Source organism: Lytechinus pictus, chromosome 1 (genome assembly GCF_037042905.1).
Source record: "Lytechinus pictus isolate F3 Inbred chromosome 1, Lp3.0, whole genome shotgun sequence".
NCBI lineage: Eukaryota > Metazoa > Echinodermata > Echinoidea > Temnopleuroida > Toxopneustidae > Lytechinus > Lytechinus pictus.
Genome location: NC_087245.1, coordinates 38,946,556 through 39,018,644, shown reverse-complemented (window position 1 = coordinate 39,018,644; position 72,089 = coordinate 38,946,556). Strand labels below are relative to the sequence as shown.

The following is a 72,089-nucleotide window of genomic DNA, read 5'->3' as shown; positions in this document are numbered from 1 at the left end:
TTTCAAAATAAAATTGCGTCCTTATATTTTTGTAAACATGTACTTTTTTTGTATAAATACGATTTTTGATTGAATCAACCAGCATATTTTAAGTATATATTATATTCAATACGTTTGTAATACACTAAATTATTACTCTGGTTTCTCTGCAAGACGCATAAATCTTTCGCCTTTTACTAAAGATTTCCGTGCAGAGGAACACATTGATGAGTCTATAAATATTTTTCTCAGGCTAGCCTTCATTGGCGAGCCTTGCTCCCTTATAATGAAAAGTAAGCACACACAACTGTAACTCTGCAAATGATGTTATAAATTTGATATCTGGGGGTAGTTCAATTAGTCTAATCAAGCATTACATATTCTAAAAAAATATTCACAGAACAGGAAGAACAGCTGACTGATTCTTAAATTTCCCTTTTTTAAAACTTTTTTTAAAAACTCCTTATATGCTCCAAGCGCCTTTAGCAGCTGGAGCTGAAGCCAGGGTAATATTATAGATATTATAGTGTGCCTCATAAATGCTTTATTATTATTATCATCATCAACATCATCATTATCATTATTATTATTGTTATTATTATTATTATTATGTCTCTCCGTTCAATTTTCCCTGTTTTGTGGTAAAATGATAACAAAAAGAGTAAAAGGTAAACAAAAATAAAAAAATAACAACTACTCACAGTGATTTCAATTGGGAGAGACCCTCGAAGACTTCGGGATATAAGGTCCATGGTTTCGTGCTAAGAGAAGCCAGTACGCTAAAGTGAGATGAAAAAAATTATCTTAATTTTGATGCAGTATGGAATATTGATTATCCAAGCCGACGATATGAGTTAAACGTCTTTTGATAAGGAGGTCCATGTCATAAGACTCGCTCTACACGAACATTATAAATTGTGGAGAAAAAAAATTGCCAAAATATTTTTAAAAAGGCGGGAAAAGTGGATATTCGGCATGTTCGTAGAGGAAAGGAGTTATTTTACAAAAAGACCATGATGATGGACCCTTTGGAAATTTGTTAGAGAGAGACAGACGCAGATCGATGAACAGGCACTCAACTCAAGCCTATAGCATCGTGGACTTAAAGTAAAGTAAGTAAGTAAGTATATTATCAGGGGGGGGGCTCTTTTCACAAACTTGGGGAATAGCCTTACCCAACACCATGACGTAATCGTTTTACGATTTTAAGTTCATCCTCCCAACTCTAATAAAAAAATTATATTCGGTATTTTAATAACGTAAATTATGATTTGTCGTTATTTTTATATCTCTTTATACTTACACATCTTGCAGAGCTGTCATATTCCGGAAGGTCCCTGGTTCTATGTACTTCAGTTCATTATTATCCATGTTCCTATAGAAGAACAAAAGAAAAGTTTCGAATTCTTTAATAAATACAGCAAACGGGGATGCATGCCCATTGTTATCACTTGACGAAACCCCATGCACGTTGACATTGACCTTCCTCGTTACAGAATAATTATCAGAAACAGATAATTATTAGAAACAGATTTTGACAGCTCTAATATTTCATGCAATCAAAATATACCATTGGGACTTCTTTTTTGTAATTTATTTTAATGTTTTTGTAATTTATTATAAACATAGAAAAAAATAGAAGGAAACAAGGAATACACATGAATGCTCTGCAGTTGCAGAGGCTATTTACACTTCTCTCATTTTATTTTGCATTTCGATCGACGATTACATTTTTAAAATCAGTTTATTACGAGTTCAATTCAAAATTGTCATCATTGCCATGATCAATGGTGTCACTAATGGGGAGGCATGGGGCAAATACCCCCGCCCCCTCGCTCCCCTTCCCCGCAGCTCTATTGTTGGCAGTAGCGGGATCAAAATTAATGAAGGGAACTTGGTATGCCCCTCCCACAGTTGGAAGCTTTGCCACCCCCCCTCCCATTCATTTCCAAGGTTGGAAGACCCCCCCCCCCCACCACCACCACCCTTCATTTAAAGTTACCGATGCCGACAACGGTAGTCGTCATTAACATGACTCTAATATGAAATAATTTGAAATAATTTGAAAACTTATTATACTCACACTCTAAATAATGAGTCTTCCAGCCCATAAAACAGCGATGAGTTGATCGATGTGAGGTTATTGCGAGTTATTATCCTTTCAAATAAAAATAAAAGAGTGTAAACCATGAAAATATATTTATCATAAAAGTGGTAATGGACGTAAAGTATTACATATGAAACAAAATTATATTTATTCTTTTCCATTTATGAATTATGTTGTATTAAATCTATTTCCGGGATCAATACCTGGAAATATGGCTATGAATCTTTAGTCTAGTAGTAAAGAATGTGGAGAGGTTTTCGGTTCGTCATGACTGAATAGATGTGAGAATGTGTAACGTTTAAAAAAGTAATCATTATAAAAAAATGAAAAATTAATTACTTATAAATTACTTAAATGTTAAGTAAAATATCTGACAAAGCGTGAAACATTATTTATCTTACGTCAGTAATGTCACATTGTGAACTGGATATGAATTTTGAATCATGACTGCTCCAATTACTGGTACATTACGAATGCTTTGCATTATAGCCCAACACGTTACATTATGCGTTGTATTCGTATATTCATGTCGGTCTCTTATCCATTTATTTTCGTATCTTTGGAAAAGAGAGTGATACTTACAATCTTTCGAGAGAGCCCCCGAGATCGCGAAACGTACCAGGACGGAAATCAGTTATTCCATTCTTCTCAAGATCTCTGAAAATATCATCAAATATAATCAAACACGATACATCATTATCACCCCAGGGCCCCGTATTACAAAGAGTTGCGATTGCTCCGATCAATCGCAACTATGGGCGGCCAGCAACGTCAACATGTATTATCCATGGTTGTTCAAAATATTTTCTAACTATGATGTATATTCATGCATTCACTGTTTTCTTGAAAATTCACTGTGCTTCTCTTTGTTGACACAGGACATTGTGCTAATTTTTTTATAGAAAAATTTATGACACTGATGGATTTCCATAGAGTTACGATTGATTGGATGATTGATTGGATCAATCGTAACTCTACGGAAATCCATTAGTGTCATGATTTTTTCTACAGGAAATTTGAATTGAAAATTTGAAAAAAACCTAATAATGCACATTTCATTGACCTGTTAGGCTTTATACTATAAGATACATAATGGTGAATTCCAAAGTATGTGTTCTTATCATTATGAAGACTATTTAAAAGACTCCATACAAATTAGTTATTATTGACAGTCAGGTATAATATTTTAAAGATCCTGCCGAAAAAGAAATAGCAGTTTGATATGGACTTGTATCAACGATGAGAGACAATCTAGATTTTACTGAGGAAAAAAATCTTTTTGAATAAAAACGAGAATAGCGGCGCTGATCCTTATACAATTTTGTATGAATTATATTGAAAATTGATGTTTTGTGGAAATAGAAAAAGAAGATGAAAAAGAAAATGAAAAGGAAAATGAATGTTAATTTGAATTGAATTCCTTTCATTTAATGCTAAAATCTTTCCGTTTATTCTTCAAAGGAGTACCTTTCTATCTTCATCTAGTAGGTACATGATCTTTCACATCTTTCCAATTGGTCCATATCCAGAAATAGTATGACTGTTAAAGCCCCCATCACACTTATTCCGAATCAAGCAGAATTTGCCTGAATGAAAGGACTATTGTTTGACCACCAATTGGTCATTTAAATCTACTTCCAACATCGTTCGAGAATACCCCTCGAATGTTTTTAACATGACCAAAACCTTCGGGACGGCCAAAAGAAATGACAAAAATATTTCGAATGCACTCAGAATGCAGTCAGAATATTAAGAATGCCCCTAGAATGTCCAAGAACGTAGCACGAATTATCAATCTGACTCCATTGCGATTCATTTTGACTAGTGTATGATGATACACCTGGTCAATTTACTGAATTTCATCTCCAGTTTGATGAATTCATAAGTTCCTCCCAAAAATTTCTAGATTTTTTGAATATTTTTTCTTTCCAGCTTCTGCTCGATTCCTGCTGAAGCCGAATAAGTGTGACGGGGGTATAACGTAGATGGTGCTCTTTCAATCTTGGAATAGGAGGGTTGGTCTACTCATGGACATAATAGGTCCATGGTCTACTACTGCACCGAAAATGATTCAAAATGATCTCAACCCGAGGATCGACTTACATGAAAAATAGATTGGTCAGTCCTTCAAAACAGCCGTCGTCGAACTGCGTCAAAAAGTTGAACTCCGCAAAGCTATTGAAGATAGTCATGGATATCAAAAAAAAAAAAAGAATATTGAATGAGTGCAAAAATAAACAGTGTTTTTTTTATTGGAACATAATATGTGCAGTAAACCGTTGAAGCTATATAAATATTTTATTTGATTGATTAGCAGTTGATATATATTTATTCAAATTTGATTGGTGTACAGATGGGGGGGGGACTGGGGGTCTTGCCCCCCCCCCCCCCAAAAAAAAGAAGAAAATCACGACCAAGAAAAAACAAGAGAAAGGAAGGGCTTAAAGATGAAATATGATATTATTTTCTGAACATTATGTTAAAATTTATCACAACCTTGGATTTTTGTAATGTAATAAAAATATCAAAATTTTTGCTCGCTTGCTTCGCTGGCTTGTAACTTTTATCAATTTTACGCGATACGCCATATTGAGCCCCCTCATTTACGTGCGTTTTTTCTCTTTGGTTGTTGTTCTTTTTTGTATATACATGTACATGTACATATATAATTGATATATATATATATATATTCATTCATATATATTTCATTTCATTTCGTTTATTTCCCATTCCACCGATTACAGCATAATATTTTGTTTCGTGCATCTTGATATAATCAACACATACCAGATTTCTGCAATGAAACGGGTTTGGAATGGAGGAGGCAGCTAAAAAGCGGAGATTGTAGGGTGCAGTCTCCTATTAAAAATATTCCTATAAATACCCCCCCAAAGAAAAAAAAATACAAATACAAAAACAACAAGATGGCAACTTGAGCATAAAACCATCATGTAGTTAAATGTACTATGATAAAATAAGATCTCCTTGAATTTTCAATAAGAAAATAGAATAAATTAAGTAAAAGAAGAAAAGAAATGTACAAGATTTAAACAATAGGGGTATAGGGTGTACACTCACAGGAGATATAGGTTGTAGAGACCGCGAAACGTCCCTTTCTCCAAGTACCTCAACTTGTTATTTCGAATATACCTGTTATAACGTAATGAATATATAACTTTGTTTTAATTATTATCTCTAAAAGGGCTACGCTGAAATGCGTTACAAAAATGTGAAAGTAAACTGCTAGGTTCTGCATGATCATGTCCATCATACTTACAATAAATGAATTCTCAAATTCGTAATAAAAAATATCGAAAACAGAACAACAGTAACCCGTGGTGGTTCACACAGATGTTATGGAACGAGTTTTGTAATCAAAATAACATAGAAAAATACCAGCAAAAGGAAATAAGAGAAAAAATATAGTTCATATAAAAACAAAATTATAGTGACAAGTTTACATAACAATTTCTAAACATAAATAGTAAAAATTATATTTTTATTGAATTTTAAAGTAGGTATATTCCTTTTCACTCATAACTGATACTAATTATCTTGTTTTAACGCAGCCATTGATTTTTAAGGAGGGTTGAAAAAGAAAAAAAAGACGACTTACAATTTGTAAAGACGAGGAGCACCATCAAATACGCCTGAAGGGAGGTGGTCAATATCACAATTAGTCAGGTCACTTTATATCAAAGAGAGAATGGGAGAGACAGAAAGAAGGGGAGATTAAGACAGAGAGAGAGAGAGAGGGGGGGAGAGAGGGATAAACATATTAAACCTTAAAAAACCAGAAATTCAATGAGAGTTAAATTGCTTCCGTATTAGGCCTACTCCAATCTCTGTATTTCTCATATTCACTATTTCTCTCTCTCTCTTTCCTTTTCTCTTCTCCTCTTCTTTTTCATTTCATTCTTTTCATTTCTTGTTTCTGCAACTTTTTTTTTAAAATAGATATTGTATAATAAATATTGTATAATAAATATAATATAATAAATATTGTATAATAAATATTGTATAATAAATATAATATAATAAATATTGTATAATAAATATTGTATAATAAATATTGTATAACTATTGTACATTCTGTAACACAGAAAATACATGATAGAAAGCTAAATATTTAGCAATAATAAAAATGTGAACAAGGTCGTATTTTCTGTAACAAAGATTTAAAAATGTTGCAGGGGTTGCCACTGAAAGCTTAGCTTGACTTTGTGGCAGCCCCTGAATACAATTACAAATTATATTTAAAGGTCAAGTCCACCTCAGAAGAATGTTGATTTGAATGAATAGAGAAAAATCAGACAAACATAATGCTGAAAATTTCATCAAAATCAGATGTAAAATAAAAAAGTAATGACATTTTGAAGTTTTGCTTATTTTTCACACAATATAGTTATATGCAAAATTTAGTCACATGCAAATGAGAGAATCAATGATGTCCCTCATCACTCACTATTTCTTTTGTTGTTTATTGTTTGAATTATACAATATTTCAATTTTTGCAGATTTGACAATAAAGATCAACTTGACTAAACCATAAAATGTTAAACAGTGGTAATTCCACATGTTCAGGGCGAAATAAAACTTTGTTTTACAGGACAATGAGGAGAAAATTAGAATATTTCATATAATAAAATACAAAAGAAATAGTGAGTGAGTGATGTCATCAGTTCCCTCATTTGCACACTGAACGGGATGTGCATATAACTCTTTTGTGAAATTAAGCGAAACTTTAAAATGTCATAACTTTCTTATTTTACATCCGATTTTGATGAAATTTTTAGTGTTATGCTTGTTGGATTTTTCTCTTTTTATTCAAATCAACTTTTTGTTGGGGTGGACTTGTCCTTTAACAATACCTGTATACAGGTATACGAGTGCCAGGTGCAGAGTGGAAGGGGAGGGGGCTGAGGAGGGAAAGAAACGCATGATACAATACATTTTCATATTTCATATCGTGTTTTTTTTTCTGGCTTAAAAGGTATGTGTTTCAGTTGACAAGTACAAAGAATATATATCCATTTAATTCAGTGAGTATTCATTAAGTACTAAATTCTTAATACCTTTTTAAAGGGAGGAATGAATCTCGTCTGTTTGAGTGAGTCTGGCAATGTATTTCTGTGCTTTCCTTTGACTTTCTCTTTACATTTCTTTTTTTTTTCACTCCTCTTCCCTCTTTTTCTTGGTATTCTCTTCCTCTTCATCTTATTTTTTCTCCTCCTTCTTCATCCGCTCCCCTTCCCCCCCCCCTCCCTCTTTCTCACATTCTCTCTCTCCCTGTCTCTCTCTTTGAGATACTTACAGGGTATTCAGATTTGTTGCTCCATTGAAACTGCCTGGATCGAGGTGCCCGATGGGTATGTCATGAAGGTCTCTATAAAAAAAACATTGTAACAGACATAAAAGAGATGCAGCGTAAGCCAGTTAATTTTCTTGTAGTATGTGTGAGATGGATCCTGGGGGGGCCTTTCCATGTTGTAATAAGAAGTTTGTAATAACAGTTTAAAGCTACGGAAATCATTCAATTTGATTGGCTGATCGTAAACATTGTTATTGTAAGCACCCACTGTATATTTCTTGCAAGGTTAGGTAAACCCGGATGGAGGTCTGTTGCAGTAGAAAGTATCCGAGGGATCATGGCGACCGAACAAGAGAATGTGTTATTTTACCTGAGAAACTTAATAGTTTGAACCCACTAAATGTAATAAGATAGGGCCCCCCGAATCATGGGGATATTACGTGACTGGTGGATTTCTAAACCACAAACGATACGTTGCTAGGAAGGGTAGAATGTGCCCCGATGCGTTGGCGAGGGAGCATAGCAATCGAGCAAGAATGATGCTTTCTGAAGTAAAAGTTTTATTTCATATTTACACAAGGTATATACGGTAGGTCTCCAATAAGACATTATAATGTGCGAGAAAGCATAGCTATTGACCAAGAGTTTTTTTTTCACTAATGCGTTTTTTACCTTCAACACTGCAATGAGTGAACTACTAGTATCGTAAGTTTACGTGGGAGCGACGTAAGAGAGCGTATCGACCGAGTGATAACATTTGCTATTTCCCTCATTGAACACACAATATGGTATGGATAATGGCACTCTTTCTGGAACCTCAGGATATTTTGTGAGGGGGGGGGGTTCGCCCCCCCTTCTAATATGGGTTCTTTTTCGCCCCTGGCTACTACACCAGAGAAAATGAATACGGATGGAAGGGGGCCGCTAAGTGTTTTCATTTTCTTCTTTCTTTTTGTACATATTTTATCTTCCTTTTGCGGCATTCGCCAGGAAAAGGACATTTTCCACTACCGGTGCCGACTACGCCTTTGCAAACAATAATTATACTCACATAACAACAGTTCTGAGAGTGGTATTCATGGCGTACTGCTGATTCCATGTGGTGGACCCATTGGTCCAATATGGGAGATAACCCGGTGCGGCGCAGAAGGCCCGGCTAGGCCCGAAGAAATGGGCGTAGGGGCCCTCCCCACAGATACACCCGTCCGGGCACTTTGAATCTACATGGGGTGCCAATTAGAACGTTATATTTCTTCATACATACCACTTAACTTATTAGATGATAAATGAATAAAAAATAATAAATAAATAAATATATGAATAAATAAATAAATAAATAAATTAATTAATCAATTAATATATAAATAAATGAATAAATAAATAAATGAAATAAATAAATAGCTAGATAGATAAACAAATGAATGAATAAATGAATAAATAAAAAATAAGTAAATAAATAAATGAAGAAATAAATGAATGAATAAATGAATATACAAATAATGAATAAGCAATTAAATGAAAAAAAAAATATAAGTGTGCGGTTATATACACAATACACAGACAAACAAAACGACTGAATAAACGAAGAGATTGATCAAGAAACAAAAGATTTAATGCATAAAATAAATGATATCAATCTATCAAGAAACAAATTAATAAACAGATAACAGATAATGGTCCAGCTATTACGAAGTTGGATTGTGGGGCTTAATGACTTACGAAAATAGCCATAACGTGTATTTTCAGTAAATGTAATATTTACATAAATCATAATCTACACAAAATTCCCTCGAATATGTGGCTCATGATTGGACCCCATTCTATTCCTTTAATTTAATTGTGTCCTACTTTCCATAGTGGAAAATTGTACTTGATCTATTAACAAAAAATAATAATTGATGAATTGAAATATTTATTTTTTTACTCGCTCGCTTCGTTCCCCCCGTATCATACCTCTGTGTATGACATACCTATACAGTTCTCGTCATCCTCAAGCGGGCAGTCATCCACTCCGTCACAAAGATATTTAGAATAGATGCATATATCAGTTCCTTCACATTGGGATGTACCCGGAGGGCATCCTGAATGGAAAAAAAAAGAAGAAAATTTCGAAATTAGTTTTTTTTAATCAAATCTTAAAGAGGAGAGAGAGCTCGGGATGGCAAAAAAAGTGAAAGAATAAAAAAGAAAAGGGAACGTTGATGTTTATCCCATATTTTCTCTGTCGTTCGCATTTTCACAACAGAATTACCCACCTTACATTCATATGCCTACACATTATGAATAGGGGCGGATGAAACGAGGAAATAAGGGTCATCGCCCACACCCCCTGTGATTTTCAAGTTATAAAAAAGTAAATAAAAAAAGGAAAAGGGGGGAGTAAAGAAAGAAGATTGCATTGCCTCCTTCTCAAAATACCCTGACACACCGCTGTACCCCTTGCCAGCAGTTCCCACGCATAAAAATTATAATTTTCACCTTTTTCATTGCCCACCCCCCCCCCCCATCCCCGTTCCTGTGCCCCCAGCGTTCCACAGGGCCATCTACTTCTTTACCCTCTCATTCCATTGCAACTTTTAATTCAGTTCAGTACGGTTTCAGTTCGGGGGCTGCACATCCCTCCCCTTTTTCAAATCATATCGTTTTGCCCCCCAATAATTCTGCATGTGCAAAAAATAAAATAAGATTGTAATGTTATACAGAAATCAGCAAGCGGGATTGAGATACACAACTCGTTCTTCATCTAAAATTGTGCTCAAAATGTCCGGTTTTCAGATTAGAATATAAAAAAATTTGAGCTCGCGCTTCGCGCTCGCATCATTTCTGTAGCAAAAACCCATACTTTTCACGATTGAATAGGTGAATAGAATGTCCCGTTTTCAGTTCTATATCTCAAAAGAACTCCCACTTCGATTTGCAATAATCTTTTGTTGGATATATTTCTTGTTCTTTATTAAAAACGTCAATTAAACTCTTTTTTTTAAGATAAAAATATCAAAATTTTCAGCTCGCGCTTCGCGCTCGCATCTATTATTTTTTATTCTTTTTTTTTAATTTAATTTGTTGGTGAGATGTGTGTGTGTGTGTTTGTATATATATATATATATATATATATCTATATATGTATACATATAGGCATATGTGTGTGTGTTTGAGTCTGTTTGTTTTGTGTGATCGAGCGCCTTTGGAAAGTTGATTCATGATTTTGCCCCCCCCCCCAATCTGAAAAATGGATGGACGCCCCTGCCCCTCACCCTTGCTCACCTCCGCAGCCACTCTCATCGGAGTGATCATGGCAGTCAACAATCCTATCACATCGTGCGATGGCGTGTATGAACTGCATCCCCGAAGCACAGGCGAAGGTCTCGACGTCGGGCTCGTAACAACTTAGGTCAAAAGAATCTAAAATAAATGAGAAGGTATATAAAGTTTTCATGATTTAAGGCTTATTTTTATAATCAACAATATTTGCAAGCACAAAATAAATCCAAACATATTTCTTGTACAACACAATGGCGCAATCTGTTATTGTAAATCAAAACAAATACCTGACTAAAAACGAAGCTTGTAGAATGTCGTTTCCCTTAACGCTAATTTCGAACATGTATAGTTATTAATGAATGCATGATTAATAAGGGAAAAACGACAAAGTATATGTTAACATGAACATGCTATTTTGTGCGAAAAGAACATTGTTACATAAATGTTTAAGACAGCTGAATAAACTGAACAAAGATTTTTTTCATTTGCTGTTCACAACTTACGTCGAAAAGCGTTTTGAAATATGATAGAAAGTTAAAAAGAGAGAAAAGATTGGACTCAAGCGCAGCCAACAATATATTATGAATTATAATTGAATATCATTATTCTAATTTATTCCTAACAAAAAACTTTTTAACATCCCCCGTGCAGTTTTATGAAACTTTTAATTGTATAATTCTCTTTTTTGGTACTGTTTTGATAATATTGAATAATATAGGCTGCTGTCTTAAAATGAGGCCGCCATCAATTACAAGCTTAACCGCTCACGATGGCGGTCTCCTGCGTTCATTTGTTAATGTTCCTTTTTATTATTATTAAAATGTGAAGTATATGCCCACACCATTTTTTTTTCAATTATGTATTATGTTTATATTGTATGCATTATGGATTATTTTGTATATCGCAAACAAGATAATATTTTTGATAATGTATTGTGAACGCAGAAATAAAAATAAAACAAACAAACAAAATGTAAAAATACCTTTTTATCTTCGTAAGGGGGATATAAGTGCGTGAAGAGATGAAAGAGTGACAGACAGAAATTTGCAGAGAGAAAAAAAGGAGAAAGACAGACAGACAGAAGGAGGGGGGGGGGTGAAAATAACTCAATTTTAGAGGGTTGATCGCCTGTTGAGTTTTTGTCTCACCTGCATAGCAGAGTGAGACTATAGGCGCCGCTTTTCCGACGGCGACGGCGACGGCGGCGGCGGCGGCGGCGGCGACGGCGGCGGCGGCGGCGACGGCGACGGCGGCGTCAACACCAAATCTTAACCTGAGGTTAAGTTTTTGAAATGACAGCATAACTTAGAAAGTATATGGACCTAGTTCATGAAACTTGGCCATAAGGTTAATCAAGTATTACTGAACATCCTGCCTGAGTTTCATGTCACATGACTAAGGTCAAAGGTCATTTAGGGTCAATTAACTTAGACCATGTTGGGGGAATCAACATCAAAATCTTAACCTAAGGTTAAGTTTTTGAAATGTCATCATAACTTAGAAAATATATGGACCTAGTTCATGAAACTTATACATAAGGTTAATCAAGTATCACTGAACATCCTGCATGAGTTTCACGTCACATGACCAAGGTCAAAGGTCATTTAGGGTCAATGAACTTTGGCCGAATTGGGGGTATCTGTTGAATTACCATCATAACTTTGAAAGTTTATGGATCTGATTCATGAAACTTGGACATAATAGTAATCAAGTATTACTGAACATCCTGTGCAAGTTTCAGGTCACATGATCAAGGTCAAAGGTCATTTAGGGTCAATGAACTTTGGCCAAATTGGGGTATTTGTTGAATTACAGCCATAAATTTGAAAGTGTGTTGGTCTAGTTCATAAAACTTGGACATAATAGTAATCAAGTATCACTGAACATCCTGTGCGAGTTTCAGGTCACATGATCAAGGTCAAAGGTCATGTAAGGTCAAAGAACTTTGGCCACGTTGGGGGTATTTTTTGAATTGCCATCATATCTCTATTTGTGTATTGGTCTAGTTCATAAAACGTGGAAATAAGAGTAACCAAGTATCACTGAACATCTTGTGCGAGTTATAGTAGTTTTCAAAATCAGCACTGCTGCTATATTGAATCGCGTGATGCAGGTGAGACGGCCAGAGGCATTCCACTTGTTGATGTAATGTTATCCTTTGTCAGATTATAGAAGAGCGCATAGGCGGATCCAGGGGGCCGAGGCCCGTCCCCCTTATTGGGGGAGGAAAAAATGGGGGAAGAAGGGGGGAAAAGAAAAAAACAAGAAGGTAAAGAGAAAAGAAAAAATAGGGAAATAAGAGGAGGAAGACGAGTGAATAAAATAAGATGAGGGGAAGACTTGGGGAAAAAATGATAATTGACAAATTTATGATTATTTGGGGGTCGGATCGGTTAAACATCAAAGGACTTTTTTATATAAATGGTGAAAGAAAAGTACAATACAATTATCGAACAAAGAATATAATGTAAACACAAAAAACAGCCCCCTGAAACTCCTCTATAACTAATACGTCAGAGAGAGAGAGAGGGGGGGGGGGCAAAAGGAAAGGGCGCAAAGAACGACTGAGAATATTTCGGATTGGTTTTTAAAGTATGTATACACTTGCCATTTCTCTCACGCGTGCGCACATCAAAAGAGAAGCCCTCGAAATTCTCAAACTCGTCGCTGCAAAAGTCCAACATCACGTTTCCCTCCGGGAGCAACATTGACGTCACATTACCGCTGACCAATGGGAAGCGAGTAATATTGGTGCCGTGTGCAGTCTGGTGGGTGTGTTCCAGCCTCAAGTAATCCCATGTTCTTTCGATTTCCAGAGCGTTTATGCGAATTAGGGCCTTTTAGGGATGAAAAGGAAATTATTCTAACATGTGGATAGATGGGTGTAAATCGCATCTCCAGTTATGTTGACTTTACTCAACCAAATAGACCTATTTTTAAAGGTCAAGTCCACCCCAACAATAAGTTGAGTTAAGATAAAATACATGTATAGAAAACAATTTAAAAGTGTATATCACTTGGAATTTCATCGAACAGGTCGCAATCGGATGTAAGATTTGAAAATCATGACAATTGTAAATTTCACATAGTTCCACAAAAGAGTCACAATTATAAAATTATCTACGTCCTATAGCCTAAATGCGAATAAAAGAGCTGACAATGTCATACATTCATTATTTCTTTTATATCATACACTGTATTTAGAATTTTGCGTAAACTATCAGTAATGATGACTTCTATGTCAATGATGAACCAAACCGGGGTGTGTTTTTTTATCATTTTTTATCATATTTGGTAGTAAATTGAAATATTTTATATCTCAAATAACAAAACATGAAAGATACACTGTGTTGCGTTACGATCGGCTCCCTTATTCACAAGATGTGCCCATCACAATTTTTTTAAATGAAAATAGGTGAAAATTGAAAATGTCATATAGCTGTTTTTTTATTTTGTCAGCCGATATGGACCAGATTCAAAAAGGGGAAAGATGACGTCATCAATGTAATCACATCACTGAATATCATTCATTATTACCTGGACACCTTCTGGAATTTCAAGACGCCATTGCCGTCGGGTGGCCGGTGGGTAGGGGTCCGGATAGTCGGGTGATACCAAGGTTGAGAAGTAGTCGTGGAAACCGGCGTGGAAATCATCGCATTCGCCCCTGACGAGACCTAAAACACGGATAAATAAATGTGAACATAACCAAATTACACCATCTTATTTCTGAGGAAGTCATTTCAACTCGGAACTAGCGAGTTTTCGCAGTTTTAACGGAGACGGATTCTATAACATAGTAAATGAATTGAAAATGCCAGTCAAGTCACAATGAACAGCTGAGAGGTCTTTGTCGAAAAATGGTGAACGGGGGCAACTGATCATCGTACGATTTGGAGCTGATGATAACTTGAAAATAACGTAGTTTTTTTTTCCAGAGTCACGGACGACACTGCTGCTTTGAATCATCGATTTCCGACAAAGGCTATTTTGTCATGAAGGGCTTTTGACAATAGATTCTCTACTTTCCAGAAAGAGTCTGCGAAGTGCTTGCGAAAAGTAAACTCCCCAATGACACCAGAGGCCCGCTTCATTATACTTGTTATAATAACAAATTTGCGATCGCAGTTAAAGGCTACTGAAATCTTTTAATCTAATTGGCTGATTGTTATATATAGAAATCTGCATTTGTTATCATAACAGGAATATGAAACAGAACCCAGGTGTATGTCAACCCCATCTTTAGTATGCTATAGGCCTTTAAGTAAAGGATATACATATATATATATATATATATATATAATTTCAAACTAAGACCCACTGGCATATAAATAAGGGCTTGGGACCATTAGACCGAAGAGATCCACACAAAAAATGAGAAAAGAAATTTGGTTTTATACCAAAAAAGTTTCGGACGAAAAAAAAGTTTTTTATAGCTTACCCACTGAAATTATCCAAACGACACAACTTGCCAGTCTAAGTACAGACCTCCCCATACTGCATCACAAACTTATTATGAATCACACACAATGATTCCTCTCCGCCTTCGGTAGGCAAAATAACTTTAAAAGCACTCTGTATTTCCGTTTTAAAGCATTTTGTCTCTTTGTTATAATATTAAATATGTAAAACTTGCTTATATCATATTCTTATCACCGATGATAATGAGAAAGTTATTCGATGAAGAAAATCAAATATTCAGGGAAGAAAAGATGATTCAAACAAAGTTAATCCACCAAAAGGTCTTGAGACAATATTCAGGAATGATTAAGGATGCTTGACGGCTTGATGACTATTATTTTTCTCTGACCAACATCTTGTCGGAAAATACAAAAGAAGATTGATTTCAAGAAAGAAAACATATTAATGTATAGACATCAATAAGGAGCCGTCTTTGTGTGAAAATTAAAGTTTTATATAATTATCATGAATTTCCTTGCTCTAATGGATTTTTTTAATTGCTACATTTTCTTCTTTTCCTTCTTCTTTTTCTTTTTTTTCCAAATTGGTTTACATTTGACGCCAATGTATATTTACTGTTTTGAGAAAGGCAGAGTAATGCTTACAAATAGGTTTTGTATCCACTTAGTAAGTTTAGGGGAAGGCGGGGTAAGTTGTGACACTTTTTGCATTTTGCATGTTAAAATTGATATGACTAATAATATTGTAGAAATAGGTACCTAGCCTTTAGATTTGATTCTTGGAAAATATTTTTCACCCATATATAACTTTCTACCCCCACACTGAAAGTCATTGTGACCTTTGAAAAAAAAGATATCAAATAGCTCAACTTGCCCCATCTATGGGGTAAATTGTGCCACCTTCTGGGGTATAAGTTGAGCCAAATGCCTTCCTGCATGCATACAAAATGTATGCAGGAAGAACCAGCATGTCAATTTTTCATTTAAAGTATTTTCACTTGCTAATTCTTTATAAATACTAACATCCTCTATACAAGTAAAAGAACTGTCATCTGAATTTGCTCCTTTATGCCTGCATATCAGTGGCTTTTTAAGGTTCTTTTATTTTTTTATTATACATTACCATAAGAATTACTATGGCTCAACTTGCCCCATGTTGGCTGGCTCAAATTACCCCAGTCCGAACTTAATGTGATATTTTCACATCCACACATTTCTTATGCATCCATCATGTAAAGACTATGACAAGAATGAGAATCCATACCTGGACTAACAATATTGTTCTTATTTCTTTATTATATTAAAAGACATGTGCAGGTAAAAAGCACTTATCTATTTCACACCCTTTTTTACTTTTTTTGCTAAAATTTGTATTTTCCCCCCAAAAAAATACTTTTTGTTTCAAAGTTGAAAACAATGTGGTGGGGTTAAGGGTTATGTAATGGGTCATCAATACATGACACCACCACAATGTCTTGATCAAAATGTTTGCTTTCTATTTACCCTCAAAAAGGACTGGTCAAAGTAACCATTCTGCCGTTGAGTATTGTGTCCGACCGATAAAATTATCAAATATCAACCAAAGTTCCGGTAGATTCTAAGCACGGAAATGTGATTCTAATCAATGAATTTTGATTTTGACCATTTTTGTTGGTTGGACAATGCAGGCTATTCACCAGCACATTAGATATTAATTTTTGACTCTCTCTTTTCAGAGTATACACTCTAAAAAAAAGGATTGGTCAAAATAACCATTGCCTTAATGGTGACTATATTAATCAGAGCTTCCGATTTTCAAATATCTAAAAAGAAAAGTCACACTATCCGTCAGCGTCAATTGTGTGACAAAAATAAATTTCGCATTCTCTTTCATTTTTTAAAGCTGTTCTCCGTTTTCTTTTAAAATCTATGATTTTATTTTTTATTGCATTTAACCATTACTAATCCTTGTATTTGTAAGATGCCGAAACAGACCAAATTTCTACTATGTATTCTTCTCTCCCTTGATGTCTCCTCATGCCGGTATTAATTTTATTCACTCTATTAATTTTGTAATATAATTGTGATTTCTTTGTTATTTCAGACTTTTTAAATCACTATTTCTAGTTTGAGTAGAATGTGCTTGATGAATATAAACTCTACGCGTTCGTGTTATTCTTTTTTGTGGGATGTAGTGATCTTCCTTGTCATATATTGTCATATTCCTCGACTTCCATAATTATATTATGTTTCGTTTTGTAATTGATTTTCGTTTATTTTTGTAAAGTTGAGAATGTTCTATTTGAACGAATTTGAACATGTCGAATGTGAATCATACACCCTTCCCTCTTCCTCTTTCTATAATTCCCCTCCTTTGTTACCCCTACCCCCCCCCCCCCCACTCTCTCTCTCTCCCTCCCCCTCCCTCGCTTTCCACTTTCCTCACCATTTTTGGGGCCGGTATTTTTTTTTTTTTTTTGCAAACTGTATATAAGTGCACTCTCACTTGTACTTATACGCTCCAACGTATAATTCCGCCTAAGGCCGGGAGTGGATCTGTCCGAAAAACTCATCAAATCAAAACTCTTTATTTCGGCACTTATATTGATAGTAAGAAAAAAACAAGGTCAAATCCTTTATAAATATATATGAGTGATTCTACCATGGGGTAGTTGTATACGATTCAATTACATTTTGCTCTCTCGACTGCGTTTCATAATTGAAAATGTTATGAGTACCGGTCTCATTAAACCACACACAAAATTTAATTTGCCTGTAAGGCGCTCTGAAGTGGGAGGATTGATAAGAGCAATTATAAGAAACTCTCGACAAAATGCTTTAGATCATCGTCTTTGGTTGTGGTGAAAAATAGCGAGTTTTTGCAATTGCAAGGGGGACGGATTCTGCAACGGAGTAAATCGGTTGAAAATGTCCGTCAAATTACAATGAACAGCTTAGAGGTCTTTGTCGAAAACTAAGGTCACCGGGACAGCAGATCGCCCTAAAATTCGGAGCCGACAAAAAATTGCAGCTATGTCGTTTGTCCACAGCCCAGGACGACGAAACTTGCTGTTTTGACTCACCGATTTTCGACAAAGACTGCTTTGTCATGTAGGGCCTTTGACAATAGATTCTCAACGTTCCAGAAAGCGTCTGCATGCGTAGTGCTTGCAAAAACTCCCTATTGAAAGCGACAATGATAAAAGATCATGACTCGAAATTGTGTGCATCATGCACAATTTTTTTCCACTTTTCAAGTCCCACTGAGCTGATATTTCGGTTATATATATGTGCATGTGTAGAAGTGCTTCATGAGGGTGATTATGTGTCCAAACAACATTGGACATTTTGGGCATTTCTATTTATCCAATGTGTTCAAAATTTGGCCCATTCTAAAGTAATTGCTGCTTATTTGTTTAACCTTGCAGAACAATATGCTTCCCGCATTGGGTAAAACATTGCCCAAAATTGGTTGGATATATAATTACCCTCATGCTTATGGTGGTAAAAAATTTACCCAGGCAATATTTTTTTTACAGTGATAAAGCTACACATTAAAATTTGAACGACATTATACACTCTCATAAATGTTTAACGAACCTTGGGTATATTTTAATTAGAATGGGGAGGGGGTAATGCTTACAAATTGGTTTTGTATCAACTTAGTTGGGTTACATGATCAAAATGTTTGCTTTCTATATACCCTCAAAAAGGACTGGTCAAAGTAACCATTCTGCCGTTGAGTATTGTGTCCGACCGATAAAATCAAATATCAACCAAAGTTCCGGTAGATTCTAAGCACGGAAATGTGATTCTAACCAATGAATTGGTTGATTTTGACAATTTTTGTTGGTTGGACAATGCAGGCTATTCACCAGCACATTAGATATCAATTTTTTACTCTCTCTTTTCAGAGTACACTCTAAAAAAAGGATTGGTCAAGATAACCATTGCCTTAATGGTGACTATTTGTATATATTAATCAGAGCTTCTAATTTTCAAATATCTAAAAAGAAAAGTCACACTATCTGTCAGCGTCATTTGTGTGACAAAAATAAATTTCGCATTCTCTTTCATTTTTTAAAGCTGTTCTCCGTTTTATTTTAAAATCTATGATTTTATTTTTTATTGCATTTAACCATTACTAATCCTTGTATTTGTTAGATGCCGATACATACCACATTTCTATTATGTATTCTTCTCTCCCTTGATGTCTCCTCATGCCGATATTAATTTTATTCACTCTATTGATTTTGTAAAATAATTGTGATTTCTTTGTTATTTCAGACGTTTTTAATATTTTTTTTACAGTGATAAAGCTACACATTAAAATTTGAACGACATACACTCTCATAAATGTTTAACGAACCTTGGGTATATTTTAATTAGAATGGGGAGGGGGTTTGGGGGCGCGCCCGGGGATGTGGGACGATCGAGGTGAAAAATTATGCCAAATAGTTAAGAGATATTGTACCACCATTCAATCTGCCCCCCCAATCCCAGACCCCACCCACCACCCTGACTAAAATGATGCAATGATTCCACTATGATGGAAATTTCCCGAATTTCGGGACATCCGGATCATTTTCAGGTAGTTTTCGGAAAATGAAAGAATCCAGGAAATTCTAGGAAATCAGGATATTACAATCAATTCGTGTTATGTTTAAAGAATATTTTGCCTCATACTAGTACACTGTTAAAAGTAAAACTGTAAAAAGAAATTTAAAAAACAGCATTCATTACTCACAACAGTATGAACTGTTAAATTACGATAGGCTGTGAAAATGCAAACAAAACAAAAAATGGATAACTGTTAAAAAAACACAATTTAACATGAAAATCGCCGTTAATTTACAAATTATGCGAACACTATTTATACGATAGATGCACTGCAAGCAACGTAAAACACGACAGTTCGTTGGTATTTTTACAAATTATTTTGCGTTGTTTTACATTTACTTGTAATTCCACGTTACATCACTGCATAAATACGTTTGGTTTGTAAAATAATTGTGTCATCTGTTTTTAAAAGGTAAACATTCTGTAAATTTACGATTTTTCTTTGTAAAATTACTAGTATTCTTTAACAGTGTACGTAGCTCAAGAAATATCTTTTGATGCTATTTTTAAAAAGTGCATTCAACAAAAAAAGGTTAAATTCCTTGATTTTGGTCACTTGGACCAAGTCTCGACTTGATTTGTTATTGTCCGAATTTTGTTTAAAAATAAAATTTGAAAATGAAATAAATTTCAGGAAATTTGAGATTCAGTTTCAGGAAATTTGTTTTGGATCTTTCGAAGCACTGCACTATAATGATGTTTCACCGAAAAGGACTAACGTTATGTAACCATCATGTATAATGATAATGATAGTGTCGAGTGCTCTCCCGGAGCTTGGGCTCAAATTCTCAATTACTTTCTTCAATTACAATTACATAATTGAAGAAATGTTTAATTACAATTACTTTTCAATTGAATCACATTTTTTTTCAATTGCAATTACCAATTATTTTTGTCAGTTACAATTACAATTTCTTTACTTTCTAGAAAAATCACAACTGAAACTATTTTTTATTTTGTACATATTACCACCTGTTTCAACATAATTTTGAGTTACAGATCGAGAAACTGAAAAGATAAAGGATTACGTTATAGATTCTGCCTGTTTACTCTCTCTCTGAGGCTGAAGCAGTTGACATGAAAAAGGTCATGGAATTAAATCATAAGTTTATTGTAAAGTGAGTATTGTAATTAAAAGCAATTGACAATAGATTAATTGAAGATGTTGTTTGAAGGTTTGCATGGTGGTATGTACAATCGCTGATGTGGTTTACGGTACACCATGTGAAGTGTTGTAGAAAACAGTGGATAGGAGAAGAGAAGAAATGGATAGGCGAGAAAGTGGAGGTTTGAGAGTAGAGTATTCTTTCTTGAAAGTAGTCCTGAAAAGGACTGTAAACCAGGAAAGATTGATGAGTTGAGAACAGCTTGAGTAGTAGAGCTAGTGAGGAGATGCTGGCTTGAGTCGGCGAGTAGAGATGATGAGTAGTAGAGAGACTCGACGTTTCGGGCAGGTTGACTGTCCGTCTTCAGGAGACTCCTGAAGACGGACAGTCAACCTGCCCGAAACGTCGAGTTCAGGAGACTCCTGAAGACGGACAGTCAACCTGCCCGAAACGTCGAGTCTCTCTACTACTCATCATCTCTACTCGCCGACTCAAGCCAGCATCTCCTCACTAGCTCTACTACTCAAGCTGTTCTCAACTCATCAATCTTTCCTGGTTTACAGACTTTTCAGGACTACTTTCAAGAAAGAATACTCTACTCTCAAACCTCCACTTTCTCGCCTATCCATTTCTTCTCTTCTCCTATCCACTGTTTTCTACAACACTTCACATGGTGTACCGTAAACCACATCAGAGATTAATTGAAGTCAATTATTTTTTTCAATTACAACTACTTTTCCGTTCAAGACTTTGAACAATTACTCCAAAAAATGTAATCAATTCGGAATCAATTACGTAATTGATCAATTACCTTGTAGTTGAGCCCAACCCTGCTCCTGGGTGGTATCGCAAGACCGTGTTTTCAAATTAAAATGCAAGCTGAAAGGGGATTTCCCCATCCGCAGAAAATTAGACTTTACCAACAGGTATTCGTTTGATCTTATTAACATGAATTCATTGCTATGATCACACTTAATCTAGTAATTAACCTGGTTGGAGTCTACGAACGCCTAATTATCTCGCAAAAGCACGATGTGTCCAAAGATCAACTTCGAAACGAAAAGAACTTCGAACGCTCAAACATTGTTGATTTTTGATACCATAAATGGTAAAATAATCACAGTGGTTACAATAGGGCGTGTGTTTTTTCGTCGGAGAGAAGTGCTAGTGGACTACAATAACGCCACGCAAGTCCCATTGAAAAAGAGTTCGAAGTATTGTGAAACTAATTTTGATGTGCATTGAAGCTTGCGATGAGTAAGTTCTGTAATTTGATTGTGCTACTGCACTGTGTCTGTGTGCAGATACAGATACAGCGATGATAAATACATTGAGTGCGTATTGCATTTAGTTGGTTGACGAAATGTGCCTTTACTCGAATTTTTTAGCTAAACGGAAGTGGTAGAGTTTTATTTTTAGGACAATCAAACATGAATCCTGTTCAGTGAATAAAGTTGCAAAAAATAGAAATGGATGCCAAAGTAGTCGATCGTGGCTGTACCAGAACTTTTCAAAATTAGAAGTGAGTAGTTTTGACTGTTTGTAGGCCTCGTCTGTATTTATCCTAATACAATAGTGTCATCTTACTGGATCTATTTAGAGCTATTGCTCTGATGTCATTTTTGTGATGTATAGTATTATGTCTGGTAAGTGGTATGGTAAGAGATTTGTGAATGGATGCTATACACTGTTCCATACTAGCTTTGTTCTGTTGATGAGAGTTATTGATTATATAGATCCCATGGCATTGCTAAACTAGTTTGTTTCATGAAAGGTATATAGGCCTAACATTTGATGACTTTTCGAGGATAATATGTGATATGAATATTACAAATGTACATGGGCAGAAATCACAGGGGGGACGCCCCCCCCCCTACCCAAAATAGTACTTAGTAGGGGGACACAATATCAAATGTCCCCCCTACTATTTTTGGTCTTTTATGATGTAAAGAAATACATCATTCAACATCAAAATAAAACATGTATTTTGGACGAGATGACCTTTTTGTGTGATAACCCTTTTTTTTTTTGCTTGTCAAATTTCTTTTGGTCAAAATGCATGACTTTACATTTGGGGTGATAACCTTTTTTTTTCTTTGCTTGGTTGTCAAATTTATTTTGGTCGAAATGACCTTACATTTTTGGTAAAACCTTTTTTGTTAGCCCCTGGTTCCCCCCCTACCTTTGGGGAGAGATTTCTGCCCTTGCAAAAATGCCAGACATTGTTAAACGGGTATTCTGGGTTGAAAATGATCTGAATAAATAGAGTAAAATTCAACAAGCAAATTAAATGCCGAAAATCTCATCAAAATCTGAGAACAAATAACAAAGTTATTGAATTTTCAAGTTTGGCAATAGTTTGTGAAAACAGTTATATTCATTAGGTGGTCTGATGATGTCACATCCCCACTTTTTCTACATGATATCATATTGTTTTCATACATTTGTGTATAGATATTCCACAAGTTGCAGCAATAAATATTGAATGCTTTAAATCAGTTGTAAAATCAATTGTTTTAGTTCTTGAAGGACTTGAAATTGAATTTGACATAATTGTATGTAATAAAAATACAAAAGAACAAGTGGGGATATGGCAATATCAGTTTGCTCATTGAATATTCATGAAGAGAAGTGTTTCACTGAAATAATACAAATCTTTATTTTAATGTATAATGTCATAACTTCTTTATTCCTTATTTCCTTGTCTGATTTTAATGAAATTTTCAGTGTTTCCGTCTGATTTTTGTTCACCTGTTCAAATCATATTATCTTTGCATCAGTTGGTGCAACATTAACAACAACAACAACACACAGGCATCATATTGTATGTCCTTGTCCTTGTTTGAGAAAAGTCTGTATACAACATACATGTAGCCTATACATCTCTCTGAGCATTTAAACAAAGGCCTGTGTTTATCAGCCAAGCCCGATGAACATTGATCATACATGTATATTGCTTTCTTTTATTGAATAGCCTATCCTGTCAGTTTGGCTTTTGTTTTGCATGTGGTGTAACCAGTCTTTAATACAGGCCTGGTACTTTGAAATGAAACTGAAACGTGTCATTTGTCAAAATATGAAGATGATTGTTAAATCTGCCTTGTTTTTTTTTTATTGGTTTTCATTTTATTTTCAAGTCAATTTGTAGCCTGGAAATGATTTTGTTTATATCTGGGATGATAATCGCAACCATTTTGTGCTGAACAATGGTAGGATGATGATCAGTTATCCAGTAGGGAAACAGAATTTTCTCTAATTCAGGATGTTGCTTGATCAATTTATTGACAAAATCTGATATTAGCATATTTTCTTAACCAATACACTGCACATATGTAGAGTAGTGCTCAAAAGTTAGTAAACCCCCACCAGAAAGTTAACATATTTAAAGTGTTCAAGTTCTGCCATGGTTTAGATATTTAATTGTGAAGTCAGGTAATAAAATATTCATTAAACTTTGTTTCTTGGGTCTCGCCGAACATTGTAGTGATGTTGTCTACATTCGACACTCAGCATGAAGGGGTGCATTTTGTGGTGGGTTAACTAACTTTTGAGCACAACTGTATTTGATCAGTTTTATTTCAATAGAATTGTATGGACAAAAATACTTGGAAACCCGTCTACAAAGACTGCTAAATGGAATCGACTAAAATGGTCTCTAGGAACAGGTGATTTTTATTGGCAGGAGCTTTACATACATGTTGCAGGGTGCTGTACATAAGCACTTGCCCGATTGCCCAGGGCAAGTAAAAGTTAGAGTCAGGCAAGTGTTTTGAAGTAGAGACCAAAACTACTTGCCCGAATTGGGCAAGCAAAATTCACACAGTAGAAAGCAAAATTCTCACAGTAGAATGACCAAAATTAGGGTCGATATGATATGATATTGACCCTAATTTTGGTTGTGACAGGTGAGATAAAATCACTTTGAAAAAATAAATGCAATAACAAGGTAGATCAGTTCATGTCAAAAGAGAGAAAAAGGTCAATGGTTTATTAAACCGCAAAACTTTCTTTTGAAGAGGTAAAACTTTTTTTTCAAGGATTTTTTCGGGCAAGTAAAATAGATTTTTGGGCAAGTATATTCCAACTATCCAGCCTTGGCCATAAAACGTTGTGTTGGGAAGGAGAAAAATAATTAAACAGAATGGTGAAAGTTTGAAAGAAATCGGACAAGCAATAAGAAAGTTATAGCTGCTTTAAAATTGAGATCACTAATAGTATGTAGATTTCAAATTGGCAACTGGGTAAGTAAATTATGACAATGGGCAAGGACAACTTTCCCATAGGCCATGTACTTTATTATCAGGGATTTGTGGTTTTCTCCTAAGTACCCAAATCCCCTGAAGCAGTAATCTAAATATAACCCAGGTAGTATATTGTTTAATGTCCTCATGAAAGAAAAATATAATTTGAAATAAAACTTTGGGGAAAAATGACATTTTAGGCATAATATGTATTGAAGTACATGGAAGAGAAGTCCTTGCCTTACATCGCTATGACATCCCATATGCGGCCAATTTGAAGTCTCCATGAGTATAGTGATTACCAATATTTACAACTTTAAAAAATTCATAACTTTCTTGTTGTTTGTCCAATATTGTTAAAACTTTCACCTATCAACTTGTCTGATTTTTAATTTCCTTATAAAAACAAGTTTTTACTTGTGTTGGATTCCCCTTTAAAAATTTACTTGCCCGACCGGACAAGCGATTCTAAAAAGTTATGTAGCACCCTGCATGTTGGCCTATTCCATTTGAGATTTGTGGTCTATGCTCCTTCTATACAGATGGTCATTATAGTAGATTTGACTGTATGAAATGAATGTGGATTGATTTTTATCTAGTAGTTATCAAGCTCATATTATCATATATTTAACCAACTGTATGTTGGTTAAACTCATCACCCTGACAAAAAGTTTATCGTAAACAAAGCAGGAAAACAATACAAGATATTGGTGAAACTGAAAGTTGAAGAAAAAATCTGTCAAAGATCATTAAGAAAGTTATGAGAATTTGAATTTTTTTATCTGTGATGTCATATCTGAGCAGCTTCACCATTACATCGTGTAGTAGAAAAATATCAGTGAAATGTACGTAATTTTCTCAAAAAATGAAAAATTTATTGTAACTTCAGCTTATCAACAGTAAAATTATTTCACACTGGCCCCTGAAAGACGGATAAATCCTCATGAATCAAAATTGAAATTTATGCATTTATATTACATAATATATGGGGCAGCTGCTCGTATACATATGATGTCACAAATCAAAAAAATTAAAATTCTAATAACTTGCTTAATCTTCGATGGATTTTCCTCAAACCTCCACCAATATATTTTATTATATAATTTTACAACATACTTTCATTCAGGGTGAACTTCCCCTTTAAGCGATGACAGTAGCCCATCTTTAATGTTTGCTTTGTGCCAGTTCATTGCCAGTTTGTAGGTTTGTATTTGTTTGTCAAGTTTTTGCGGTTTGTGGTTAACTAAATTTATCACTTGTATATATATGTACAATACATATTATCACGTACTCTATTATAGTATGGTTTCATTAGTTGATACAATATGCAGCTATTATTCTATAAACAAAAAAGATTTGGGCCACAGCAATACATGTACCTGTATGCCATGTTTGTATCCATCGGTGGCATTGGATTTATTTATTTATAAATTCATTTTCCTTATAGAAAAATACAAACAAACATTACTAAGTAAAATATTAACAGAATTTTCAATCAAACAAAGTACAGTAATAAACATAATATTCAGCACCGGTAATTAAATCAGGGAATTAATTTAAATGGTAGCAAGTTAACTAAAACCAATAAGACTAAAGCTAAGAAAGAAAATAAAGTAACAAAGCAGAGGAGGCTTGCCATTGATCTTTAAAGATTTTTTTATTTGTTCAGATTTACTGTGTTTTAAAATGTCATTAGTAAAGTGAGTTATACGTGTGTCTGTTGTCTGTAACCTTGTACTATGGGATCGTGATTATAGTTCTTTGATAAGCTGTCCAAAGGGAGATGTTTATTCCTTCAATTCCTCTTTTGCGTCCTGAATTTTTCAAAGTTATCGTGATAAGCAGTGCAGAGTTTATGAAATGCCCATTAAACGACAAGTCCACCTCAGAAAAATGTTGATTTAAATCAATAGAGAAAAATCAGACAAGCATATAGTACTGAAAATGTCATCAAAATCGGATGTAAAATAAGAAAGTTGTGACATTTTAAAGTTTCGCTTAATTTCACAAAACAGTTATATGCATATCCTGGTCTGATGACGTCATCCACTCACTATTTCTTTTGTATTCTATTATATGAAATATGAAATATTCTAATTTTATTCTTATTGTCAAGTGAAACAATAATTAATTTCTCTTGAACATGTGGAATTAGCATTGTTTAATACTTTAGTCAAGTTGGTCCTTATTGTCAAATTTGTAAAAAATGAAATATTGTATAATTCAAACAATGAAAAACAAAAGAAATAGTGAGTGAGGAACATCATTGACTGCCTCATTTGCATGTCACTGAGTTATGCAAATCACTGTTTTGTGAAAAATAAGCAAAATTTTTTGAATGTCATAACTTTCTTATTTTACATCCGATTTTGACGAAAATTTCACTGTTATGCTAGTTTGATTTTTCTCTATTTATTCAAATCAACATTTTTGCTGGGATGGACTTGACCTTTAAAGTATAAATCATGATCATCATGCTTATAGTAAATTCTAAACATGTTTTGTTTGAATGTTTGTAGAAACAGAATGTTTTTTGATAGCTAGTAATAGTATACTGATGCTGCCTCCCCCTCTTGAGGAACACATTTTTTAAAGACTTTGTTTATTGATAGTTTCTTGTCACCTCAAAATCTTTTTGTCTTTGCTCCCATAACATGGTATTCTTGATTTTTTGGTAAATTGATATAAATATCATAATCCTTTGATTGTTTGTAGTATTTTTTTTAAACGTTTGAACAGTACAGATACAATGAGCTGTATGCATGTAGGCACTATAGTAAAGCCTTTTGGGCTATCATTGAAGAGAAATTAATTATCTTTGTTCACATAAAAACAAAAGTTGCTGAGTCACCCAAAATTGTATGTTAAAGAATGAATAAGGTACTACTGCTAAAACCAGTTTATCAATCCTTTATTATAAGGAAACCTATTGAGAAGGTCAAGGATTTTCTTTTATTTTTATCAAGTTTTAGAATAGCATTTCACTTCAACTCTGCAAACGGTTGGTTTATTTCAGTTTTGAGAATATTTATTTCTTTTGTTGAGATAGTTAGAGCACAGTGCCTTAATTCTGACTCTTTGTGAAGATTAAGGACAAGTTAACCCTGATGTCAAATGAGTTTTAAACACGGAATAATGAGACAGGTAAGAAAAAATTGCAAAACAGCTTTTTTTTCTCAGAAAATTGGGGACAATTTTACCTGTACATTCATTATATTTTGAGACACAATTCTATACATGAATTTTTGAGAAAAAACTTCAGTCATTGTGTACCCATTATTCATGGGAATTCATAGCATTCATATGGATTTACAGGGCAGCTGTTTGCATTTGATGTCACAAATAAAAAAAACTTTTTAGAATTCCTAGTAAACTCTTACGTCATATCCAACTTGATGATTAGGTGAATTTCCTCTTTGAAATAATTTGCTTCTCCATAACTATTGTATTTGTCATATTTCTTTTCCAGATAGTGGCAGCAAACATGTCTAGTCATTGGATGTATGATAAACAACAGATGGATATATCCGTACGTTTGTACCTGTGACGACGAATAGTTTCAATATCACCAATTTTCTACTTGGAATCACACAGGGAAACAAATCAACATGAACGGTGAGCTATCAAAAATTATGACTACATGTATAAGTGTTAATTTGTATGAAAATGATAAAAGTGGCAATGAAATTGTACAGTTACATCTATTTTGAAATGTATATATAATAATCCCCAAAATTACTTTTTTCTGGCCAAGGAGGAGGGGGGGGGGTACACTTGTATAATAGTCAAGTGCCTCCCCCAATATATGGGTGGTCCTTTGCCAGGTGAAAAATAAGGTCAAGTCACGCCCCCTTTACCTCAATTATAGTGGAGCAGTATCCTATTCCAAAAACTGGCGTTGAATTTCATCTTGTCCACCCCTCTGTCTCTATCTCGCTCTCTCTTTCTCTCTGTCTTGCACACTCTGTCTTTGCCTATGCCCTTCTATCACTCTTTATCTCTCCTATTTTCCTCTCTCTCTCTCTGTCTTTGTCTCAGTGCGTTTTGTTTTTAATGTTTAGTCTAAGAAGTCAGACTCATTTAGATGGATATGGATCTTTCTCCTCCCATAAATAATAAAAACACAAGAGGAGACCATAATTTCTCAATTTTGCGGGGGGTCTCGGGGTGCCCCGAGACAGCTTTCTGTGCGTTTACACCTGATTACCAAAGCTATCCGTGGTAGGTTTGGCAGGGTGCCAAGTGCGCGCTGTGTTGTTTGGATAATCGTTCCATGTGTAACGCATCAAGCAAACTTGTTATCGGACCAGTCTCGTGCAGGTTTGCATTTACACCGAATCCAAATCAGTCTCGGGGCGCCCCGAGACCGGTCCGGAACACATCACGAGGTGGTCCGATATAGGTTTGCTCAGAAGGGGTCTCGGTTAGGTTTGTGCGTTTACACTGGATTAGAAACCTCCCCGAGACTGGTCTTGGGGCGCCCCAAGACTACTTAGGAAATCAGGTGTAGCAGGGGTCTTAGTGATATATTTTCTCGGGGGGGGGGGGGGGGGGGTTGGGCCTATGTTTAAACCAAAGACCTAGGCTATATAAATTTCACAATCGGTCTCTTTGTGATGAGCGATTTGCTGTTTGGTTCACTTGGTCCATTCTGTCTAATACCAATATTATAAGCCTCATCCTCATATAGCCTTATGCCAAATGAAGATTTGGTTAATAAAACACTTCATCGACCCCCCCCCCCCCAAAAAAAAAAAATGGACTAGGTTGTATAATACCAAATGGATATTAGATCAAATGGGTCCTTTATCCTGAGTGGAAATTAGACAAAATGGCCCGTATTCTGAAGTCAGGTTTAACGTAGACCACGGTCTAACTCTGTGCTAAAATTATGGGGAGTCAAAAGTTCAAAAATTATGTTATATTGTATATCTCTTATGTTTACTCTTTTGTTTCCTTTTGCTTTCATAATGAAGAAAAATTCTTCAGTTATCATTCCCGACAATTTTGAACAATTTGGGTGTCATATGAGTTACTAGTAATATATTGAATGTGTACTGTTGGGGATTTGTGCTCCAATTGGCTTTCCATAGTTAAACCACAACTTTAAACCAGGGTCTAATTTAAACCCGAGTTCAGAATACGGGCCAATGATATTAAAATAGACGAACAGGTTCTAGACAAAGTAGGATTAAACCATGTAGGATGAAATAGACAAAGTCAGTGGACCGTAGAGCAATTGGCAATCTACAAACCAGCTCGCTGTACTACATGTAGGCTACATGGAAGGATCACCCCCTTTCTGAAGTAGAGTGGAACAAAGACTACAGTAAAAGGGGTCTGAAATAAGAGACTATATGTGATGATCCAGGCTCAGAGTTGATGACCAGATTGAAAACCCAGTCATCACTCCTCCGCCTCCTACACTTCATCAGTCCCACTGCAAACGGCAGGCAGGGAGTTGACTTGACTTCGGCACAAGTGCAAGTGCTGTTACCGAAGCGAAGGGCCTTGTGAGATATCGTCTGCCATTGCTGTGCAGATATTATTGTGGATTTTATGTTTTGTGAGATGGGGATGAGTTGAGGCCGGTTGAAGGATTTTCAGGGATTATTATCATTTTCTGTAAGTATGTTGGCCCTGCAGTATGGTTGGTGTTTCATAAAGGCTGTTCGTAAAGTTACGCACAACTTTATGCATGACTGGAATATGTTCTTACTCAGTTAGGTCCTACATCAATTACGTAGGGATATCACTAACTTTAAACTTAAGCACAAGAAAGGATCACCAGTCCTGCATAAAGTCATTCGTATCTTACAGCTTTATGAAACACCCACCTGGCTTATATCCTTCTGACATATTTTTGGGGAGTATAGCCCAAGCATACATGTATATGACTGACTCCTATCATGCCTATGTATGTCCACCATAGTGTGCAGTTTGTATAGCGTGTAATTGAGAGTGATAAATTGATTCAAGCAAGGAATCTCACAAACGATTCCCTGATCCAAGCAGCAACTCTTTAATAGATGAACTGATGTCTGATTTTGGTTTTTGTTTTTGTGTGTGACATTTTGTAAGGTAGAGAATCTGCTTGACATACTCAGACCATTTACGACGGGTCGTCAATTTCTTTTCTTTACTTAAAATGATCGAAATCTCTTTATTAAGACCATAAACCTTGTTCTCACTATAACAATTCCCTTCTCAAAATAAAGCATATAATAATAATTGGTAATTTCAAGAACTGAAGTTCAGCCATATTTCATTACAATGATTGAACTTAGCTTAATTAACCAGTGATAAATTTGACAGTAAATTTAACCATGGAGCTATCAACATACCTCCATGATTTAACCCCGGGGGGGGGGGGGCACTCTACCAAAAAAGTAGTGGGTATGTGCCGCGGGCGAGACAAAAAACGGGGGCCTTGGAGTGGTCTTATTGTAAAAAGGAGGGTCCTTGGAACAGGCTTCTTTTTCTCAATAAGACAAAAATTATATGCCTTGGAACGGAAATTTGAGTGTAAAAATGGGGGTCCCCTCCGCGGCACATACCCACTATGCATTATATACTGAGTGCCTGCCCCCCCCCCCCGGGATTTAACAGAAGGTAATTGCCGATATAGTATAGCACTGGTCTTCAATTTTGGTCGCAATCAGACTTGGTTGAAGTTGGATAATCATGGATGAAAAAGATGTTCATAAGTGTCAAAGCAAATCAAAGATGTCGTTTTCACTGCAATTGTTTGGGCATGATTACGTTTCCTTTGCAGGCTTGCACGATGTTTTTACAGCAGAGAGAACACATGTATACTACAGATGTTATCAATGGCAAAGATTCACTATCTTAATGATAGAGATAAAAGTTTACCTCCATGGTCTTATAAAAAAGTAACAGACCGCCTCAAAGTTCTCAGTTCCAGGTATTCTCTGATCCAGAAATTTACCCCGATCAGAAAATAGGCCTACTAGGTCAGTTTGGCGGCATGAAAGCAAATTACGTGTAATTTCCCCGAAAGAAAATACCTGCTAAATAGTAGGTAGTCCTATACTTGTGAAAATTACAGGATTTTTCGAAGGTTGCAGGTATTTTGGCAGTGTGAAAGCAAATTACGGGAACTTTTACTACAATGTAGCCCTGGGTGTAGTTGGAACTTGGGTGCGGGCGCGGTGGGTGGCTGCTCAGCTAGCGATTTTAAATCTCGCGCCTTGCTTGCTTATCGGACCATACTGTGCATGCTCGTAATTAGGAACTTATCCCGAAAGGTATGTTTCAGGCCAGTGTGAAATAATGGGTATTTTTTGCCTGAAGAAAATGGGGATTCTTGTGATTGAGGCAGTTTGAAACCACCTATACATCCCAAAATACACATCCCAATATGGGCATTATATATGGCATACTGCATTCTAATCTTAAAAATTTGATCTTGGAATTGATCCATGTTATTTGCATATTTGCCCATATTTGACAATTTCTTTTTTTAATTCCAGAACACACAATTCTTTCATAACCAGTGTTTCTAAATTCATCTAAAGTAATCTCTTAAAGAGTTGCATTATGATTTGATTCATTAAAATATACTTTCTTATTAAATGCTCAGATACCGGTCCAATGTTTCAAGTAGGTCCTCTTGTATTTTAATTCACTGTTTATCTCATTCCCCTTATTTTCAGTGATATGTTCGTGTCTGTTTTGTTTGTTTGTTTTTTGGCCACTATTCTATTTGTGTTTTTAATCGTACCATAATGTAGTAATCAAGGGAGTCGGCTTTGACAGGTCAATGGCCTTTCTGACTTCCTACATCCGCTACATTTTATTTTCATTTCTTTTATATTTTGACAATTTTTTATCGCTTAGACTGTGATTTAAATTCTTTTACTCCTTTGTTGTTGTATACTTGTACATATGTTTTTAAAGGATGTCAAATAAATGAATTGAATTGAATTGAATTGAATGTTGATCATAATGAATTCAGTGATTTGTGTTTTTAGAAATATGTCTATACATGTATACATGTACAAAGGTTTCTTGTCTGTGACACTGAGTACCCATGGGAGTGATTGCTGAGTGAATTGGTTTCTATAGCCATTTTTAAAGGGAAACGTCTCCTATTGTGGAAATAATAATAACAATAGTGATTTTATAGTTCCTTTCATCACATGTAGGAAGAATTTTAAAGTTGAAAATGAATTAAAGGGATGGTCCGGGCTGAAAGTATTTATAGCTTAATAAATAGAATAGAATTCACCGAGCAAAATGACGAAAATTTCATCAAAATCGGATAACAAATAACAAAGTTATTGAATTTTAAAGTTTAGCAATATTTTGTGAAAACAGTTGTCATGAATATTCATTAGGTGGGCTGATAATGTCACATCCCCACTTGTTCTTTTGTATTTTATTATATAAAATTAGGTTTTTTCAATTTTTTTCCTCCAAGAACTAGAAAAATTGGATTGACAACTGATTTAGTGCATTAGATATTTATTGCTGCAACTTATTTCATTATAAGGGAAACATATTATTCACACAAGTAGGAAATAATGAAAAAATTATGATTTTATAAATAACATAAGAAAACGGAAAGTGGGGATGTGACATCATCAGCCCACCTAATGAATATTCACGACGACTGTTTTCACAAATATTGCTAAACTTTAAAATTCCATAACTTTGTTATTTGTTATCCGATTTAGATGAAATTTTCGGCATTTTGCTCAGTGAATTCTACTTTATGTATTAAGATAAAAATATTTTCAGCCCGGACCATCCCTTTGAAAGGCTTGCTTCTCAAAACCCCTTCCGCGTTCAGGCGATGGCCCGAGTCAGCTTGTTCATGTTGGGGCGAAGTCGCCACCGAACTTTTTTCCCATACATTTCTGTGTGAGGTTCGTGTCGCTCTGCAGTCAATTTCTTTACATTTCAGTGATTTCTAAAACATGCATGCACTATGACTATTAAAGTTCACGCACTACATTAGATAATTAACTTTTTTCCCCCAATTACTTTGAAGTGGTTACTTATAAAATTCAATCTCACAAACTGAATAGAGGTTTGTACCTTTAATAATTTAGATTGTCGTGCTTATTTTTCTGGAGTGAAATGTCCAAATGCTCCGATATTTGACAGCAAGGTTCATAGCAATGTACACTGTAAATTAGTCGTAAGTGAAAGAGGAAAACAGTTGATTGACAAAGGGAGATAATACTTGAAATAATGACATTCAACTTGCGCCTTTGCAGTTTCATATTTTTTCCATGAATGAAATTGTGGATGGAATATTTGTAAAAGTTTTTTATTGAGGAAAACGGTCCTTTCATTTTAATTGTGGTATTAATCCTCCAGGAACTTAAAAGATATCTACCAGTTTGTTTTATTAAATCTTATTTATGAATTGGGTTTCAGGCTTTTTGCCATTTGAAGTTGAAAAATACCTACACGTATAGAGTGCATTTGATCAGAATGAAGATTCATGTAATTTACATTTTTTAAAGCAGAGAAAAGGAAATGCAATGTGCCCCCTCCCAGTATTTTTGCTTTTATCAAAATAAAGGAGACCATTTAAAACTTGTTTACTTTGAAACAAAATTTAGACACTTCATATACACCTGTAGTTTTCACCACTTTCTGTTGGGTCAGTGGTAGAGCGCCTGCCTCATGAGAGTCATGAATGGGAGGTCGTGGGTTCAATCCCCGGCCGAGTCATACAAAAGTCTGGGAAATATATTGGACCTTCTGCTTTCTTGTATTCAGGCGTTGACTTTTGAAAATGCATGGAGAAGAGCAATAATTATTCAGTGGCTACCCTTGATAAAAATGAAAGTTGTTTTAATTATTATTATTATTATTGTTAGATCATAAATTGATGGAGAGTGAGAACACACCTAACATCCCTGACTCACTGAGCCTTGTGGGAATTGTCCTATATTGTCTTTGACCTTAGAAACACAAACAAATTTTCATGTTTTTCAGCCTTCCACTGTAAAGTTCACATACCTTGACAGTCATTTGAAAACAAGCACTGTTTTGATAGAATACCTACAGGCATTCACACTCAGACCTGGGGGTGTTTCACAAAGACATAAGTATGACTTAAGTCGCACTTAAATGCTGACGTGTACATGATATGCAACGCACAATCTTATTGATCAATACACAGTAGTGCACGTCCTCTTCGCATGATCTGACCAATGCCGCCATTCCTTTTATACCGCACGCAAGTAGACATTTAAGTGCGCCTATAAGTCATTCTTAAAAATCTTTGTGAAACACCCCCCCTGGAAGTTCTTCTGACAATTCATGAGCAGTGTTCTAGCGACCTACAATGTAGTAGGTCCATGGTTCTAGTTAGACCCATGTCAGTGGTGGTTACTATTTCATGGCATTTCAACGTTTTTTCAGGCCGAGTTAAAGCCAAACGTGAAGGAATATCAATGTAATAACAATCTAATAAATAACAATAATAATATTTATCAAATATTAATGTAAATGATGCAAATATCACAAGAATAAAGATGGAAATGAAGGCAAGCACAATTCCCCTTTGCAAGGAGTTAGTTTTGAAATAATTTTCATTTGAAATTAGTGGACGGAAGCAGTGTTCTTCACGAGTGGTGGTCGCAAATCTTCTTTGCCGGTTTTGCCCGACCACTGCCGTCCAATGGTTCCAGTGAACACCATTGTAATCTACAAATTGTCTTCTGTCATTTAAGTAGTCCTTAATCCAGTCAAACTATAGCTCGAAATCCAAAAAAGTGTAATTTGTTTAATAGATCTGGGCTATGTTTTATACTATTTAACAGTAACATAAATCTCAATCCTACTTAACTTTTATAATTCAAAGCCCTGGAATAGTAATTATTATTATTTATATATATATAGTTTTTCTAATGATGTAATGATTACTTGACATTGTAAATACAGTAGTTTAATTGTGTTTGATTTGTTATTTTTGTTTATACTTGGTCTTGTGTTGACCCAATAAAACATATGAATACAAATCAACGCCCTGGAATAGTAGATCTATACTAAATGCAAATCGAGTGTTTATCAATCATATTACAGCATAAAACCACATAAACCACACTAGTGTCAACAGCGGGTAGGCCTACATTGTACTATTATTTATCTGTAAATAAAAAAGTTACATTTTGGTAAGTTGGGTTTAATACTCATTGCCTTAGATACCATTGTATTGTTTAGTGATTTGATGGTTATGTCAATATTTCTATTACTATTCAGGCTGGCAAACTCTATATTTTTGCATTGTATCTATTTTGAAATACTGTAGGTTTCACACCGAAGGGTCTTGTTATTCATTCTTGTCTTATTCAATGATATACAGTAAATATTTACTATTATGTATTAATTAGTATCAACAAACTAACTTGTGAAAAGAACTGCTTGTGTAAAGAATTTGTTTACTGGTATTCTGCCATGTACTCTGTGTGTGTGGAATTCCTTTTTTGTTAAATTATGTGCTTTTCACACTGCACATAATTTCCCAGGGTTAAGCTTAGCCCACTTCGTTTTCACACTACGGTTACGGTACGTATTAGCAAAGTGGGCTAGCACGGTAAATAGTACAGTACTATCTTGCCCTGCAAAAAAGCAGTGTGAAACTAAACCGGGCTAAGGAAGAGTGGGGCTAAGCATTAGCCAATCACAGAAGTTGAAATTGCACGTTTACCACGCTCTGTGTGGCAAAATCATCAATATTCATGAGTCCAGGTTTAAGGCGTTTACCCCGGCTAAGCAAATAGTATGGGGCTATTAAGAAAGACAGTGTGAAAAAAAAAAAGACAAGATAGTATGGGGTTAAGGATAGTATGGGGTTAAGGAAATGCAGTGTGAAAAGCGTATTACAGATTATTCTAGAGGCTTATGTTGCTGGCCAATGTTTATGAGGCAAAGATTGAAATGTAAATGAATTAATATATCCTCTATATATGTAACTTGCAGCATTACATGTCATTTCTCTGGACTGTGCACCCCACCAGGATTTAAACTAACAACTTACATGTATGCATGGGTTCCAAAATGTATCATACGAAAACACTGGTATTCACCTGCGCTGCTGTTATGGTAGTATTTGATGACATGCTGTGAGTGAAATGTCAGAACCTGGGGAGCGTTTCACGGAAGCACTTCACTTGTCAGACGTTTTATCTGACGACAAGTCCCATATTTTCCAGCAGTTACCATAGTAACAATGCCTCTCGGCCAATCAGAGTCTAGGAAAGATGTCAGGTCTGACAACTTGTCGGACGAAAATATTGATGAAATGCTCTCCTGGGAGTCGGAATTTATGTAGGCCTACTGACAACTTGACAAGTGCATTTACTTTATTTACATTGGGTACAACTACACTACAATAAAGAATTTCAAACACAATCAGGATTGCATGTTTGCATTTAGAGGGGGAAAAACTACATGTAAGAGACATGAATTCTTTTTAATATAGCTCACAAAACAAAACGATTTAGGCCTAATAAATTCAGGGATGAAAATCAGTAAAACCCCCATCACGCTTATTCGGAATCGGCAGGAATCAAGCAGAAGCTGGAACGAAAAAAATATTCAAAAAATCTAGAAATTTTTGGGAGGAACTTATGAATTCACCAAAACTGGAGTTCAAATTCAGTAAATTGACCAGGTGAATACTCATACACTAGTCAAAATGAGCCGCAATTGAGTCAGATTGATAATTCGTGCTACATTCTTGGACATTCTAGGCGCATTCTTAATATTCTGACTGCATTCTGGGTGCATTCGAAATATTTTTGTCATTTCTTTTGGCCGTCCCGAAGGTTTTGGTCATGTTCAAAACATTCGAGGGGTATTTTCGAACGGTGTTCGAAGTAGATTTAAATGACCAACTGGTGGTCAAACAATAGTCCTTTCATTCAGGCCAATTCTGCTTGATTCGGAATAAGTGTGATGGGGGCTTTAGCCAGGTTAAAATACAGTACTGCTATTAAATGTTTCCTTAAACTAAAAGAAAAAGGAATTTGCAGCTAATGCATTTTGCAAAGCATATTTGTATTGATGACTTCTTTAAAAAAAATCCCTTTATATTATATGACTCTGAAATATCCACCTCTTTCAGCTGGCAATGACCTATTGTTTGTTGTCTGTTTTGTTCATCATACAGACCATGGATTCAAGGTCAAACTACATTTAGGATAGGATCCTCCCCTCATTCGGGATTAAACGTTGTAAAAGAAATACTTTTCCAGCTGCAAGTGAGAATGTTGGAAAACTTGCCACTTCACTCTGACAATAAAGATGTGTTATTAAAGGCAGAAAATTTTAAGGAAAAATTTGTGAAGGTTTGACGAAAATCGATCAAAGAATAAGAATAATTTTTCAAGTTTTGAATTTTTGATATTATAATATTGCTGCTCTCCCATGAAAATATAAATTCCATGAATTTCATTTTTTTTATGGTTTATGATGACTGCAAACATTTCATATGTATACATGTAAGCAGTTATAAATGATATTTCTTGATTATATCATGGAGAAATGAATGCAAATTTTTTTTTTTTCGGAGAAAATGGCATTTTATGGAGTTCATATCACACAACACACAAGAGAGCTACTTATGACGTCACACAATCTAAACATTAAATCAATAACACTGTGAATCTTTGATGGATTGTCGTTGAGTATGTTACTTATGTTTTGTATCCTGCTGAATATCTCCTTTAAGACCCCATGTAAACAAACCTCTAAAGGCCTTCATTTCTTGAAGACCTTTAGTTGTAAACATGTCACAAGACAGACTGTTAAGATGAAGAGAAAACAAAATTCAAGGATTTTCAATAACACTGCAAGTACAAGTACAGCTATGCTTATAACACTTTGTTTATGATGCTCAAGCTTGCTCAGATCATGTATTGGTGATATAATATATGTAAATTACAAGGTTGATGATGTCATTATTCATTCACTACATGTAGGCCTATTTCTTTTGCATTAAATTGAATACAATATTTGAAATTTTGTAAATATGAAAATAAGCAAATTCTTCATTAAATAACAAAAAGTTGATTGTAATACAGGGGCCGCAGAAACAAGGGGGGAGGCTGGGCGGGCTTCAGCACCGCCCCACCTTTTTTCCTAAACCGTGTACAAAAGCATTAAAATTACCATCTGATTGTGATATTTTGAATGGTCAGCCCCCCCCCCCCCCACTTTCAAAACTGTTCCATTGCCCCTGTAATACTAGCAGAAAAAAATATTCAAAAAATAATTGATGAAGATTTTGAGGAAAATCCATCAAAGAATAAAAAAGTTATTAGAATTTCCCTTTACTTATAAAGTTGTGATGTCATATGCGAGCATAAAATTGGAAAAGACTTTTATTGTACCTTCATTATATCAATAGACAAATCATTTCCCACCTGCTCCCAAAAGAAAAAAAAATGAGTCGTCACGAACCTTAAAATTAAAGTTAAACAAATATAAATAATGCATTTTATATTACCAAATACATGTACATGCATGACATCACAGATCAAAAACTTTAGATTCTAATAACTTTCTTAATCCTTGATCGATTTTCCTTAAACCTTCACCAACATTTTTTATAATTTTTTCAGCTATATTTGTAATAAAATTTCTGTCAGGGTGAATCCCTTGAAATAATCAGTGTGCAAAGACTGACTTTCATTTCCACAAATACAACTACATGTACTATCCCTTTGATATGTTTTTTTGTGTAATACATTTGTCAGGTGGATTTCGTCACCTGACTTGTAAGAGTCGAGTATTGATGTCTCCACATCCAAGGGAGGTCATGTTAGCCTAATTACATTTCATAAATTGCTTCTGACTCAGAACCACTCCTTTTGCCTAAGGATGAAGTTGTAGCCTACACTGTACAGTTTTAAGCTTTGACACGAGACAAATGTCTATTTCTAAGGCCAAATAAATTCTCAAATTATACATTCCTCATTTTTGTCCAATTTCGATGACATTTTCAGCATTATACTTGTCTAAGTTTGTTGAAAACAACAATTTGTTTGGATGGGCTTGGCCTTTATTGCAGATGAGTACTGCAGTTTACAGTAATTGCCAATTCGTCTGCTACTGCCAATTGTCCACTCACCACATGGTCTACTTTCATTTAGTCTAATGCCATTTTGTCCATCAACATTTTGTCTAACAACCATTTGGTCCAATCATCACTTTGTCTAATCACCATTTCATCTATGACAATTTCGTCTCATAACCAGTTGGTCTATTCCATTTCAATTTCAATAATTTTGCACAATTAAACACTTTAGTCCAGTACATGTAGGTCCATGGTCCAATTAGACCAAATGGTATATGGACTAAATGGCTATCGGACCAACTGGTTATTAGACGGAATGGCATTAGACTAAATGAAAGTAGACCACACGGTGAGTGGACGAACGGATGGTAGACCAAATAATAGTAAACGAGTTGGCAATTGGATGAATTGGCATTAGACGAATTGGAATTAAACCCAGTAAACTGATGCAGGACTTGAGAGAAATCCAATATTTCTTTGTGTTGAAGATAAGGCCATGAATGACCCTGGCATTTCTGAACCTATTTCATGCTTCACACTCAATTAGGAGACGACAACAGAAGGATTGACTTGGACCTATAAATCTAGTTCACATTCTGCAGTATGAGACATAATTCCTATTTTCCAGTGAGAGTCGTGAATATGCTGATGTCTTGTAATTTTTTAGTTGATCCAGGCTGCGTTTATGCGACCTCAATCCAGAATCATGATTTGAATCATGATTTGAATCATGATTCAAAACACAAACATGAATCACGATATCACAGAATCAGCGTTTAGACGACCTTCATTCCAATGCTGTTTCTCCTCAGATTCGGGCCAATCCAGTGCGCATCACTAGTGCGCAGTTTGACAGAGGAAGTTTTTCGCACGTGTTTCGGCTCTCGAAAAATCTTTTGCTTCTAGAATTCAGTCTATACCTAATTTTGTTTAATTCTATCATATAGGGTCCATATGCTTCTATTCATCTTGTTAGTTTATCCAAAATGGTGTTCGGAAGTGAATTTCAGCGTAGATCCAATTTAATATTGACACTCTATACTCAACAACAACTGAGATCATTGTCTGTCCAGTTAATTCATTTACTAGAACTTGAAGTTGAAGACATGACCAAAAAATGAAAAGTAGTGGACGATGCGATGACCAACACAGAACTTGAACATGACAAGAAATGCATGCAGAGTAATCATGTACATACAATGAGCATATAGAGAGCCTTGAGCTTGGCAAGAGTCAAACCGAAAGTAGCCCGACACAGTGAGGTCATATAATCATGATTCAAATCACGATATCGTTTATTCGAACATTTTCGTACGTGATTCTGCAGAAACGTCTTTCCAAACGCCCCTTTTTTCGTGTTTCATGTTTGTGATTCTAATCATGATTATATTCAATTTCGACTAAACGCAATCGTGATTCTGCAGAATCATGATTTGAATCATGATTCAGATCATGATTCTAGGGTGAAAAAGTGGCGGATAAACGCACCCCCAGTTACATGAAGTGTAGTAGGCTGTATATACATGTAAGGTCAATATTCTTGATGAAACTAACAGCCACTCAAAATTATGGAGTATTATTTAAAATGGTAAAAAAACATATTTTTGTACACTTTACAAATACATGTAGGCTATATCATGTGATTCATGCCAAAAACATTAATCAATATATTATTTTTGTGTTTTATTCAAAAAATTATTATTTTTTAATAATATGAATAAAACAAATCAAATAAAATCATCAGGTCAATGATCCAACAAATTTGATAATTGATGGTAAGAGTGGTAGAGTGGTACAAGGTCCTGTGCTGCCCACATATCATCAGGTAGATAGATGATCACCTGAGTGGGATTGGAATGATTGGGATGAACCTTTGACCTTTGACTTGACCTGATAGGTCAATATAAAGTTAGAATTGTGGTGTCCTTAGAAATATAATGTGAAGATAGATGGTTCACCTAGTCTGCAGTTAAAGACCCTGGTTGAAATTCAATCAAAACAAGTTGATACTGACGCAAGTACCGTAAATATACTTTTTTTTGCTTCAAGCTAGATGGGCATTCATTATACATGTCTAATCTGACAACTCTTATCAAAGGAAAAAAGTTTAGTAGTAGTACATGTAGTAGTAGACTAGTAGTAGTAGTAGACTAGTAGTAGTAGTAGTAGTAGTAGTAGTAGTAGTAGTAGTAGTAGTAGTAGTAGTAGTAGTAGTAGTGGTAGTGGTAGTGGTAGTGGTAGTGGTGGTGGTGGTGGTGGTGGTGGTATCATCATTATCACCAATAGAAATACCTCCACCACCACCAGTCCACCACCTCCACCCCACCACCACCATCATCATCACCAACCCCGCCACCACCACCATTACCACCATCCTCACCATTACCAACCACCACCTTCACCCCACAACCACCACCATCACAACCCACCTCACCACCCCAACCCCACCACCACCAACCTTACCAATACCACCACCACCATCACAACCTACCTCACCAATACCACCACCACACCCACCCAACCACCGCCACCAACCTTACCAATACCACCCCCACCCCACCACCACCACCACCATCACAACCAACCTCACCAATACCACCCCCACCCCACCACCACAACCATCACAACCATCCTCACCAATACCACCCCCACCCAACCACCACCACCGCCACCAACCTTACCAATACCACCACCACCCCCACCAACGTCACCAATACCACCACCACCCCCACCCCACCACCACCAACCTTACCAATACCACCACCACCCCCACCACACCACCACAATCACAACCAACCTCACCAATACCACCACTACCCCCACCCAACCACCACCACCATCACAACCAACCTCACCAATACCACCACCACCCCCACCCCACCGCCATCACCACCACCACCATCACAACCAACCTCACCAATACCACCATCACAACCAACCTCACCAATACCACCACCACCCCCACCCCACCATCACAACCAACCTCACCACCACCAACCTCACCTCAACCCCCACCACCACAGCTAGATCTCCCTCCTCCACCACCACCACCATTACCACCAACCTCACCACCACTACCATCAGTACCATAATCTTCATTACAACTACCATTATCATTATCATCACTACTATCATTTGCATTTTAATAAATTTCATGTGAAATGTTGATTCACTATTGCCATGATTACAAAGTTAGCAATCCATGCAACAAAGTTTACTCTGCTCTGCAAGCCATACCCTTTCAGAGCATATTTACAAATCCAGTTTTAGAGTGAACTTTGAACAGTTCCTGCTTACATCAATCATCATGTATGATGATCTCATAGTGCTCACTGAAATATGATTGTCTACTAGATGCACTATTCAAATAAGATACTTGGTAATCGAGAATAATTGAAAAGGGGAGGTATACCGCTATGTCATTTCTAAAGGTTTGCAGGATAAGTTGTGCCACTTTAATGGGTTGCTTTTTGAGGAAAAAAATCCTGTTATTTAGGGGATGTTTATCCTGACGTCATGCTTGTAATCCTGGAATTGGTGAAGGTTTAGCCTAAAATCCAAAAAATTCTGAAAAATAGTTAAATGTATATATATATTTTTAAATTTTGATTCTATGAAATCATGCTTGCCAAATCCCCTTGTGATATATTCTATAAAATGTAATTTTGTTATAAAGATTGAAATTGAAAAAAAAATCAGCATGTCATTTAGAATTTACAGTTACATGACATGACTCATCAGTTTTTTTTTCCACACATGAAATTTTGTTTTATTTTCACAAACCTTTTTCTCATGGAATAACTTCTTATAGTAATATCATGGTGTTTCTGGGGAACAATAAGTGCAAAGTTCTTCAATTCTATTCTCAACATGTTCAAATGTCGCTAGCATAAGTGTGATTTGTGATTCCAGTTTTATGTAGAATATTCATAAATAGTGTGTAGAAGTGTATTTATGATGTTCTTTTCAGAATGCTCATTTTGCCTAATACCCCTTTCATAAACCCAATTATGCGGCTAATAGCAGCATAAATTTGGTCGTAAAATCGGAGGAGGACCAGAGTTATCCGCATTATTTTGATGCTGCAATTATCCGCATAATAGCGGCATCGGGACCAGATTTTGACTTTATGAACGCATTTCCAAATAATGCGGATAATTGCCATTGTGCGGTCACAAGGTCACCCTTTTCCAACACAACCGCATCGGAGGGGGCGTGTGCAGTTGTCATGACGATTATCCGCCTTTTTCAGGACGGGCGCTCGTAAAAATAGTGCGGATTATTTTCGGAGTTTGTGAACGCAATTTTTATTGAATTATCTGCATTACTCTTAGGCGGCTAATTGGAGGATGGGTATTAGTTGCAGAAGAAGCATAACCACACCCTTCTAGCTAATAAGGATATTGATATCTGTTGAAGAACTTATAAAATGGTTATACATACATCTTTATTTCTTCCCCGAATGGCTTTAACATTGAATATCATGTTTGCAAGTGATCAATAAATGTCAATGATTCAATGTTTACTCATGAATGGGAGGAAGTTTTGGTCTGTAAATCATGAAAATCATTAAATGTGTTTCTAAATCCAACAGCATATTTTTTTTAGATTATATTGTACTTCCCCTGTATATCAAGAATGAAGGAAGTCAACTCATTTATTTTCCGTTCGGTTTCATTTAGGATTTGTTTGGGTGAGGCCACTGTGTTGCTTTGCTGAATTCCTGGCATAGCTTGTTCAATCTAATATAATAGCTTTGATACCAGTTCTTAATTCATATCCTAGTTCAAGTACTGTGTGCACCTGTAGTACTTGTACATGTATTTAGTGCGTTGATGTGATAAAAATATTCTTTAAAGGGATTATATCCTGTTATATATATATGTCTGAGATTTGGATCAGTGATTATCCAGTAATACTAGTATGTAGTATTTGATTTTTATAACTATGCAATTAGGTCAAATGATCAAGTATGGATTTGAGAAAAATGTACTAAATTCAAGCTACTTGCTATGGTTCAGGACCTAAAACATTGTATTTGAATTTTTGTAATTAAACAATGGTCTACTTCTAGACAAATAATGTTCTCTGTTTGGGTGAAAATTCCCTTTAATTAACACCTTTGGTTTATGTGACCTTTAAGAAATGATGTGAACTGTTGTCTTGATTCTAAGTGTAACCTTGTTTTGATAAGTCCAGCGTGTTATTGTTTGATAAAGAACTATATACTACTGACATTGACAATAATAATGAGGGACTACATGTAGCTTTACAATATAGGCCTACATCATGTACATGTAGGCTTTTGTGCTTGCATAGGTCATAGAAAGCTGTAGCATTGAGACTTTAAAGGGGAAGTTCACCCGAACAAAAAGTTTGTTGTAAAAATACATGTAGCAGAAAAAAAGTAATAAAAATGAGGAAAATCCATCAAAGATTAAAAAGTTAGTAGAACTTATTATTTTTTTGTGATGTCATATATGAGTAGCTTCTTAATATATTGTGTAATAAAAAAATCAATGAAATGTTATGCTTTAAAGAAATTGAAAATGTGTTTTTCTTGTACCTTGTAGTGTTATGAACAAAAAAGTGTTCACACCCGCTCCTGAAAGATGTCACAAATTTGTGTAAAACCTTAAATTCTAATATTTTTCTTTATCTTTGATGCATATTCCTCAAACCTCCAATATTTTTTATTGATTTTTCTTGTATTCTTACAAGAAACTTTTCTTTAAAGCGAACTTCCCCTTTGAGAAATTTGGGGTACGTCTTTGCACCACTTTTTGCCCTAGAATCATGATTGGAAACAGGTAAATGTTTCTGCATTTGGACAAAATTAAAAAATGTTTTGAATCACAAACATGAATCAAGGAAAAGGGGTGTTTAGAGAGACGTTTCTTCAGAATCACATTCAGAAAAGGTCGATTAAAAATATGACGTCATTGTGTTGGCCTACTTCCATCTATTCATGCCATAACTATGTGCTGCCGTGGTATTCTTTTAGTCTGCTGTGCAGAGTAAAGGGTCTGAATTGCAGCCTACATGTACTCATGCCTTGTGTACTGAAGGCCCTCTTGCTTTGAAGGAATTGAAACGGCAAGTTTTGTATGTGCGAGTCTTTGCGTGGAGGCACACTTGTTGATCAAAGTTTCAATCAGGGTCTGTGCCTGCAGACTAGTATTCTTCCTTTTTGCTTCACACAGTAGCCGTACACTTGTATTGAAAATAAATTTTGTGTATCTTTTAAATTTTAACAACAGTTTTGAAGTTGACCTAAAATTCCTGGGTCAAACTGCGCTCTGGATAGGCCTGAAGTGAGGGAGAAGCGGCATTGGAGAGAGGGTCACTTGATCTCTGATTCAGTTAGAGTGATTTATGTTTGCGTTTTGAATTGTGATTCTACATGTAGCTTATGAGGTTGCATAAACTCAGCCTATATGACATTACTTTGAAATTCAGATCATTGATAGACTGACCAGGAATCATGAAATAATTGTGAAATTTGTATTGGTTTAATTGATTAAGATTTAAGATTATTAAGATTTAACACATCACAATTTGAGTTGGTCACTTTTGCTTTCTTATAAGGAATTCAGCGAAGGTTTTGTGTGAGAGTGCTGAAAATTAAGTCCTTGTTTTTTACCTATGGACTATCAGAATGTATCTGATAGTTTTTGGCAAGATGCAATGTGAAATGCTTCTTATGGACTATCCTGCAAATGTGATATGTAAAATGAAATTGAACTTTCTATTATTTTTTTATCTGAATGTAAATAATCACAAAGCTCAAACCTCTTTATTTTCCTTGTTCCTTATTTTTTTCAGGTGCAGGAGTTGTTACCCCTCCTCCAAAGACTGCTCCCAAGCCCCTTGCTAAGCCAAAACTGCCAAGACGATCAACGAGCGATGCTATACTTGTCCCAACGGTCAAACCAACCACAAGTCCTAAGCCACCACCACCAGTCGCCCAAAAGCCCAAACCTAGCCAGCCTCCAGTCACTTCCCCCAAGCCTTCTGCTGCGATATCAACAAGGCCCGATCCTGGAACTTCTCCTGGAACAACTCCTGTGGTGACCAATGGTGGAATTCCGCCTCCTGTAGCATCCAAGCCCAAACCGAAGCCTCTAGTCAAGAGCAAAACTTGGATTGCCTCACCACAACAGTCTTTGGAACTGGAAGAAAGTGCCAAAGCAAGTGAAGCGATATCAGAGAGAAACAGTACTACTACAACCTCTGAGGACCCTGTCAGTGAAGCTGCCTCAGGGATTCCACCAAAAGATAAGACTGAGAAAGCGGAATCAGAGAATGTACCAGAGAAAAATATAGACAATATATCTATTCCTGTTGAAGAAAGAAAAGACATCCCAGCTGATGCTGACCAAAGTATTCAATCCTCTAGTGACGAATTAAGAAACTCAAACGCTGATAGTTTACAAAACTGTGTTACAGAGGAACCACAGCATTGTGAGAATTCACAGAGTAATTCTATTGACAGTACTGCGGCAGACCCTTCCAATTTACCCATTAATGTCTCTGATATTTTCGAAGACTCTTCGCAATTTCCATCACCTCATAGCAACGATGGTATTAGCAATGACAGTTCTTCTGCAGATAGTAGCTTAGAGACTGCTGATATTCCTATAGCCCAACCCAGCACTTGTAATTTGAGTGCCTCATTGGAAATCACTGCCAACTCTGTTCCTGCGTCCGAGATAGATCAGGAAAGTAGTTCAACAGATCCTGCATCTCGGCATGATGATGATGATGATGCATTTGTGGAAAGTGGTGCTTCCTCAGGGAAGAATGAACCTATAGAATTGCCAAAGCCTCCTGTTCCTGCCCCTAGAAAATCTCTGTCAAGTGTAAATTCTGAAGCATCATCTATAGACTCATATGATTTATTAAGTAAGTATTATAATCTTCTGGTTCTACAAGTTAGTGTTTCCCTGTACATGTATGAAATGTGTTTTGAAATTCAATCACTTACAGAAGAGAAGATTAAGATGTTTAAAAGTAATGTCATGTAAGTTTTTAGTGCATGAAACTCTTGGTCACCTGAGTATTTTTCACCAATAAACAATGCCAATCACGGACTGCAGATTTGTCTGTGAATATGTTTCAAACATTTAAAACCAAAGATTCATCTATAAGACGTATTGCAATCAGTAATTATTCAAAAGAACCAAAACAGCAGGACTACATGTAGGTTACTCCTAATGGTTGTTTGGTAGAATATACCTAAATTAATGTAGAACAGCTTCTTTTCTGCAATAACAAACAACTCCCTGTTCTTGTAAATTCATGTACATGGATTAAGAATGAATGTTTTTTACTGGTGGTATGTTTCTTGTTTCATTTACCATAGACACTGGCAGTTCCTTCAAGAGCCACAGATCTTCCAACTCCGTCCGCAGCCAGGGAAGTAGCCGTCTTGGTTCAGACAGTGAGGACGAATGCGGTGTCTTTGAAATCCAGCCGGACATCCCGGAGGAAGACGAAGAAGCAGAAGAAACAAGGGTCCATGAAGAGAGCAATGGACCTGAAGATGAAGATCATTTGAAAGAACAGAACAACCGCTTCAGTGTTTTTGCAGATCTGCAAGAACAGGAAGGACACATTGCAGAGAATGATAATGACATTGTCCTTGTGTCACTAAAAGCTGGTGTCCAAGACAAAAGTGAGATTGAGAATGAAACGGAAGCAAATCATAGTGACCAGATTGTTTCTGACAGGGGGAATAACATTTCTCAAGAATGTGATGAGGAACAGTCTGCATCAAAGTCTGTTGTTGTAGTAGGTCAGGTTGAAGACCCTGTATCCAGTGAAAAGGACAAAGACACCAAAGAAAATACTGAGGATCCATTGAAAGTGCATGTAGATGTTGAACATGTTGGATTAACCGCTCAGGATATACCTGTGTCCTACCCTGAAGAATCAGAAGTCAGGGAACCAGAAGGTATTTCTGAAATTGAGGAAAGTGAGGAAGTGAAAACGCAAGAAAATCAGACACATCAAGAAAGAGAAGAAGTCGAAGGGGCACTTGGACAAGAACTGTCTACGGGAGGAGAAGATAGCGAGGAAGAATTTGATGAGATGGGTAAGCGGGTATTTTCACTATCAAGGAAGAAGAAGCCTGGAGTGCTGAAGTATTCCTCAGGAGAATTCCATGAGCAGTATGAAGGCGCCGGACAGGAGAAGAGTGTTCCTGACAATTCTAAAAGCAAAGACCCCAAGAAAAAACCTAAAAAGGATCAAAAGAAGGGTAAGAAAGAAGTGACTAAAGAAAACAATGTGATTGAAGATGTTCATGATGAATCGGCTGCAGCTTGTAAAGAGGAGCTAGATGCCAGTTCTGATGAAGACAGACCATCCAAGCCCCCAAGGATGCGCCCTGGGGCGACACCTGAAGAACTTGAAGTTGGGAGAGCATCTACTACTTCAGATGTCTCCACCGGCCCTTTAGAAGGTGAAGATACAGTAAGACCTATGCCCTCTCCAAGAGTGTCTTTGCCTGTACCATCTCGACCAAAGATCAGTCTAAGTCATCGGGTCGGGAGTCCGCCCTCGCAAAGTGACGACGATCAGAACACTTCTATCATCAATGATGATGAAGAAGCTGCCATTGATGCAACCAGTGATTCATTCAGAGAGGATCAGATGGTCAATGGTGTAGGAGCGGGAGCTGTTGTGACTCGTGTTGATTCTGATGGAGAGGAGGAAGTGTTCATAGGTGGCATGCCGTCAACCTCCATGTGTACACAAACGGCTTTTGCAGATCAGGCCTCCCTAACCTCCTCAGCAGACGGTTCTCAAGAGATGAGGACCTTGCAACAAGTGAACAATGACCAACAGTTCCGTCACTTTGCTACCATCGAGCCAGTGGGAGATGCAGCACAAAAGAAAGAAAGTCCCTCAGCAGATGTCCTTGCTGACAGTTCAACCCTTATGTCAGGACCCACAGACACCCTCACCACACTTAGTGAGAATCAGTCTATCACCATTAGTATCACCGAGTCAGAACCTCTAAGTGACAGTGCAGAGTTCCTGTCACAGCCTTCAGAACACGCTCTCAACAAGCCCTGGTCTGAAGTGGCCGCAGTGACCGTTGCCGTCACAACTATGCCAGAACCTCTGGTTCCAGAATTCACCCGTGTAGAGGGGGATTCCTCGACAACAAGCAGCTCTTCATCCTTGGTCCCATGTCAACCCAGCGCCCAAGAAAACACAAGCCTCGATTCAAGTCAGGATGACTGTGATGAGGAGGACGAAGATGATGATGATGACGACACTAGGAATATGTATGACAAGATCGACATTTATGATGAGAGCTACAAAAAGAAAGACTGGAAATATAGAGAGACTGAGAAGGAGATCAGAATGATCACGCAACCTGATCCAGAAAATGGTACGTCACATTTTCATCGCTTGCCTTTAAGTTATACAAACCTTCTCTATACAATTCTGTGGCTCAGTGGATCATTAGATTGAGGAAAACTTAAAAAAATTGATAGAGTATTTCGTCATTGTTGGTCTGGAATTGTGATGATATCTTGAAACATTAATATGACATCCAAATATTTTCTTGATTCATGATTATTCATCAATTGCAATCTCAATTATCACATTACAAATCAGAGGAATGTTTCATGAAGCAAATAGCCTGAGGTTTTCAATGACTAATTTACTTTGAGCTAATCAGATGGAAGGATTTTAGGAGCTTATAACATTTATCAATGAATTAACTTACAATTTGTTTTATGAAAAGATCCCCACAATTTGACTTCACAGTTGGTATTATTGTCCTAATTCAATGAAATGTTAATTGTCACTTCTAATCTGATCCATGCTAGATAATACACCTTTTATTCATTAGAATGGGATGTAGTCACCCCTGTACTCTTTTTTTCGTAATCATAAGTTTCTAATATTATTTCATCAGTGAAAATTAGATTTTTACCAATCGATTAAATTTAGATGATGAGGCAGCTGAAGCCAAAGACACTGTCAGCCGTCTTTCGCAGTCATCCCTGGCTACTACAGCCTCGGAGCAGGAGTATAAGTCCAGCTTTGGTGAGCGCCCTCATCGGATCCAGAGAAAGAAGGGTTCCGAAGACTTTGTCCGGTTGTCAAGAATAAGTGAGTCCTTTTGATTATTCAACCTTCCTCACATTGCTCACATTGATAATAATAACACTGTTCTTGTATAGTGCATATCACATTATGACACAATGTCCATATGCGCTTCCAAAGGACTTAGATATTATTACCCTGGCTTTCTTGCTTTTAATGTTGTTTGTAAATTTGTTTCATTGATCTTTTTATATGAATGTATTCAAGAACATGGATAAAGTAACCCCATTTCCATTAAAATTGGTGATGAAATGAGAAATAAATGAAAGTTTTAATTTTTTTTATTTTCTTTTTAAGTCGATTTTCTAATTGGTAATGTTGCCGCAAAGTGACAGATTAAGCAGTGCAACTTTCCATTTTTAAGGACATTTTTCGTGTCGTATACTACAAAACTTAGCTACTGATACTAAGACTGATTTAAACGATGAGTGTATATTGTGTTCAATGTAATCAATTGTAAAAAATTTGTTCTATAATCAGTCTCTAAAGCTTTGTGTTATGGAGTCCTGTATCAGCTGCACAGAAATGCTGTTAGCCTAACAGAGCACTAATAGTATGTCCAGTCACATCGTTCATCGATTGTGGTGTGAAACGTTGATCCAAGATGTAAATAATACATTGTTGTGACATCACTGCGACATTACCGGTTGCAATAGGGCATCTATCAGCGATTGTAAGCGCTAACAACGTTTCTTTGTGGCCGGTACAGATTGGGAAACTTGCAATGAACGCTTATCATTTATCAATTTCTGGCCGAATATACAAACTAAAACATGGTTTGAAAGTTACAAGACGAACTGATGTTGCCATCCTTTATTTTTTCTGTTCCTATAGGTCGAGAGCGAACTATACATCTTCACAGACAGGATGGGACCTACGGCCTGAGGATACAGAAGAGCAAACCAGTGGTTATAACAAACTTAGACCCAGGTAAAGGTACTTCTTACTTTTTGAAGGTCAAAGGTCACGTAGGTCATTATATACCTGAAAATCATGGCTCGTTCTTGTTATAATTAAAGAATCATTTGATGAATCAGCTTCAGACTTGACTCTTGTAATGCATCAAAGTGTTGACAGTCTTTGGGGGATTTTCAGTTCAAAGGTAACAAATCAGAGGTCATTCGTTTACCTTTACAATCACTATTTGAGATTAACTTCACTCTTGATTCATTTGTATATATTGGAGTGATGATCTGATTAGGTATTATATATGCCATAAATATTAGAAAATCTAGAAGTATAGAAATAAATTGTAGTTTATTTGACATCTGGCCACAGTGGAGGCGTAATTTTTTACTGTGCGCAGTCACAAATCAATCTTGTCTTTCAGCTATTTCTTTAAATCTCAAATCGACTTTGGTGCCCAAGAATAACACTTCTTGACACCACTCACTGAGAAAGTGAGATTTATTTTGTCACGTACATTTCATGGAACAAACAGTGGGCGATTTTCACTGACCCACTTGTTATAAGCTACTGAAATCCTTGCATCCGATTGGCTCATAAGAAATAAGTCGGCGGAAACTACTTGACCCTTACTGCAGTTCCAAAAACTGTTCTCCCAGCAGGCCATTTTATTTCTATTATTGCCCAGGCTTTAGCTGGGCTGCCAAGGTGTCAAGCTTTTGAGGAATTTCTTCCTACCAGGTACCCATTCACCTAAACGGGGTTAAGTGCAGCACAATGTGGGTACATTTTTTTGCTGAAGGAAAACATGACATGCCTTGGACTCGAACCCACGTCCCTCTGATTGAAAGACGAGAGTCATAACCACTAGACCACGACACATCCAAGGATTTCAGGAGCTTATAACGGCTGTCAGGGAAAAATCGCTCTCTGTATACTTGTTTCATGAAATGCTCTCCAAATGCTTGATGATCAAACACTAAATGAATATTTTCCATGTCTTTCAGGGGGTCCAGCGGAGAAAGCAGGGTTGAAGATGGGAGACATGGTCCTGAAAATCAACGGTCAAGATGTGAGACAAGTCCGCCATTCAGAAGTGGTCAAGCTAGCCACTGAAGGTATGTTGTAGTGCTTATCTTTATCCCCATAATAATGATAATAATACTTGGTTCTTTTGTAGCACATCACACATAGCACATCTTGCATGTACCTATGTACTAAAAGGTATAGACCAGTTCGTAGTTACATCAGGGACAATTTTGATCAAATGACCTTTCATTTATTTCATTATGATAGGCAGATTTCAAAGCAGGATATAACATATGCATGCCTTACATAGCAGGATGAAGAAATTGAATTATACCAGGTGACTAAAATAGCACACCATTGAAGACTCCATGAAGGTATTTGTTGCATTTCTACTTTGAATGCATGTTATAGCACGTTGTACAATGTACTTGGCAAACTGCAGTGAAATACCAGTCGTGGACACATTTTTGTTCTTTGTGGATGCAAATGAAAAACACAATTGAAAAGAATATATGAATAATCAAGACACCAAAGTTGGTGCTTATCTCATTAAAGTTTAAACCACCATGCCACTTTAGTACAAATGACCTTTCTCTGATCATGCGCAGAATGGAACTACGGCCTGGCTTATTGGAAGAGTAAGAATGAAAAAAAAACAAGAAAGAAGAAAATTCATGTACATTCATGTCTTTTCAAGCTTCTCTTGCGCACGATATGTGATCTGATGCAAATTTTGGGGGATTGGATCATGAAAAATGTGTGATTTTTACCAGTCGCCACAAATTTCCAGTAAATTTTACTTTTACAGACAAAGTTACTTGTAGTTGGATGGTGTTTGGAGGTTTGCATGGTGGTTGGAAGAGTGGCGATAGTGGTTTACGGTACACCGTGTGTAGAGTCCCGGACTAAGAAGAGTGGATAGAGATAGAAGTGAAATGGAGAGGTGAGAAAGTGGAGGTTAGGAAGTAGAGTATATTTTACAAATGAGTGTAGTCCTTAAAAGGACTGTTTACCACGAGTGGAAAAGCTTAAGTAGTAGGCAGGGTGAGAGGCTTGAGTAGAAGGCTGGTTGAGCTGGAAAGGTGAGAGAGGCTTGAGTGGATGAGAAAAGCTGGCTTGAGTTATTATGCTTGCTGTTGGGACCTGTAGTCGGCGCCCCCCACCTATCGGATGTTGTAGAAATTTCAAAATTTGAGGTGGATGTTACTGATGGTATCGTTATATTTTTCTTGAATGTTGCAGCTCCCGAGCCGTTGGTGCTTGTTGTCGGGACTATGGTATGCAACAGTCTCAACCTCCGCGGTGATCAGACCATCATGAGTGGATACATGCACAAGCTGGCGAGCACCGGTATGATCAAGCAATGGAGGAAACGGTGGTTCGTTCTGAAACATGACCACTGCCTCTACTACTACAAGACCGAAGATGTGAGTCTTTGTTGGATTGATTGACCTCCTCTTGACCTTTGGTGACCTTTTTTACCTTTGATTTATGAAAGCCAAGATAATGTTTGGCTCAGATTACGTATAAGTAAAATGACCACAAAATATTTACTACTACTGGACCGAAGATGTGAGTCTTTGTTCGATTGAATGACCTCCACCTTGACCTTAGGTGACTTACCTTGACCTTTGATTTAATGAAAGCCAAGATTTTTGGCAATGATTATGTAATTAAAATTGAAAAAAGATGTCTAAAATGACCAGAAAATATTGTTTGTCATGAACCATATATGCTGACCTCCAGAGGCTATTACAGTCTTATGAACCCGGCCACCCCCGTTCACAGGGACAAGTTTGGATTTAAAAGTTTGGATTGATGATGATGATGACATCAATGACGAGGATGATGATGATGAAAATGTTAAGAAATTCATTCACTTCTCCGAGAGCCATTATTTTGTGAGACAACTGTAAACAGTGATTTTGATATTTTCATCCTTCAAACTTTGTCATATTCCATGTCTGGGATTTTTTCATTAGGAGGATTAATATTAATGTTTTTTCATACATTTTTATTATAGATTTTGACCATTTATATCAGATTATGAATTCCGTCTTGCGCTTAACATTTGTTCCACTCAAGACACATGTGATAGCATGTTATGGTGCACATTTTTCACCATCAAAATATGTAGCAATATTTTCTGCGACCCTTTGGTAGATGGAAGAATCGAATTCACGATGCTCCCGCAATTGTACGGATGTAATATACACAGGCATAACTGAATCACATATTTATTTTCTCATATTTGGATGCTCTGTTGTAGGATGTTCTACCCCAGGGAGCGATAGTACTACAGAACTACACAGTAACAAAGGCGAGGGATGCTGGCAAGCAGTTCTCTTTCAAATTAACCAAAGAGGGCGCTAGGACGTATGTATTCTACACCTCCAATGAAGAAGAAAGGAGCAGGTAAGTTTCATCCCCCCTTCGTTCATCATAATTTCTGAGAAATTTAACAAGGTTCAATTCAACAATTAGAATCTTGATATTCATGACAAAAAAAAAGTTAACATGAATTTCCCATTGATTACAATCACTCCTAGGGCCTAGTCTGCAGGCACAGACCCGATTGAAACTTTGATCAGCAAGTGTGTCTCCACGCAAAGACTAGCACATACAAAACTTGCTGTTCTGTGGGAGAGGGCATTCAGTACACACGGCATGAGTAGGCTGCACATTCAGACCCTTTACTCGAGTGAAGGGTTTGCACAGCGGACTACCTTGGGCCTGCAATCATCGTAGAAAATTTTTCTGCGATTGATTCCATGGACTACAATGTACAATCAAACGTGAAAATCAAGCGTACGATCAATCGCTAACCTTTGTGTTACGGGACCCAGATGTTTTATGTATTGTGATTGTGAACTTCCAATTGTAATGTTCCATTTGTCACTTCTGATGTAATGAGTGGAATTAAAACCTTGATATTAGTTGTTTGATCTATGCTTAAAAACCTTCTATATACATGATTATATATTTACCCCCCCCCCTTCTCTCTCTCTGCCTCTTTCTCTGTCTTTGTCTGTTTGTCTCCTTCTCTAGTCCTTCTTTCTATTTCTCACACTTTCTTCTTCTCTCTTTTTTCCCTCTCCATTTCTCTCTTTCCCCTCTCTCTCTTATCATATTTATCTATTTTGTCTATCTGCCTTGCTTCGAACAGTCGATGAGCTGATATTTGATGATCTGTAATGTACTCAGTACTCCCATTTTATTTGCACAGTTCTTCTAAGTAAATATGTTTAAACTCTACAAATGGTGAAATGTTTAACTTGTGGACATACTGCCTCTATGGGTAATATCAGTTTGCCACAAAAGGGAAAATCCCTAAAGCTTTTTGTAAATAACATACAAAGCATTATATCTTTCTTCTAGATATTGGTAAACATATGAATTACCTAAGTAAAGATATAAGTAATGGTTATAACTTATAAAAGATTCTCGTCTATATAAATTTATATCATATAATAAAGTTTTTAAAAAGACAAAATAAGTTGTGTTTGATGTAAGCCATTTCGTCTTTGGTATATAAACCAAGGTGTGCATATATGCTTAGTGAAATGGATAATGAATTTAAAATGTCATCTTTGTTTTAATTTACATAAGATTTTGATGAATTTTGATGATATTTCAGTGATAACTTTGTCTGGTTTTGATAGGAATTATCATCTTTTTAACTTTGCATCAGATTTTGATGAAGTTTGATTAGTTTTTCATGTCAAAATTGTCAAATTTTGATAGGAAATGTCATCTTTTGACTAGCCATCAGATTTTGGTGAATTTTATTTTTTATTGTTTAACTTATCTTATTTAGTTAGGAATTACTCCACGACCCCATTTCATTTTTCGTGTCTTCCTCCCAGTTGGGGCAAAGCGATTAACGATGCAGCCAACCCGAACCACAAGACGGACGTCTGGCTCGATATCAGCACCCACAACGTTAGTATACCGGCCCTGTCCATCAAGGACCCAGAATGCACTGGGTACATAACCAAGTGGAACGGCAAGATGAAGAATCCTCGGAGACGCTACTGCGTCCTCAAAGATGCCTGTCTCTATTACTTCAAGGAGATGAACGCGCTGGAAGCACAAGGTATTTTACAAAGTCACATCACAGATCCCAGACCAAACATAACTATTCAGTCTCTTTGTCATTCCATTCATTCTCCTTTAATGACACTGTTGAATCCATGGTTTATGCAGATTTCCTGTATAATTTACCCTTAATTTAGCGCGTATCGGACGCGTGTATAAAAAAAACGTCCAATGCTGATGCGCGCTTTTGTCACAGTGCGCCAAATTGAAGCCTGTTACCATGGTTAGATACGCTATTTTATTCATGAGTCCACTGTTTGAAGAGTGGACTCATTAATCAAAAAAGTGGACTCATGAATAAAATAGCGCGGATAACCACGGCAACAGGCGTCAATTTGGCACGTTGCGACAAAGCGCGCTTCAGCATTGGAATTTTTTAATGTACGCGGTAAATAAGCGTAATTTATACTGGAAATATGCATAAACCATGGGTTCAACCGAGGGTTTTAGAAGCCACCATTGTGAATTCGGGCCATTATGTTTATATTTCTTCCTAATGTGAATCGTTTTCTTACCCAGGCGTGGTCCATCTCCATGGTTACAGCCTTCAAGAGACGGAGCTGAAGGGTAAGAAGTTTGCCTTCATCCTCAAACCACCCGATGAGGAGCTTCGAGAATTCTACTTCTTTGCTGATCATGACACGGATCGGAAAAGGTAATTCTGGGGCCCATCTTACAAAGAATTGCTATTGATCTGATCAATCACAACTATGGAAAGCCAGCAAAGTCAAACAAATAAAATGCATGTTTGTTAAAAAAACTTTCTAGATACGAATGTATATCCATAAATTCATTGAGAGAAGGCAGGCTTGGAGCAGGTTGGAAGACTCAACGTTACGGGCAGGTTTACTGTCCGTCTTCAACACTGCCATAGCATCAGCACCACAAAATCACCTCGATGCCATCGTAATCCTCCTATCCATGTTCCTACTCATCATCACCATCATCGCCATCATCATCATCCTCATCTTCAGCATCATCACCATCATCATCATCACCACCATCATCGTCATCACAATCTTCATCATTATCATCACAATCATCATCACAATCATCATCATCACCATCATCACCATCATCACAATCATCATCTTCATCATCTTCATCATCATCACCATCATCACCATCATCATCATCATCATGATTCTCATATAATCAGGATATGATACATTTAGGTCTACTTTGGGCACTCAATTGATGAAAGTGTAAATGACTCACTCCTCGTGTGGTCAATAAATTCAGTAACTAAAGAGAAAATGTTGTATAGAATGATTTTCGAGAATGATGTATGATGTGAATATTGTATCAAATTAATTTTTTTTTCACTTCTCCATGATAGATGGGTAGCTGCCCTTGCGTCCTCCATCGGACGTTGGATTTCCACCAATAACCCTGAAGACGGGGATGATGATGGAACGGAGATGTATATATGAGACCAGAGAGCCGTCAGCATTCAGCTTCGTTACAACATTCTCAATGAAACTGTCCTGTGAGAACATTTTGCATCCATGACACTTTCCCCATTTCATTTATGGGTGGATGAGATTGGATTTGTAAATCAAATCACATTCTTGAGCAATTTGGGGCCGGACATGTACTTACAAAATATTGCATAACTAGAGAACCACAGATGTTGCCAATTTGGCTTTAGAAGCTGCGGAGACTTGAAAGAAAAAAAGGTTATGAAACAACATGGCAACAGCTTTTTGTGTTGTGAACATATTCAGTAGGGGGACACTAAATTTCAGTGAGTATAGATATTGGGTCACAGCACAGGATTTTCTTTTTTATAATTGTTTCTTGCCTTGAAAATGACTATCATAAGGATGCAAATTTTCAGCTGCAAATGTATTCATAAATCAGATCATTGCATTTTGGTGCAGTGAATTATTTTTGCTAACAAAGTGCCATCAGGACTAATAATCAGAAGGTTGACTTGTATGTTAGTATCATTTATAATTCTTCCATTCACAACTTACTGTTATAGAAGGTCAAAGGTCGAGGATCGAAATCATTTAAGGTGACCACAAAAAAAATCACAGTTTACAAAACTGTTGAATCTTGGTAAATATATCCTCTCTCATTTGATAACTTATTAGTTTTGTCATTTCTTTTATATTGTTTTCTGAGGAGGCGCGATAGCTCAGTCGTTAGAGCGGGGATTTCGTATTCCGGTGACCCGGGTTCGATTCACGATTGGTGCGCTAGTGCCCTTTGGTAAGGCATTTAAATCCTCATTACCAGGTCCCTTGGAGAGGACCTTAAGCTGTCTGTCCTCTGGTTGCTGCTTACAAGCATTCATGCTTTCTTTGCAATCATGTAAAAAATCACTACCAATTTAAATCTTAAAATGGAAATGCTTTTTGAACTATGTTAGGTGGACTTACATGATATTTGGTATTAAGCAGAGATTATTTTCAAATTTTACATGAATAAACATGTAAATGTATTATATCAGAGGAGTACTATTCAGAGCCATAGTTTTAATGATAAAAGGAGTTTATGTTAATTATATATTTCTATAGCACATGTGTGTCTTTGATGTTAACCTACAAGAGATTAAGTTCAGGGAATTAATTCCTACTAAATAATAATAATGGCAAAAAGAAGCTGCTGAAAACTGCCTATCTAATAAAAGAGAGCCAATGGAGTAAATTAGAAAGTCAAAAAGGGGCCTAAGCTTTCGATCCTAGCAGAATCTTCGTCGGAGGCAAAATGAAAAAAAAAAAAAAAAATGATAATAAATAATAATAATAATATGCAACATCTATAAAGCACTTAGTAAATGTTTCTAAGGCTAAGCGCTGCATAATATTACCCAGGCTTTAGCACGGCCACCCTGATCGGACATTTCGAGCATTCAAGGAATTTCTTTCTACCGGGTACCCTTGTAATACCCTGGGTGGAGAGTGGCAAATGTAGATTTACACCTTGCCATAGGAACCAAGTGCTGTGGTGGGGCTCAAACCCCAGACCTTGGGATCCAAAATCTGGAGACTTATCCACTGAGCCACAACACCTCTATGCTTAGATTCAACAATTACAAAAGTAATCATTATTTCATAATTCTGGAATATATCTATTCAACAGTGCAGAAAGATATAGCAAGAATGCAATAAAATGACAATATTTAAACATTTGTTCTGTACACAGACTGATAATAACATTGTATGGTATTATACTATTTTATATTCCACGTACTCAGAATCTTGCTACAGGATTGGTCAGAATTCGGTCACGTGATATAGGGTAGTTTCCCCATCAATCATCACTCGCAGTGATGGTCCTTTTTTGTTTCGCTGATCTTTTTCAGCCCATAGGGTCATAACGCTTTGTGAATTAGTTGGAGTATGTGCGAATTTTGCCACTCTATTTTTTTGGTCCATCATTCTCCATCACCTGCAGTGACGATCGTGCAAGATCTAGATGGGCGCATGCAGTGTACATAAATGCAAAAAGGTGCATTGCCCCTCGATTTTTTTGTTGTGATGGTAAAGTTCATTTGTGAGATCACAATAAATCTTGTTGGAGCAAGATCTCAGATGCTTGCGCAGTTTACACACTCGCTAGCATTAAAACAAGCATAATCGTCTCGATGGATCTTTTTTTCAAAGGAAACCTTGATTTAAAAAATAAATTCTTTTAGAGACGTATTGATATTGGCATCTTCATTTATAGTGGTTCTCGATGCGGAATTTAAAGCATATAATCTCCTCTTGATTTCAGGTGACGAGGCAAACTATCACTTTCTATGCAAGCTGGATGTACACGCTATCTTTCCTCAGCTTTGCTTCGGAAAGATAGCTACATCCGGCTTGCCTCGTGATAGTTTACCCATCACCTTCACCAACAGTGAAGGTGACTGTCTTTATGCATAAGCGTATCATTGTGTGAGGTAAATGATAGACATGAAATGCACCTTTATCTCTAATTTTGAACATTTTTACGACTGCCTTATGCTTATTGGGGGCTGGATAGTTTGTGAGGTTAAAAGTGCCTTATTGATAATAAGAAAAATACTATGTTAATGAAATACACAGAGTTGAATATGTGTTTGCTTCCTGACACTAAATAAATCAGTACTCGGATGATGATTATTACTATGCATTATTTGTTTTATTTCTCTTTATATTCTGCAGTAACTATTGTAAAAATGTTGAACATTGTTTAATGTAAATGATTGATGGTAATGTTGGCAGGATAACCAAAGTCACTTACATATGTGAGTCTGACTGTTGTTGGGAATGTTATTATTATTCTAATGTGAATGATTGATAGTTATGTTCTCAAGATATTTACATGCACTGATTGATCTGACTATTGCACAAGTTAATGCCGAAGCTATTCAATAAGCCAGTTCACGGTTAGCTCATGATCAACTTTTCTCAAATGACCTTTGTGATTTTTCATTAGGATAAGCACTATCATTTTCAAATGTAGATGTTGCGTAATCTTTACCGGTAGAGTATTCAAATTCTAAGAACAAAAGGCATTGTATAGACCATGTAGACCAGGTGACTAGAATAGTCCATCAGGGATAAAGTTTGGAAATCTGTTTTATTGTCTGCCTTTGGCACATTTGACTATTGTTTAGGCTACTGTCAAATACCAGTGATTATGAAGGCTCTATTTATTACTCTTCAGCTTGGACGTGATAAATATTTTGAAAGGAATACATGAATAATCATCAAATCACAAATGCCTATGTCAGTGAATTTGAAAGCCACCTTCATGGTTGTCTCCAATGACCTTTTTCTGCTCGTGCGCAGTTTACAACCGTGAACAGGCTTATTCAGTTCAGTTTCTTTGGCAAACATTACAATCAAGAACATACACAGTTAATACAGATTAATATAAATGAGCCAGGACCTCTTAAAAGAAGCCTGTGTATGTATGTGAGGCCGTAAGGGAACACCTCGTAGGGGGTACTATTTTTAAAGGGGAATGAAACCTATGGAACAAGTGGCCTTGTGTGGACACAGAAAAATGAAAGAAGAAGAACAAAGAAAGTTTGAGGAAAATCGCACAAATAATGAGAAAGTTATGAGCATTTGAATATTACGATTACTAATGCTATGGACATCCTCTCATTGGCAATGCGACAAAGATGTGTGATGTTACATGTGGACAACTTTCCCTTTGATGGACTATGAAATGCCCCCAAAATATATCTTTTTGCTCTTTTACAGACCATCATATCCTTATGAATAATCAATTTCTTTGCAATTTTGTATAATGACCTCAAATCAAAGGTCATCAGGTCATTCGACGTAAGTGACAGTAGTTTGAAGAGAGAAGAAATGTGTCGTGTATTTTACATTTGCCATGCTTCTTAACCAAAATACAGTTGTACTCAAAAGTTAGTGAACTCCACCGCAAAATGCACTCCTTCATGCCGAGTGTCAAATGTAGACAACAACACTAGAATGTTTGGCCAGCCAAGAGAAACGAACTTCATTGAATAAAATATACTAGTATTTTATCACCTGACTTCACAATTAAATATCACAAAGCATGTCGGGGAGGCCCCCATTTAGGGGGTCATATGGACATACTTACACATAAGCAGAAAATTTGACTAAATATTAATAAACAAAATAATTAATCAATTTGTAAAATATGGTACTATTCATAATCACCTTTGATTATATTGATGTACTTTAATACTCTTCAGAGAGTTATGTGCACTTGACTTAAGGGAACAATTTTTCTATCTATTTGTATTCAAATGAAATCAGTACTTCTATGATGCATTTGTATAGTATTATTGTATTTCTAATCCATTTTCAATTTCGATTTTCATGCCTCCTGCCACCATAGGTGGCTGCAGGAGGCAGTATGTCCTTCGGTCATCGTCTGTCCGTCCCGTTTTCATTCACGCAAGAATGGAAGAATTGTTTTACAGATCTACCGCAAATGTGGTGCATGTATACCCATACGGGAGTGACAGTTATCTGAGTTAAATGTCTGGTGATATGTACAAATAGATGTATCTTATTCTCACCATTACTCAAGAACTGTAAAACAGATCAACTTCATCCTCGGCTCATACAGGTAACTCTGCCGAAGTCGACCTTCCATAAGTCAAATAATCGCCTAAGTCAAAACAATCTTTTAAACAAGATTTATTTATTTATTTATTCATTCATTTATCTATTTATTTGTTCATTTAGTTTTATTTCAACATGGTAGCCCCATCAGTAATTTAAATACTGTTTTACAAGGGGGCCCTGCATAACATAAAAACACATAGAATTACAAACATATATATACAAAATAAAAAAAAGATAGTAATAGTAAAATAAACAAAATCAGTTGCAATCTGTGCCAGTCAAACTTATCAAGAAAATCATATAACAACAAAATTTTGAAAAACAAATCATTGCATCTAGAAAAGAATGTGTCAACATGAAGGAAAATCATAATGAATATTTTAACAAAGAATATCATAATAATAATAATTATGGATATTTAGAGGCGCTAAAAACAAAAAGTACCATCGCGCGAACAATGTATGAATAATAACTTAACATTTGCAATAATAACCACAATCAGTCATTCGAGATAAAAAGGGAAATTAATTCTTGAGGAAAAAGGTATGTCTTGAGGGAAGATTTGAAGCCAAGAATACTGGAAGCATTTCTTATTGGAAGAGGGATGGCATTCCAAGTCTTGGCTGCTGCCGCAAAACGTTTTTGGGCAGAGGGGAGTTTTGACAAGGGAATGCAAAGTCCGCATGTGTCAGTGATTGAACAAAGATTGGGGTGTAAATAATGGGTGATATAATTTGGTCATAAATGAAGATTATTCAAAACATGTGATACATACCTCTTATAAGTCAAATTTTCCTACAAAGTTGAACAGATTTCAGTGGTCCCACCCCAAAAAAAAAAATTTTGACTTGGGCGGAATTACCTCTATTTGCATATGGGAATGACAATGATGTGACCAAAATAGAATTGATGAGGTCGAGGCCAAAGGTCACAGAGGTCATGCATATGCATATGAAAATTGCTTATCCTTACAATAAATGAAGCCCCCTTTGATGAATAATGGATTAAATATGTAATGATCTCATCCGATTCGGAGTCAGAAGGTCAAAGGTCATGAAGATCACGGCTCATCACATTAGCTAGAACATTCGTTTTAGAATTCATATTTGTTCATGAATAGCTAAGGGAGTGATCTGATCAGATTTTTATTTTTGAAGTTAAGTGTGCAATATACTTAGTATTTAAAATCTCAATGATGGAGATGTGAATTTCAATTGCGCGCAGTCGAGAATCCATCTAGTTCAAACACATGAATCAGTATCTATATTCTATGTAACTTTTGGAAGTATTGCCGTACTAATGAAGGCATAGTGTAGATGTTGTTAATACTACATCAATGTTACAAAAAAGAAAAAAGCATAATCATAAAAGTATTGAATGTAATGTAAACTTTAAATGTGTTGATGAAAGTATGATAGATATTAAATGTGAAGTAATGATACATGATAATTAAAGCATGAATTCTTATTAATTAAACACTTTGATAATTTATTAATTTAATATGTAAGCTTGAATTTAGATTATTATTTGGTTTCAATATTATTATTATTATTATGTGGTATTATTATTATTAAGTCAGTAATAACCTAACGGATATATCATTGAGTTCCAGACGTCGAACATAATATGCAACAATAATTATTGAGCATAACAATTATTAAAGAATCAATTGTGAGCTGAAGCTAGGATAAAAGACTCAATTCATCTGTTTGATAATCAAATGTTTATAGCAGTTCCTATTTACATTAATGCTGTTTATGCCTTATTCACATGTACTTTAGTATTATATCTTGTATATTATATCACATAACTGGGAAATATATCATTTACATCTGTCTTTTTAGATATATATATATTTTTATATAAACTTTTCAGAGAATATGTGTACACTGATACATGTGGTATAGCTTTTAAATGAGTAAGCTTTTCCGGTCACTTTTCCATGATTACATAATCTAGGATTATTATGGAATTTTAGTATGTCTTTCTAGGGTTTAACAGTTGCATGTCTTTGTTTACTATATACTCCTTACTTTATGCTCATTGTTACACACTTAAATGTTAGTGTTAGCATCAGACTGTAATCATTATGTTCAGAGTTTATAGTTATCATGTATCAATGTTTTTTTCCAGCTTTGTTCTACTTGGTATTATTTTCATCTTGGCATACATCTCTGTTTTCATTCTCCTTTTTAGTCTTATTCTGTGATTGTCTACTTTTTTTTTTCATTTGATATTTCTCTTGAATTCACACCTTTTTATTCTGGATATTTCTTCCATTTTACTCCAGGGGCCAAACAATGTAGCATATATGTTTGGATAGATGTACAGTAATACATTCATCTAATGCTGCGTTTATGCGACCTCAAGCCAGAATCATGATTTGAATCATGATTTGAATCATGATTCAAAACACAAACATGAATCACAATATCACAGAATGAGCGTTTAGACGACCTTCATTCCAATGCTGTTTCTCCTCAGATTCGGGCCAATCCAGTGCGCATCACTAGTGCGCAGTTTGACAGAGGAAGTTTTTTGCACGTGTTTCGGCTCTCGAAAAATCTTTTGCTTCCAGAATTCATTTTGTTTACTTCTATCATATAGGGTCCATATGCTTCTATTCATCTTGTTAGTTTATCCAAAATGGTGTTCGGAAGTGAATTTCAGCGTAGATCCAATTTAATATTGATACTGTATACTCAACAACAACTGAGATCATTGTCTGTCCAGTTAATTCATTTACTAGAACTTGAAGTTGAAGACATAACCAAAAAATGAACAGTAGTGGACAATGCGATGACCAACACAGAACTTGAACATGACAAGAAATGCATGCATAGTACATAATCATGTACATACAATGAGCATATAGAGCGCCTTGAGCTTGGCAATAGTCAAACCGAAAGTAGCCCGACACAGTGAGGTCATATAGAATCATGATTCAAATCACGATATCGTTTATTCGAACATTTTCGTACGTGATTCTGCAAAAACGTCTTTCCAAACGCCCCTTTTTTTGTGTTCCATGTTTGTGATTCTAATCATGATTATATTCAATTTCGACTAAACGCAATCGTGATTCTGCAGAATCATGATTTGAATCATGATTCAGATCATGATTCTAGGGTAAAAAAGTGGCGGATAAACGCACCCTAATAGTCGCAAGCATTACATTTAATAGTCACAAGTATATATAGATGGGACACCACATATGCATCCCATGTGCAACAGTACAAGAACCTATTTTATCTTTACATGCTTTGTTGATTTTCACTATGTTTTCTGTATATGCAATTATGGCAAACACAAGAAAAAAATTATTATAATTGTGCTTGCCAGGATATATATATCATTGACTAACTCAATCTTAATCTTATCTGCAATACTTTCGTGGTAGAGTAGCCTATTTCATGTGCATTCTGTGATTCGTTGTGTAGTGTATGGCGTATGTAGTTCTTCGAGTAGAAAGATATCTTATATAATAATGGCTTTATTATATGTGGAGAAAAAGGGTGACGCAGAGGGACGAATAAATGATACATTTATGATTATGCAGTATTGGTCTGTTTCAGTGATATTGTTTGTTTTCATTGTTTTGTAGAAGCAAGTTGATGATGAACAAATTCACATGTAATGATTCTTGTTTTGTTATTTTTTTTTTTAACATTTATTCATCTATATTTCATTCTTATTATTTGATGAAGCCATATCCAGAAAATATTTTCTGCTTCTATCAAAATCATTGTTCAATTTGAGATTCCCTTGCACCGTTGGTTATTGGGTATATTTCAAGAGAAAGCTCTGAGTAAAGAGTGGCATTTATGGCATTGCACTACTTCATGAGAATATTTTGTAATGATTCATTAAAAATTCCGGCTTAGAATGTTTCTACGATGTATATCCTTAGAACTCATTGTTAATACAAGATCTGCAAGTAAATGCGTGGTGGGTGTTGTCTTGAGTGAAATATATGGTTTTTACCGGCAGAGGGCGTAAATCGCAATAGTGTTTCCATTCATCTTTAGTAGATCTTTAGTAGATACGTAGATATTTTCTCTTAAACGTCCATAGCGTGATAAGAAACACTGAACTATTTGAGGAGGAATCTAAGGGGAAGGGAGGAGAAGAAGAAGAAGGAGAAGGAATGAAAAGAAGAAGGAGAAGGAAGAAGAAGTAAGATGAAGGAGAAGGAAGGAAAAGAAGAAGGAGAAGGAAGAAGAAGTAAGATGAAGGAGAAGGAAGGAAAAGAAGGAGAAGGAAGAATAAAAATGAAGGAGAAGACGAAAAGAGGAGGAGGAGAAGAAAGGAGGGGGAGGAGAAGAAGCAGCAGAAGAAGAAGAAAGGAGGTGGAGAAGAAGCAGAAGAAAAAATGTCTGTCGCCCAAAAGAAATGAAAACCATTTTTTTAAAGAAAATGACCCTAACTACCTTTATTGTAAAATTGTGGCCTGTAGATGGCTTTGAAATAATGACAGTCGCGTCGCACAATATGATTTTTTTTTAACTTTATGAATTATGACCAATGCTTCCAAAATTTGAAGAGTTATATAGGAATCAAGGTTACGTCAATGGGTTGTAATGCGTATTGATTGCACCCCATGCCCCTCTGTTGACCACCACACCTATACACATTATCACCCCCCCCCCCCCCCGATACAGTACATTCACAGAGACACACGCATATACCCTGATCTGAACTGTGTAAGGTTATGTATATTAACAAACATACAAATATCATATGCTATCATGAGCAATACATTTTATTAATAGAAATAAAAATCAGTTGCGTTTGTTTAGTGTTTGAATTTTGCAGTCATTTTTAAAACGAGCAAGTTTAGTGATCCATGGTCATAAAGTCTTAATAAAGGTATCATTGAAATTCTTAATAGTTTTATTTTCAAATAATAGAATTCTTGTCACTGATTTCACATTTTCTCATTATAATGCATCAGAGTTGGTTTTCCGTTTTCTAGGCACCCGATATAGTCAGAAAGGTTGATATGACGTAAGTCCTCTTCAAAAATTTAGGATTGAGTGTTTATTTCGTAATTAACATCATCAATCATCCTCTTAGCCTTTAACCAAACAATGTCCTTTGTTGTACCAATCGGAATAGCAAAGAGGGATCTTATATCGCTATGTACTGATAGATTAATTTCAAAACGTCCCTTGTACATTTCGTAAGGTTTTGTCTCATATTTATCTCAAATTCTGTGCAAAAGCAAATTATAGTTCATCACTCCCCTTGGAAAAGGTTATTAAAAAATTGGCAAGATTGATATTGACCGTTTTGGGCGTTTTTTTTCCTGGGAGAACCAAGTTGAAATAGCTCGTACGGGCTTGGAGTAAGTGCTATTACCACTACCACCACCACTAATGGCGTAATGAGGCAACAATTTCATCATATTTCAAACATCTCTTTTTTTATTCTATTTTCTTTGGGGGGGGGGTCCTCGTAAATTGGGGGGGGGGGGGCTCAAGCGCCCCAAGCCCCCCATGTGCACGCCACTGACCCACCATCACCGCCACCACTACTACTACTACTACTACTACTACTACTACTACTATTACTACTACTACTACTACTACCACTACTCCTACTACTACTACTACTACTACTACTACTACCACTACTACCACTACTACTACTACTACTACTACTACTACCACTATTACCACTACTACCACTACTACTACCACTACAACTACTACTACCACTACTACCACTACTACTACCACTACTACCACCACTACTACCACTTCTACCACTACTACCACCACTACTACTACCACCACTACTACTACTACCACCACTACCACTACTACTACTACCACTACTACCACTATTAGCACTACTTCTGCTACTACTACTACTACTAACACTACTACTACTACTACTACCACTACTACCACTACTACTACTACTACTACTCCTCCTCCTACTACTACTACTACTACTAACTACTACTACTACTCCCCCTACTACCACTACTACCACTACTACTACTACTACTACTACTACCACTACTACCACTACTACTACCACTACTACTACTACTACTACTACTCCTTCTACTACCACTACTACCACTACTACTACTACTACTACCACTAATACCACTACTATTACTACTACTACTACTACTACTGCTGCTACTACTACTGCTACTGCAGCTACTGCTGCTACTACTGCTACTACTGCTGCTACTACTGTTACTACTGCTGCTACTACTACCACTACTACCAATACTACCACTACTCCTCCTCCTCCTACTACAGCTGCTACTACTACTACTCTTCCTACTACCACTACTACTACCACTACTACCACTACTACCACTACTACTACCACTACTACCACTACTCCTACTACTACTACTACTACTACTCCTTCTACTACCACCACTACTACCACTACTACTACTACTACTACTACTACTACTACTACTACTACTACTACTACTACCACTACTACCACTACTACCACTACTACTACTACTACTACTACTACTACTACTACTACTACTTCTACTACAACTAAAAATATTTCTACTCCTACTACCACGACTACTATCAATCATCCTCTTAGCCTTTAACCAAACAATGTCCTTTGTTGTACCAATCGGAATAGCAAAGAGGGATCTTATATCGCTATGTACTGATAGATTAATTTCAAAACGTCCCTTGTACATTTCGTAAGGTTTTGTCTCATATTTATCTCAAATTCTGTGCAAAAGCAAATTATAGTTCATCACTCCCCTTGGAAAAGGTTATTAAAAAATTGGCAAGATTGATATTGACCGTTTTGGGCGTTTTTTTTCCTGGGAGAACCAAGTTGAAATAGCTCGTACGGGCTTGGAGTAAGTGCTATTACCACTACCACCACCACTAATGGCGTAATGAGGCAACAATTTCATCATATTTCAAACATCTCTTTTTTTATTCTATTTTCTTTGGGGGGGGGGGGGGGTCCTCGTAAATTGGGGGGGGGGGGGGCTCAAGCGCCCCAAGCCCCCCATGTGCACGCCACTGACCCACCATCACCGCCACCACTACTACTACTACTACTACTACTACTACTACTACTATTACTACTACTACTACTACTACCACTACTCCTACTACTACTACTACTACTACTACTACCACTACTACCACTACTACTACTACTACTACTACTACTACCACTATTACCACTACTACCACTACTACTACCACTACAACTACTACTACCACTACTACCACTACTACTACCACTACTACCACCACTACTACCACTTCTACCACTACTACCACCACTACTACTACCACCACTACTACTACTACCACCACTACCACTACTACTACTACCACTACTACCACTATTAGCACTACTTCTGCTACTACTACTACTACTAACACTACTACTACTACTACTACCACTACTACCACTACTACTACTACTACTACTCCTCCTCCTACTACTACTACTACTACTAACTACTACTACTACTCCCCCTACTACCACTACTACCACTACTACTACTACTACTACTACTACCACTACTACCACTACTACTACCACTACTACTACTACTACTACTCCTTCTACTACCACTACTACCACTACTACTACTACTACTACCACTAATACCACTACTATTACTACTACTACTACTACTACTACTACTGCTGCTACTACTACTGCTACTGCAGCTACTGCTGCTACTACTGCTACTACTGCTGCTACTACTGTTACTACTGCTGCTACTACTACCACTACTACCAATACTACCACTACTCCTCCTCCTCCTACTACAGCTGCTACTACTACTACTCTTCCTACTACCACTACTACTACCACTACTACCACTACTACCACTACTACTACCACTACTACCACTACTCCTACTACTACTACTACTACTACTACTCCTTCTACTACCACCACTACTACCACTACTACTACTACTACTACTACTACTACTACTACTACTACTACTACTACCACTACTACCACTACTACCACTACTACTACTACTACTACTACTACTACTACTACTACTTCTACTACAACTAAAAATATTTCTACTCCTACTACCACGACTACTACTACAACTACCACGGGCGTAAATACACGAGTCATGCTATTCGGTTAAAAGTGATGAAATCAAAGTTTTACTCTGAAAATTGTATCCTCGCGTCGCCTCATTCCTCTGAAACAAGAAATAATGTCTGATTTTTTTTAAAGGGTGGATGACGATGTCTACAAATCGTCATACTTTGCAATAATCTGTCGTACCTTATACTTCGGTTCACTTTATTCAAAATGAAAAAAAAATATTCTCGCTTGTTCTGTATGCTCACTTGCTTACAGATAATTGCAATACGGAAAGAGGGTAACAACCCCATCCGTGCACTGGCGGATCCAGGGGGGGGGGGGGCACACAGTCGGCCCTTGCCCCCTTTAAAAGCCATAATCCAAACTTTTAATGTAAATATACCGCTTTTACTCAAGTGTGCCCCTCCCCATGTTATAGTGAGGACCGGCCTTTTTTTTCTTTTCAAATCTTCCGCTGACGAATTGTCCACCGATCTTAGGTGAAAACCTTTAAGTTTTTTGTGTTTTCTTTTACCTGTCAAATTTCCATCAGTCTTATCGTGAAACGCTATCACAGGTCCTGCATGGGTATCATACATGCAGATGCAAATTACATTGTTACACAATGTATATCTGTGACAGGGGCGGATCCAGGATTTTCTAAAAGGGGGGGGGCACATTTTTCGGAGGGAAAATTTGACA

General features: G+C 36.3%; 2 protein-coding genes and 1 non-coding gene across 3 annotated transcripts in view; 2 read left to right on the top strand and 1 right to left on the bottom strand.

The window, feature by feature from the left end:
* The window catches only part of LOC129284292 (G-protein coupled receptor GRL101-like), a 19,660-nt gene extending 4,447 nt beyond the window's left edge, over positions 1-15,213 (bottom strand). Inside the window, exons 1-14 of the mRNA XM_054919718.2 lie at positions 15,100-15,213; positions 14,196-14,335; positions 13,267-13,495; positions 10,662-10,799; positions 9,368-9,478; positions 8,449-8,617; positions 7,401-7,472; positions 5,703-5,774; positions 5,165-5,236; positions 4,190-4,261; positions 2,669-2,743; positions 2,063-2,137; positions 1,283-1,354; positions 681-758 (exon numbers count right to left, since the gene is read on the bottom strand). Of these exons, the coding sequence (XP_054775693.2) occupies positions 681-758; positions 1,283-1,354; positions 2,063-2,137; positions 2,669-2,743; positions 4,190-4,261; positions 5,165-5,236; positions 5,703-5,774; positions 7,401-7,472; positions 8,449-8,617; positions 9,368-9,478; positions 10,662-10,799; positions 13,267-13,495; positions 14,196-14,335; positions 15,100-15,154 (1,430 nt within the window). The 5' untranslated portion in view covers positions 15,155-15,213. The remainder of the gene's footprint in view (positions 1-680; positions 759-1,282; positions 1,355-2,062; positions 2,138-2,668; positions 2,744-4,189; positions 4,262-5,164; positions 5,237-5,702; positions 5,775-7,400; positions 7,473-8,448; positions 8,618-9,367; positions 9,479-10,661; positions 10,800-13,266; positions 13,496-14,195; positions 14,336-15,099) is intronic.
* Positions 133-252, top strand: LOC129267979 (U5 spliceosomal RNA). Its single transcript, XR_008585216.2, has one exon. It is a non-coding gene; the product is annotated as a U5 spliceosomal RNA (small nuclear RNA).
* Positions 15,214-37,239: 22,026 nt separating the features above from the next.
* On the top strand, positions 37,240-59,967 carry LOC129266965 (serine-rich adhesin for platelets-like). The gene is made up of 12 exons (XM_064104613.1): positions 37,240-37,337; positions 42,397-43,172; positions 46,915-47,994; positions 48,455-50,494; positions 51,064-51,225; positions 52,054-52,149; positions 53,133-53,243; positions 54,397-54,581; positions 55,424-55,569; positions 57,021-57,250; positions 57,772-57,907; positions 58,592-59,967. Exons 1-12 carry the CDS (start codon positions 37,240-37,242, stop codon positions 58,683-58,685), a joined length of 5,154 nt encoding a protein of 1,717 aa, XP_063960683.1. The 3' UTR covers positions 58,686-59,967.
* Positions 59,968-72,089: the final 12,122 nt, after the last annotated feature.

What these genes read in the sequence shown, in the direction of transcription:
- LOC129266965 (XM_064104613.1), top strand. Translation starts at nt 37,240, where the DNA reads ATGCCTCTCGGCCAATCAGAGTCTAGGAAAGATGTCAGGTCTGACAAC. An exon ending in ACTACTACAAGACCGAAGAT is followed by an intron (nt 54,582 to 55,423) that starts GTGAGTCTTTGT and finishes GCTCTGTTGTAG; the next exon opens with GATGTTCTACCCCAGGGAGC. An exon ending in GAACGCGCTGGAAGCACAAG is followed by an intron (nt 57,251 to 57,771) that starts GTATTTTACAAA and finishes TTTCTTACCCAG; the next exon opens with GCGTGGTCCATCTCCATGGT.